This window comes from Vitis vinifera, chromosome 10 (genome assembly GCF_030704535.1).
Source record: "Vitis vinifera cultivar Pinot Noir 40024 chromosome 10, ASM3070453v1".
Lineage (NCBI taxonomy): Eukaryota > Viridiplantae > Streptophyta > Magnoliopsida > Vitales > Vitaceae > Vitis > Vitis vinifera.
Window position 1 is genome coordinate 25942579 of NC_081814.1, and position 60948 is coordinate 26003526.

General features: G+C 35.7%; 7 protein-coding genes and 1 non-coding gene across 15 annotated transcripts; 5 read left to right on the forward strand and 3 right to left on the reverse strand.

The window, feature by feature from the left end:
* Nucleotides 1-5782: 5782 nt before the first annotated feature.
* On the forward strand, nt 5783-10380 carry LOC100254929 (FAD synthetase 1, chloroplastic). 3 transcript variants are annotated; one of them, XM_059739882.1, is made up of 4 exons: nt 5783-5928; nt 7773-7911; nt 9441-9589; nt 9701-10380. In XM_059739882.1, the coding sequence occupies exons 1-4, from the start codon at nt 5916-5918 to the stop codon at nt 10201-10203; spliced, it is 804 nt and encodes a 267-aa protein (XP_059595865.1). In that variant the 5' UTR covers nt 5783-5915; the 3' UTR covers nt 10204-10380. The 3 variants fall into 3 exon arrangements, with proteins under 3 accessions (XP_059595865.1, XP_002273393.2, XP_010656025.1); XM_002273357.5 differs by having other exon boundaries at nt 5784-5928; nt 9414-9589; XM_010657723.3 differs by having other exon boundaries at nt 5784-5928; nt 7776-7911; nt 9414-9589.
* Nucleotides 10381-18900: 8520 nt separating this feature from the next.
* On the forward strand, nt 18901-22716 carry LOC100263565 (uncharacterized). 3 transcript variants are annotated; one of them, XM_059739884.1, is made up of 6 exons: nt 18901-19094; nt 19561-19671; nt 20148-21022; nt 21118-21223; nt 21821-22026; nt 22208-22716. In XM_059739884.1, the coding sequence occupies exons 3-6, from the start codon at nt 20277-20279 to the stop codon at nt 22476-22478; spliced, it is 1329 nt and encodes a 442-aa protein (XP_059595867.1). In that variant the 5' UTR covers nt 18901-19094; nt 19561-19671; nt 20148-20276; the 3' UTR covers nt 22479-22716. The 3 variants fall into 3 exon arrangements, with proteins under 3 accessions (XP_059595867.1, XP_019078327.1, XP_059595868.1); XM_059739885.1 differs by lacking the exons at nt 18901-19094; nt 19561-19671 and adding an exon at nt 19681-20006; XM_019222782.2 differs by having other exon boundaries at nt 18911-21022.
* Nucleotides 22717-23579: 863 nt separating this feature from the next.
* LOC100241300 (uncharacterized) lies at nt 23580-27119 on the forward strand. The gene is made up of 2 exons (XM_002276011.5): nt 23580-24180; nt 25972-27119. The coding sequence occupies exons 1-2, from the start codon at nt 23835-23837 to the stop codon at nt 26865-26867; spliced, it is 1242 nt and encodes a 413-aa protein (XP_002276047.1). The 5' UTR covers nt 23580-23834; the 3' UTR covers nt 26868-27119.
* A 3535-nt stretch (nt 27120-30654) lies between these two features.
* LOC100246424 (GEM-like protein 4) lies at nt 30655-32168 on the reverse strand. The gene is made up of 4 exons (XM_002275899.5): nt 31646-32168; nt 31472-31552; nt 31083-31357; nt 30655-30980 (listed from the first exon to the last, which is right to left on the reverse strand). The coding sequence occupies exons 1-4, from the start codon at nt 31770-31772 to the stop codon at nt 30807-30809; spliced, it is 657 nt and encodes a 218-aa protein (XP_002275935.1). The 5' UTR covers nt 31773-32168; the 3' UTR covers nt 30655-30806.
* A 2387-nt stretch (nt 32169-34555) lies between these two features.
* LOC100242940 (GEM-like protein 4) lies at nt 34556-35967 on the reverse strand. Its single transcript, XM_010657721.3, has 4 exons — nt 35580-35967; nt 35397-35477; nt 35015-35286; nt 34556-34917 (listed from the first exon to the last, which is right to left on the reverse strand). The coding sequence occupies exons 1-4, from the start codon at nt 35674-35676 to the stop codon at nt 34744-34746; spliced, it is 624 nt and encodes a 207-aa protein (XP_010656023.1). The 5' UTR covers nt 35677-35967; the 3' UTR covers nt 34556-34743.
* A 5860-nt stretch (nt 35968-41827) lies between these two features.
* Nucleotides 41828-49107, forward strand: LOC100246320 (uncharacterized). Of its 4 annotated transcripts, none has more exons than XR_786819.3 (6): nt 41914-42091; nt 42317-43042; nt 43172-44027; nt 46471-46877; nt 47118-47239; nt 47556-49107. It is a non-coding gene; the product is annotated as an uncharacterized LOC100246320 (transcript). The 4 variants fall into 4 exon arrangements; XR_009466686.1 differs by lacking the exon at nt 47556-49107 and having other exon boundaries at nt 43172-43357; nt 43870-44027; nt 47118-47378; XR_002031042.2 differs by lacking the exon at nt 47556-49107 and having other exon boundaries at nt 47118-47378.
* Nucleotides 49108-50162: 1055 nt separating this feature from the next.
* Nucleotides 50163-51099, reverse strand: LOC100241201 (putative GEM-like protein 8). The gene is made up of 3 exons (XM_059740466.1): nt 50997-51099; nt 50455-50711; nt 50163-50342 (listed from the first exon to the last, which is right to left on the reverse strand). The coding sequence occupies exons 1-3, from the start codon at nt 51097-51099 to the stop codon at nt 50163-50165; spliced, it is 540 nt and encodes a 179-aa protein (XP_059596449.1).
* A 4373-nt stretch (nt 51100-55472) lies between these two features.
* On the forward strand, nt 55473-56618 carry LOC132252592 (GEM-like protein 4). Its single transcript, XM_059740467.1, has 3 exons — nt 55473-55488; nt 55551-55825; nt 55915-56618. The coding sequence occupies exons 1-3, from the start codon at nt 55473-55475 to the stop codon at nt 56089-56091; spliced, it is 468 nt and encodes a 155-aa protein (XP_059596450.1). The 3' UTR covers nt 56092-56618.
* Nucleotides 56619-60948: the final 4330 nt, after the last annotated feature.

Sequence of the window (60948 nt, forward strand, 5' to 3'; positions counted from 1 at the left end):
GTTATTGTAGATGACTATGTCATCCAAGTATACCACCACGAACTTGTCTAAGTAAGAGTGGAAGATCTTGTTCATGAGGATGCAAAACGTTGTTGGGGCATTGGTGAGTCCGAAAGGCATCACTAAGAACTCGAATGAGCCATACTTAGTCACACATGTGGTCTTCGGCTTGTCCCCCTCCGCAATCCTGACTTGGTAGTAGCCTGACCTTAAGTCCAGCTTCGTGAAATATCTCGCCTTATCAAGTTGATCGAACAAGTTAGCGATGAGTAGAATAGGGTACTTGTTCTTACCGTCACCTTATTGAGTGCCCGATAGTTTATGCACATCCGTAGGGACCCATCATGTTTCTTCTTAAATAGGACTGGCGCACCATAGGGAGCCTTGGATGGTTGGATGAACCCTGCATCCAGCAACTCCTTAAGTTGTCTCCTTAGCTCCTCCAGCTCGAGCGGTGTCATCTTATATGGCCCCATAGCAAGGGGCCTAGCTCCCGGCTTTAACTCGATCTTATGGTCTTCCTCTCTCCTAGGAAAAAGTCCCTTGGGCAACTCAGGCGGCATCACGTCCTTGAATTCATCAAGGACTCCCTTGATTTCTTTAGGCATGGGTTCTCCCGACCCATCATCCATTTCTTCTTTCAGGGTGGCGAGGTAGGTCACCTCTTTCTTCTTTAACCCTTTCTTAACTTGCATAGCTGATAACATAAGAGTCTTGGGCGTACCTTTGGTGACCGTAGGGACCATGCATGGCTTCTCCTCCTCTAGGATGGCCATTGAGTATAGGAAAAGTAGTGGCACGACCTTAACCTTCTGTAGGAAGTCCATCCCTAGTACCATCTTGAAGTCGTCCATGGGTGCCACTGTGAAGTCGACTCTTCCTTCCCATGAGCCGATGTGCATAGTCACCCCGCGAACTACTCCATGTGATGGCTTGGCAACTGAATTAACTGCCTTGAGCCAACCTCCTTCTTTGGATGCTTGGAGCTCCAACCTCTTTGCCTCATCCTCTGAGACAAAGTTATGAGTGGCACCAGTGTACACTATGGCCTTAGTGGCCTTCCCATTCACAAGGGCCTTTACATACATTAACCCTTTGTTTTGAGGCATCTTAGGCATCGGCTTGGCCTTAAGGGCATTTAGGAGTTGCAACGATCCCACCTGAGCATCGCCCCCCTTCTCCTTTTCCTCAATCATAGCATTTAGGGCTTTCCTCTTAGGGCAGTCCCGCGCCCAGTGTGGACCATCACATAGAAAGCAATTGGTCCTAGGCATGAACTCCTTCCGCTTATCCTTGCCTTTTCCATCCTTGCCACTAAAGCCTTTGTTTGATCCTTCCTTAGAAGTGTAGCATCGTGATCCCTTGTCTCCCCCACCTTTAGCATGATTACTCTTGGATTATGGCTTGGGCTTGGAAGAGTCTTCCCTTCTATAATCCACCAAGGACTCTGCTACCGCCATGGCCATAGCTAGGTCTTGGACACCACGTCTCCTCAACTCTTGCTCGGCCCAACTTTGCAAGTTGTCTATGAAGTTAAATAGTAGTTCCTTCTCGGACATGTTAGGTATCTTAAGAATAAGCGTAGAGAACTCTTTGACATACTCATGGATCAAGCCCATGTGCTTGAGACGCTTTATACTCTTCCTTGCTAGGTAAGCCACATCTTCAGGGTAGAATTGCCTTTTGATTTCTCGCTTAAAGGCATCCCATGTGTCTATGGTGCACATCCCTTTTTCTATGTCGGCAAACCTTCGACGCCACCATAGAGTAGCATTATCAGTGAGGTAGAAGGTCGTGGTGCATACCTTAGTGGCTTCATCCGTCAGTGCGATAGCCTCAAAGTAGCGCTCCATGTGCCACAAGAAGTTATCCAGCTCCTTGGCATCCCTCTTGCCACTGAACGTGTGTGGCTTGGGCACTTTCACCCTTGGTGCCTCATGAGTGGCCATGATTTGTGTTGATACTGCAATCTTGTAGATGGCCAGCTCTTGTCGAATCTCCTGGTCTCGGGCCTCCATGCGCACAGCCAAGACCTCCACTCTTGACTTCACACTAGCGAACATGCTCATGACCTTGTCTTGGAAGGCCATGAACTCCTCGTGTGACACCGGCTGAACTTGCGAGCCTAGCACCCCCTCACGAAGGTCTTGGATCTGCTCCCTTAGATCCTCTAAGGCTTCATGCCTTGCTCGATCAAGTCCACCCCTTCTCGGGTGTCTGCCATGGCTAGCTCCACCTTGGCTAGTTTTGCCTCCATGTTGGCTATGGCATCACGATAATTATCCTTCCTGCTCCTGCCTCGTGTAGTAGGCTCAATCTCCCTCCTACGGGTTTGCTCACTAGTCTCCTCCACGTTAGAGCCCGACATGCTTCATTTACTATGCTCGCTTCGTAGCCGTGCTCTGATACTACTTATCACGGACTTAGTCGTTTACTAAGCTCGTGCGACACTTAGACAAGTCAAGACACTTGATCTTGCTAAGTCAACCTTAATCCCAATACTTAGCTTGCTAGGCTAAGACACTCGCGACTCGGAAATTGTAGAAGGCGTAGTAGGGAACTCTTAGAGAATAGAAGCTCTTATTTCTCAAGGAAGCATTTACAAGTGCTTTGAGGACTCACTTGCTTAGTGCCTTGGCCAAATGAGGCCCTCACCTATTTATAGGCACCAATGGAACTCTCTGGAACCTTGGAGGGTTCCTTATAATTCAAGAATATTCCAGAACATCCTACACCATTCTATGTACAAACCTATGTACAAGAATATACAAGAGACCTCTGGAATTCTCTAGAAAGCTTTGGATTCCTCTCATGTCTTCCACCATAGTGTAGAGTTGTGTGGACTTTTCTAGGCATCTCTAGAACCTTCCACACTCTTCCCACTAATGGCTAAGTGTAGGAGTCTCCAAAAGCTTCCTAGGCTCTATATAACCCATGAGGATGCTCATTTGAAGCATCCTATGACACTATACTCCTTATGATAGAGCATTGCTGTCTTCGATCGCTTTTGGTTGGGTCGGCTTTGATGAGCTCTAACAATTTAAATTTGGGCAACTCTCGGATAAGTGGGAGAATCCTTTCATAGTGGATGATTAATGGGGTGAACATAGACCCCTGACATCGTTGTTGCCCTTCTTGGAAATGTCTTATGTTATTCTACCTTAATTGGCAATTTGATGGCTTTGAGCTCCTTACCTTGTTGTTTTTTCTGGCCGCCTGACTTGTAATGACAATTTGCTGGGAAGTTGCTCAAACATCATCCTCAAGCATAGCATACTTATCCACCCTTCTAAATAAGTCGTCCATTGTAGCAAGTGGCTTCTTGGTAAGGGACTCAAAAAATAAAGTATCTAGGCTGATACTTTTCTTGAAATTTTGTAGGAGTGTGTTCATGCTATACAATTCTACTTGTAACATCGCTTGTCCGAATCACTTCATGAAATCTCTTAGCGATTATCCTTCCTACATTTTAATGTTTTGCAAAGGACTAATATTTTGCTTTTATCGGGCATAACACAAGTAAAGAGCCACAAAAGCCTTTAAGACATCCTTGAAGGAGTTGATGGAGTTTTTTGGAAGGCGATGAAACCATGAAAGAGTCAGACCATGGAGGCTGGCTAGGAACACCTTGCACAATAGTAAGTTGTTGCCTATATCCAACATCATCATTTGTCGAAAAGTGCATCAAATAGTCAAAAGGAAACGACGTGGAAAGCATGTTGTCGAGCTGTCTACTTATAAACACAAATACATTGATACAAATACATTTGTCCTCATCCAAATTAATCATCATATCACAAATAAACCAACACGAAGAATACATCAATAGAAAAATAAATAAAAGAAGAGAAACATCATTTAAATATGTAGTGAAAAACAAACTAACCGGATGATGGTGATGATGAGAGAGATAGGGGGTTGGAGCTTTAGACAAAGAAGAAGAGAGCAATTATGGTTTCCCACGTTGTCTACTCTATGTCGTCGAGTTCTAAGAAGAAGAGGTTAGGGTTGGATTCATTGAATTCTTGGGGTTTCAGGAATACTTGGGAAAATAAGAGGTTAGTCTTTCATGGGATTTGGTGGGTTTCAAATTGAGAGAAAGATAAGGAAGATATTTAGATTTCAATATTTTTGGGTTTCAAGAGGGACATGAAGCAGATGGGGTATTGGCTTCACTGTTAATGGAGAAATTAGTGTTTGGCAATGAGAGAAAAGTGAGAAGGGGTTTTAGTGTTTTTCCATTTTTTGCTTTTTGCTTTTTGTTTTTTGTTTTTCAGACGTAGAGGTTGAGCTGACAAAAAGGGAATGACACATTGGTTATAAAATAACAAGCTCAAACCGCATAAATCCCAAATTATTTTTGGGATTAATATAGTTATCTTGAAAATGCCAAACCTAGGTTCCCAATTTCATTTTTTTTTCTAATATTAGCGACTAAGAAAATACCTTAACCTTAAAAAAATTAATATATTATTTATCACTTAAAAGATAAAAAAAAATCCTTTTTGATTAATTGCATCATGTTTCATATTTAATAAAAATTTTATATTATAAAAAATAATTCATTTAAAATCATAATTTCAGCTTAAATATTTTTAATAAAAATAAATAAGAAATGATTCCAAATAAAACCTTACCATGACCAAAGGCAATGAGCTAAAATATTAAAATTTAGCCCTAGCATGTTATCTTTTAAGTGATACTTTTTCCTCTGGACATAAGCAACCACACAAAGGCAAGAAATTTGATATAAAAACACATTGATATGACATTCTCATATACTCTCTCATCCTAAGAACATGTATTGACACTCCAATAGAGCAAACAATATTAAATCCTCCATTTGGTTTAGTTAAGGCATGTTTGGGTATTCAGGATTATTAGACAAAATTTTCAAATCCATTTTTAAGTTGCTTTTCAAAAATAAAATTTTGATTAAAAATTGAAATGTGAAAATAAAATTTTCAATATATTTTCTATAAAAACTATGGATTTGTACATAATGCAATAGTTTTTGACAAATTCTATAAGGAAGAGTTTGATGGGCCATAAATAGTTAAGATGATAAGGAAATTTTAGGATGATATTTTGTGATAATAATTTGTAAAAAATATTTTACTTTATTAGCATAGTGGGTGTTTGGCAAACCAGTCTAATAATTTAATAATTTAATAATTTAATTTAAGTCATTAGATAAATTAAATATGTTTAATAAAATAATTTAATAATATGATTTAAAGTTAAAAATAATTTAAAGTAATAAGTAAAAATAATTAACTTATTATTAAATTTACATCGTTATTTTACCTTTTTATTCTTATTTATCATAATTACCTTCACAATTTCTTTTATTACTTCATAACTTTTATTATTACTCAACCTCATTTAACCCAATTATAAAACCTCATTTAACCCAGTTATAATTGATGAGGATGAATATGTAAATTGAATGATTTAAAATAAATTTTAAGATAATTTTATTAAAGTAAAAATTAAATAATAAGTATTAAGTCAATAACTTAAGTATAATTTAATTTAAAGTCAACTTAAATTATTAAGTAATGATTATTAAGTTTTACTAAGCACCACCTTAATATTTGATAATTATAACTTTAAAATAAATATTAATTTTACATTTTATTTCACTTAAAAATTTATTTTATGTAGTTTCAAAAATTTAAAAAAAAATTCTAAACATTTTCAACATGGGAATTACAAAATTTCAATTTTGGGCTAGACTAGACTTATCCAAGCCATAAAATGCTGAAAATATTGGAAAAGTAGGAATTGTGGGGTGGTTTTAGAAGTAAACAAACTCTAAATTTATAGAAGCCTCCCCACTCTTTTCACTATTCTTCAAGTAGAGCTCTGGATTAGGGCTCCAAACGAAGAAGAAGAAGTTGCAGTGCTCTTCCATGGCGGCAACGGGTACATCTGTTCTCTCTAAAAATTTCAGTTTCAAAAGCTTTGAACTTTGAATGCTTATATGGGTTTTGCGCAACTGAATCCAAATTTTGAATGAATTATGTGATTTTTTTGAGTGGGATTGATTGCTGTGGATGGGCAATGGCTGTTGTCTTTTCGTTGGATTTTTTTTTATTTGGATGGAAAATTCAAGTTTTTCGGTTTTAAAGTTCGAATATCCATATGGGGTTTTTCATATTTAAATCAAAATTTGAATGAATTGTGTGATTTTTCTTTCTTCAATTGGATGGGCTCTTGTCGATGAGCATTGCCCTTGTTTGTTTTTAGTGTGATTTTTGTGTGTTTTTAGTTGAAATATTTGAACATTTATGTTTAGAGTTTGAATGCCTATGAGGGTTTTACACTTATGAATCGAAATTTGAATGAGCTGTAAAATTTTCTGAGTTTGATTCACTGTTGTTATGAACAAAGGCCATTTTCTTTTCTTTGAGTGCTATTCTTTTTGGTTGTTTTTTATTTTTAGTTTACTCTTGACTTAAAATTTTGGACTTTGAGTATCTATACGAATTTTGCACAACTGAATCAAATTTTGAATTAATTATGTACTTCTTTTCAGTTTGAATAACTGTTGCTGACGATCACTATCTTTTGGTTTATCAGTGTGAATTTTTTTTTTTTTGGCTGATTAGGTTTGAATTTCTCAATTTGGCTCTGGAAATTCCAGCAAAAAAAAAAAAAAAAGAAAACGGAAAAAAAATCCATTGTGAAATGGAAAAGTGATGCCTGAAGAGAATTTAGCCTTACAAACTCTAAATGCTGATATTGGCATCCATATAGGGCTGCTTGTTTTGATGAAGACTACCCTTTCCTTTTTGTTTAATTTTTTAATGTTCTTGTGATGTGTTATTGGCTGAAGAATTCAACAATTTTCAGTTTGAACTTCAAATTCTTGCATCGCCGAAGTCTTTCACATTCCATAAATTTACAACCCTATATGAAAATCTGAATTGGAGTTGATGCAGTGTTTGTTTTTTGATGAACACCACCATTTGCAATTTGAATTATTTTGGTTGGACATTGAATTTGAGCACAAAAGCATTGGTGAAGTCTCTAACTTTTCATTGTTTTAAAAGTGTAAGAGTATTAATATGATCTGAATGAGGCATGGGCATGCAGAATTTTAAAAAAGGGAAAAAAAACATAAAAAGAAAAAGAAAAAAAGAAAAAGTGTATGACTATTCTAACTGTATTCAGTCTCCTTGTTTGCTTCATCGTATGAGCAAGGTTGCACAACTTTGTTTGTGATGGGACATTTTACTCCAACAAGCAATGCACGCGCATAAACACACGCTAGAGGTGGTGGCAACACATGCATGTGGTGCATTTGTATTTGCCAATGTGTGCGTGATGCATTTGTGTATCCCAGTCTGTGCATGATGTATTTATGTTTGCCAGCACAAACATGATGCATTTGTATTTGACAAAATGTATAACAATGGGAAAAAAAAAAAAGACGATCCAGGTCTTTTAGCCAGTTTGTTTATGATATTTTGTAAATATAAAGCAGCGATAATTTAGAAAAGTGTGGCCTCTTACTCTCTTTACTAGTGTGTATATGTAATATGGTTGTAAGGTGAAAAAGAGTGAGTGTGACCTCTTACCGTATTCCCTTTAGAATATTTTATGCATCTTTTTTTTTTTCTTTGTAATGCTTTGTTCAAGCAAGATTTTAAATGTCCTTTCTACTGATAATGATAATTATGGTTTTTTTTTTATTTTTCTCATCTTAAAACTTGCAATGTAGTTTATAATTTTTTTTCTTTCTTTTTTTAATCATCATTTTTCAGTAGGAGGTATTGTGGCATTAGGAAAGTTTGATGCCTTACACATCGGTCATCGCGAACTTGCAATTCAAGCATCAAGGGTTGGTGCTCCATTTCTATTGTCATTTGTTGGAATGGCTGAAGTTCTTGGTTGGGAACCTAGGTATGTATGCTTATTATCATTTCTCTCATCTTTTGTAAATGGTTGACTGCATTTGCCTCAACTGTTGCCTCAACTGTTGATTAATTCATAGCTTGTTTTGGTAACTTGATAGAGTTGAATAGAGGCCTTCCTAAAAATATAGGAACTCAATTTCTGAGTCATGTAAAAATATTTTTGAATCATTTTTGTTTTTAAAAATATGTTTGAATCTTTCCTTTGGGAGGTGGAACCTCTCAACCAACATGTAGAATTTATGGTTTTAGAGGCTTCCATAGGATTTTTTATAAGGTACAAAGCAGCAAAAGTGAGCATTGGCATCTAACTATTTGCTTTGAGGGGAAGGAAGTGTCTTTCTTAATGAATTTGTAGATAGGATGAAGTTAGAATAAGTTGTGCTTGTGAGTGCTGGTTGCTATTTGGTTTGTACTTATTTCCTCTTCTTTTATTATTGGGTGTACATAGCAGAAGGATAAATGCCTTTAACTGATTGTATAGATTGGGTGGGATTTGCCTAAGGATGGGAGTAGTTTTCTACGTTTTCACTTCTCTAGGCTATGGCTTGTGTTTCCATTATATACAACCCATGCAATTTGGTTTGAAATTATCGATATAATAATAATAATAATAATACTCCGGGAACTTTACCATGTTAGGGTCCTCAGGGTTGCCAAACCTTAGGGTGATTGACCACTCCTGCCACAGCCAGCACTGGGGATTCCCAGTGGCAGGAATTGAATCAGAGACTGTGCGCCTCTTCTACGCATCCTGATGCTTGCCCTTGCCACATATCCTTGAATTGAAATATTGAAGTTGTCAATATATTCTCTTTGCTTACTTGTCAAAAGAAAATGCCACATCAATTCATTGGTCCTTTGCATATTTCTTGTGTTATATGGATCGGTCCATTTTGGTATTTTAACATACATCTCTAATTAACCTATCAAGTAAAATTTTCTTCCCTTGTTGCACAAATGAACTGGTCTATATGGACCATGACCCTTGGAAGTTGAAGAGGAAAATAGCATTTTAACATGCATTTCTTGACATATGTTATGAACTCATGCAAATAGGTAATTTTATATAATTTAAACATTGCTTATGTGCTTTGTAAACCTACTGAAGGTTCACAGTAGTTGTTGTGAAGGGTTTCCTATGATCCACCAAGAAACCACCCACTTGTTATTCAAGAATTTGCAAAAGTTTCTATTCCTTGTTTGTTCTTATTACTCTGGTAAATCTAAAATGGTTGTCTTGGGAATTAAATCTGATTTGGCATCTTTTTAAAGAGTTTGTCCACTAACCCATTTTCATAAATTGCAATTCCCTTCCTCCTATGAGTTGTGTTGGATCTTCAAGTTTGGAATATAGATGTTTACGCTAAAATAAATTATCTTTTATTACTTAAATTTATTACTCAAATGTGAACACAACTTGTTACCAGAAATAGTTGTTTATTTTTATTTTGTTGTGAATTTTCCCCCTTTTTTTTTTCTTTTTAACAGGGCCCCAATTGTTGCCAAATGTGACAGAAAGAGGGTTCTTTCCTCTTGGGCTCCACTTTGTGGCAATGTGACCCCACTAGAGTTCCTGATTGAATTTTCAAGTGTTCGACATCTCACTCCCCGACAATTTGTTGAGAAGTTATATAAGGAACTTGGAGTACGTGGAGTTGTGGCAGGTAGATCAAATCAAGATTTCTATTGTCATTTGTCCTAAATTCTTATTTTGTCAACTACTACATGATATATTGAGAATTTGACATAAATATTGGAATGGGTATTTTTGTCAGGTGAGAACTACAGATTTGGATATAAAGCTGCTGGTGATTCATCAGAGCTAGTGAGGCTCTGTGAGGAGTTTGGTATGGGGGCTTACATTATAAAACCGGTCATGGACAATAACCAAGATTCCAGAAATACAGCCTCAAGTAATTCAAAGGAGAGAGGACAGGTCTCATCCACACGTGTTCGCCATGCTCTTTCCATTGGTGACATGAAATATGTCTCAGAGCTTTTGGGCCGCCAACATCGTCTTATATTGACAGCACAATACCAGGAAGCATTTACCAGCAGTAAACACAAAGTGTCAGCTCCAAAGTCATGCTTGTTAAATCTACCACCAAAGGAGGGTTTGTATGAAAACTGTTCTCTTTTGATTGATGACGAGAACCCAGTGTCATGCAGAGTAGTCATTGATACGACACATATTCATTTGGAATTTGATGAGGTAGGTCCTTATAAGCACCTTACATCTCAAGGCCCCTGGCAGTTGGGTGTTGAATTTGGAGTTTGATTAATATTCATGAGGCCCCATTTGTTTATCATTTTAAGTAGAGTAGTTCATGGATGAGAAGTTTCATCCATATCCTGAAATCTGCTGCACAGATCAATAGTATAGTCACTCATTGTACATTGAGATGGAATACTCGCTCTATTCTTTCAAATCAATAAGGAAATTTGATTAGCCCAATCGGTTATTCATTGCATTATCATCTTTTCTGCTCAATTTTCTATGGTTTCTTGTGGACAACCCTCCTGGAATTCTAGGGACAAGCATTGAGTTGGAAGTCTACAGATTATTTGTAATTTTACTTCCAGTTTGTCACTGCTTCTGTTTAATTCGGAAATGCTTTGGTTTCTTGTTTGTTTTTCCTTTTCTTTGATCTGCTTATTATGAAAATAGATTTGGAAACAATTGTTGCAGGGAAAAGAAAACTGTTCCTGATTTCTTCCTTTACTTTGAGCTCTGTAGGTTTTAATAGGTTTTGTGCATTACTTTAAAGTTTATAATCAAAGTAAGTTTGCATTGCATACCTAACTATAAATAATACATGGTAATTTCTATCTGAGTGTTTGAATTTTTATTGAACTACTAACAAATGATTTTTTTTTTCCTTTTTTTCATTTTTTCGGGTTTTGACATATCGTTAACTTTTAACCTCGTATTTTATAGCATGGTTAACATTTCATTGCCTTAAAAAAATTATTTTATTTATTGGGAGACTATTCCAGATATTTTTTATAACTTGTGAAAACATTAAGAATTTGAGTTCCCATGGGGTTTTGCAGGAGTTGCTGCCTTGAGTTGGGTTTTAATGGGCCTTTTCCTGCCCAAGTGCTAATGGGCTAGGCAGCCAGAGGTATGATTGGGCCAACCCAACACTTCTTTTAAGACCAAGTCCCCTTGGGCTAAGGCTAGAATTCAAGCTTACCATGCTTAGGAGTTCAAAATACTTGAAAGAATTCAAAGTACTCTCATGTCGATGCTCTTGTGCTTAGGATTAAGCCTTTGGATGCGCTTTGAGTTTTGGAGGTAGAGCACCTTCTATCTTAGGGACTTCGAATTGATAGAATTCCACCATCACTACTTAATCATCCCAAGTCTTAGAGGAATGGAGAGGACTGTGAGTGCATTATCAAAAGTATTCTTCCATCATTGCTTAATCATCTTATTCGAAGAAATAAGTGCTTTCATGTCATTGCTCCTATGCTTAGGAGGGTCTTTTTCATTCATAATTGCACCTTTAGACGTAGAATGTGTTTGACAGTGTTTTTACTCGAAGTGTTTTTAGTGGAATTATTTTCTCTGAAAGTGTTTTTAAAAGAATCACCTATTAAGATCTCGTTTAACAATGATTTTAGGAAGCGTTTATAGAATTTTTAGCACTTAAAAATTTTTATCATTCAAATGTTAGAAAGACTAAAAATGTTATCTAGAATCATTGTCAAATGCATTCTAAGTGTTTTTTGAAAAAACACTACAAGTGATTTTCCAATATTATAAGTGATTTTTCATATTCTTAAAAAGGTTTCCTAAATTTTTCCAAATGCATAATTTATTTATAAAAAAACACTTTTTAAGTTAAAAGCGCTTCCCAAATTTATTATCAAACAGACCTGTAGTAACAAGCTTGGAACCCCAAAGATTAAGAAAAAAAAATGCTTAAAAAGAGGTTGAAATGATCTAAAAAACACAAAATGTGATCAACCGGTCAACTGATTGCCTCAACCAGTTGAACCACTTGACCTTGACCAGTTTGACCCCAAAATAGTCTTAAGTTAAGTGAAAAGGTCCCAAACGGCTCCTATCATGTTGAAACTTTGAGAGAACCTAGAGTGCTACTAAAGTCAAGTGATGGATCCGAAAACCCCCTCTAAAAGCTCTTCAAAAATAGCCTAGGAGTTAATGCTAAAATTAAGTAATAGACGAACCATCAAGGAGCAGATGAATGACCAAACAGAATGAGATTCTATGTGTGTACTACATGAGACTACAAGGGAGAGAGAACAAGCATGATGAATAAGTGTTATGAGTACAAAATGGAGGGTCTACAACTAGATCCATTAGAATCCAATTTTGAAGTTAACTTAACATCTTACTACAAAAAGTCAACTACACATTAGTACCCTATGTATATTACAATTAGACATTAAGTTCTCGATTTCGTGACATGCTATCCATTATATATAGTTTTCCCATGAATTGGTGTCCATAATCTAATAGGGTGAAAGCTATCAACCTCTCAAAATTACCTCTATCATCCTTGAGTTATAAATCATCTTATTATATGATCAACTTACATATAATAGTTCACAAAAAACTTATGTCAAGTTCCACTTAAGGAACTACTATGAACATAATTTACCTGAACATGTGCCCTTAGGGTCACACAAAGGGAAACACTATTTCAATCCCATGAGATCATGGTGCTTCTATTGAGAATACTTGTTATTACCGACTTCTTTTAACAGTGACTCAATCTATAGGGAATATATTATCACATTAGGATCTTACTTGTAGATCAAAGTCATTGATAACTCTGACACAAATTCAGTATTTTCTCAAGGTTGAGAGACAATACAATATAACAGCATAACCTCAAATGCATTGTCTAAGTCTATGAACCATCTATGAACAAATCATCAACTTATAAGAAACCTATGATTTAAATATTTCATACAATTCCTAATACACCAAAGTCATGCACGATCCAAGAAATGTTGGTCAAAATGCTCATTAGGTACAATGCATGGAGCAAGGATACATAAAAGTGCAATTGGAATATAATTAAATAAATGATAAATTCTAAATTTATTATATCATTTCATGTTTTTAAGGGTTTTATCCTAACTGTCAAGTCTTTGAAAGACCAACTCTTTAAAAGATTAATGGAGTCTCAAACATAAAACAAATAAGATTGATATAGATTTTCCTATGGGCTTGAGTTACTTAATCTAGCTCATTGGATCCTAATTAATTAATTAACCCTAATGGATTCTAATTAATTAATTAACCCAATAAAAATAATTAATCATAAAATTATGTGTAACCTTACACTTTTACCAAACACTTTTATGCACATAATGATTAATTTTTCATAAAGCCTCAAAATAAATAATCATAAGTTTTTGTGCCACCTTATGTTTTTGCTAACATGACCTTATGTACATATATAATTAAATCTCTTATTTTTCTCAAGTTTTCTACCAAAAAAAAAAAATGCAAGCTCAAGCAAGGATCGCTAGGACCCATAGAAAAATATTGCTCCTTTGTAATCTAATTCTAAAGTTTACTCAACACTTAATTAGAGAGAGCTAACTACATTCCAGTATCTTATGTCATTATATCGAGATAAGAATTGATTAAGTTCAATTTAATCAATTCCTTTGGTTCGTGACCTACTATCTACTACATGTAAACTCCCTATGAATTGGTGTCGTAATTTAATGAGGTAAATGTTATCAATCTCAGGAGATTATCTTTCTAATCATTGAGTTTCAAATCATCCTATTATGTGATCAAATTCTATATTTTAATTCACAAAGAGCATATGTCAAATTCCATTAAAAAAATTATTGCAATGCCACAAATTTCATGATTATAAGTCTTAGGATCACCCAAAGGGACACACTATTTCAAATCCATGAAATATCATGGTACTTTTATTGAGAATACTTGTTGTCACATGCCTTAATTAATAATGATACAATTCATAGGGAATATATGATTACATTAGGATCTTACTTAGAGGTCAAAGCCACTTGGAGACCTTAACATTAGTTTAATATTCTCTCAAAGTTGAGAGTTCATTCAACATAGTAGCTTCACCTTATATCATGTCTAATGTGCAACCATACACATTAATGCACTCAACATGGGAAACCCATTCTGATGACTAAGACAAGTTATTCTTCCAATTATGAGGTAGTGTACTACAACCTTAGATTGATTGCCTAAGTCAATGAACTAGTTGTGAACTACTCATCAACTTGCAAGAAACTCATGACTTTGATCTCTTATGCAACTCCTATTGCACCAAAGTCATGTATAATGCAAATGATGTATACCAAAACGCTCAAATAAATTTTAATGTAATTAATGGATAGAAAAGTGGAAATTAACTTTGTTACACCGGATCTTTCTTATAAGGACTCTATCCCAATAAAAACTAATTGTACTTTAAAGGAATATTAGTTTGAAGCATCTTTGCACAATGGAGAAATCTTAGGGCTTTAGTGGAGCTTAAGGATTTTGAATGTAGACAAGATTGTGTGGAATCATGTTATATTTGGCATTTGATTTTCTCTTCCTCTATTTTGGTGCATTTGTTATTAATTAATTGCATTATCTCACTCTTGCATTAAATTTGATATTTGGAAAAAAAAAATTTAAAGACTATCATTCAATTCATCTTCACCTCGCTTAAATGATCACTTAGGTTTGCTAATTAGAAAGACCGCACAAACTTGTGTTTGGAGAAAATTCCATTATTATTGTGTTTGAGAGGAATTTCGATTAGTTTCTATGCTTAGAAGTGCACTTTTATAATTATCCTAAGTTTTAAAGAATTTGAGGAACTCAAAGTGCTATCATTTCATTACCCAATGCTTAGAAGGTCTTTACATCTAGAATTACACCTTTTTAAATCTACCCATACCCTCCTTAAGCACCTACCTAATCATCCTGAATAAAGTGTTCTCATATTGTTGCTCATATGCAAACAATGCACCTATAATTCAAGAAGGTAGAGTGTCTTTACTTCGGCTTTCTGTACTAGTAGTGTTGTACACACAAATTTCATGAAGTCTTGCAAAACAAGCAAAACATAGAAAAAATATGTGAACAAAACTTTGTATTAAAATTAACTATAGGGTACAATCTTTGTGATGATATTCTCTACAAAAGAATATTCCCACTAATTCAATCACTTTGATTAATGATCCAATAAACCATGATAAAAGTGTTTTATTTGCTTTAAAGATTAGACAGAAGTCTAGAGTGGTTTTTTTCCCAAATGAACTTATTGAATAGTGAAGAACATGTGTGTAGGCTTTCACACTTACAATGAGATTTTGTGAAACCTTTTTCTTTTTATAAAGCCTCTTTCTCATATTTAATGGTGAAATTTGAGAATTAAATTTGGAATGTCCAAAATTTAGTTGCTTAATACAAAGAATTTGATTCCTTGATTTTAGCAATTTGTCTCATTTCTTTAGGAAACTTGTCAACAAGAGAATATTTATTTTTTATTCTCCTTTCACTTCAATTTGAAGATTTGTTTCATTTGTTTTGGAAATTTGCCAATAGGAAAATATTTATTTCTAATTCTACTTAACTTTGATTTTATTTTACAAGACTTGATTTTATAAGACTTGATTTTGTTGTCTTCCAAATTTCACCATGTGTCACTTTTTTATGACATAACATGTTTGATGTGCAGGACCTATCATGTCAAACCTAAATTTTGTTGAATTGAGAAGTTACAATTTTGAGGAATAATTTAATAGTAAATTAATTCACTAAAATTTTTTATGTCTAAAAATGTGTCCACTTCAAGATATCATGCATGTATTTGGTGTTATTACATAACATTAACTTATTGGTTAAGTCGGTTCTCAACGGTTGGGTTTCTGAACCTTAATAGTCACCTATAGTGCATTAAATACATAACGACTAATGAATCACTTGAATCGGTTGCTTGACCCATATATTATTCTTCCTTTGTTCCTCATTTCTCATAAAATTTATATTTAGTTGTTCCAATTCACCCTTTCTCTTATCTTAATCTTTAATCATCTTTCATATTAAGTTATTTCATCATTTATCCTGCCATATATTCAACAAAAAAACATAGGATAAGATAAGCAATGAAATATATTATTTACCATTTGTTTACATCCATTGTGCATAAGATATATTAATCCTAAACTAAAATATAGGATATACCTATCTTATGTATCATAAATTTATTTTTTATATTACTTATTTTATAAAAATAGAGTTTTTTTTATAAAATAATATATATATATATATATATATATATATATATATATATATATATATATATATATATATATATATATATATATATATATATATATATGTATATATATATTGAATAATATATTATAAAATCTTTTACTTATAAATTTTAAATATTTTAATTATGAATATTAATAATAATTATTTATTTACTAAATTTTAAATTATTGAACAATTTCTAAATATCATTAAATAAAAGAGAAATTTCATTTTTTTTTTTAAGCAAGGAACACAATATAATTTTATTTTTCAAAAAAAATATCAATTATTGAAAAATAACACATTTTCCATTTTATTTATTTTTGTTAATTTTAGAAACTAAATTTAATCATTACATAACAAAATTTATCTAATTCCTTGCAATATAATATTCAGTGAATACTTTAGGATATCATTTATCATTAAAATAATATTTTAAGACATATATCTTATCCATATCAAACTTACTATTTAGATCATTTTCAATTGCTATTCGCAACACCATTTTTATTAATGCAGCATTTTACATTCCTAAACTACCCTCTCTTATTCCTTCACCCTCTCTCTCCTCTCCAATCTCACGTCCCAATTGCACCCCTTTTTGATTTTTTTTTTTTCCCAACCCTCATCTCACATTTTAGCATTTTTTTTATCTTCATTTTCATCTCTACCCACCCACCCCCACCCCCACCCCCACGTCCACGTAAACTTTGTTTTTCTTTTCTTTTCATTTCTTTTATTTTTTCACACTCAATTGTTTTTCATATTCTTCTTATATTTTAAAACAAAATAATTTCTTTAAATAATAAATTATAAAATGATTTTTTCACCAAAAGTATATTATGTAAAATGATTTTATTATATTCAATGTTTTAATGTGAAATTCATAACTCAATTTTTTAAAATAAAAATTATTATTAAAATTTTAAATAAATAATATTTAATTGGAATGGTGTTTTAAAAAAATATATTTTTTACTGTGTTCAATATGACTTTTTTTGTAAACCAAATAAAAATATTGCATATAATTAGAGATTGATTAAGAATGTGACCAATATAATAATTATTTGTGTATGTGAACTAAAGACTCATAAAACAAAGTATGTAATCAAGAGCCTAAAAAAAGGTCAAAACATAATGGGACTTAAATCCTACATATGTTCAAAAGTCAATAATTTTTTTTTTCTGTGATTCATAGTCTTAATTAACTAAAATTTAGGTTTAATATGTTGAGAGGAGATTAGAGAGAGTTCTTTATTAAAAAAAAGTATATGTGGAAAAAAATATGACAAAAAAGTGTTACGTTTAGCAAAAGAAATATTACGAATAGCAATCCCATTAAAAATCATATCTTTTTAAGGTAAGTCTAAAAGACTTAATTGACTTAGATATGACATAGGATAAGATAAAATAATATATCATATCTAATGTTTTATTTATGATAAGTTATTTTATCTTTATGAAGATATATCTTATGTTGTATCAAAGATGTGACTAGAATAAGTAAGGGATATATTATCCAACATATCATAAATTTATTAGTTTTATTAAATTTTTAAAATTTTTTATATTACTCATTTGGAAAATAAAAATAACTTGGTAAAAAAAAATTAAACAAGAATTTTAAAAAATATGTATAAAACATATTGTAAAATCATACTCATATATTTATTATTTAATACATAAAAATTATTTTTATATATAAAATGGCATAATATAATTTTTTATTTATAAATTATAAATATTTTAATCATGAATATTATTAATAAATAAATAAAATTATTTATTAAATTTCAAATATTAAGTTCCAAAATTTTCATATATATTCAAATAGGGTTACAATGATTAGAGAGAAAGAAAAACTTAATCAAGATATATTCAATTATTGTCATATATACCACATTCAAATTTTGAATTATTATTATTATTATTATTAATTATGAAAAGAAAAACACATCAGTTATTAATTATTGGAAATAAATTTGCCAAATAATCTAACGTTGGTTACGGTTGGTAGAAAAGGAAGCTTCCTTTTCAGGCCCAACACTTGTCCATGTGCTCCACTCTTTAATTTTTTTTTCTTTTTCTTTTATACTTGGAATATCCTATAAGAATATTCACATAGAATATTCTAGAAACCCTTTTAATTTTGTTTTTTTCAAAATATAATTCTCTATGGACCATGACACTAAGGATGAAAGATGCTGTCACTTGCTTCCATGATGTGAAAAAACCCTAGATTGTGTGGACCCATTTGCCCTTCCTTATCACAAAAACATATTTTAAAAATATAGTATATAATCTTGAAGTAAAATAATTTTCAAAATAAAGTATCTTAGTCACCAATTACGATTTAAATCATTTTAAAAAAAAATTTGTAGTTACCAATTACATAGATATTCAAGTGGATAATACGGTAATAATTTCGAAATTATTGTGAGAATTAAATTATTTTATAAAATTATTGTTTTAAAGAAATTATATTACAAATTTTCATAATATTTTTAAAATAATTAATATAAATATATATAAGATAATAATATAAAAAATTGAGAAAAATATTATTTTAGATCTATTAATTTTTTTTTAAAAAAGGTATACAACATTTATTACAAAGGAAATAAAAAGCAAAAAAGGAAAAAGAAAGAGAACACTTTATTTTCCTTTTTTTTTAAAAAAAAAAAGGAAAAGAGAAAGAGTTTGAAGAGAGAAAGAAATCGAAAAGAATGGGGAAGCGAGAGAGGTGAGAAGCCCAAGAAATCAGCATTAATCACGCCCCATCCCCTCTCTCATCAATCTGGACTTGGTTTCTTTCTCTCTCGTTTCTTTTACCCGCTCGGCTTCTCTTCAACGTCGTCGTCGAATCCTTGATTTTCTATCAGGCGAGTGTCTTGGATTAAAGGGTGAAATGATGATTCCAAGCCATTTTCGTTCCCATTTTTTATTAATTTGTGTTGCGGATTAGAAATTTTTTAAACCGCTCGTGATTTTGATTTTGATTATTTATTTATAAATTTCGTCGCCGGTGGGTGGGATTGATCGGAGTCGGGGAGTACGACTGGGTTTTGAATATTGGGCCCAATTGAAAATGGGCAAAACGGTCATTTTGCTTTTGCGTAACCGTGTTGGTCGTCCTTCAGGGTCAAATCCGACTTTTCATATTGCTGGTTTCCCAAACCGACGGAGTTGTGGCACATCGTTAGCTTTCAAATCACCAAAGATTTAGGAAACGTAGAAGGGGCGATGACCATCCATCGTTGTCCAACACGTGGCACGTTTCTATACGTTGGATTTTGTTTCTTTATTGGCTTATTTTTTTATAATTACTTCGTATTTATGTTCTTGCAGAATTGAGGATTGACATTGACGCACGCTATAAGGGAGAAGCTTCTGAGTTGGTGCGTGTGGTCGGGCTGTCAATTGGACAGCCCCATTTTATTGAACAAAGTCCAATTCCAGGTAAGGCGGATGTGGTGATTCTTTGAATTTTTGACTTGTTTTTCATGTTTTCCTCATGTTTATTGATTCAGTTTTGAAGTATTTGTCTCTTCAAATATTGGAGTTGGTGGGGGCGTTTGGTTGATTATTTTAGCCTTCTGGGTCAGGTTCAAATTCACAGTGCGTTGTGATTTTGTACAGAGATCGGTGTCATTGTAGTTTTTACCTTTTTAGGTCTTCTTCAAGTTCACAATTCTTTTTTATTTTGTGTATTTTGTGTTGGGATTGGGTTCGTTGTGGTATTTGGCCATCTGTGTCATCGTCAAAATCATATTCCTTTGTGAATTTGTGGAAGGGTTCGTATCATTGTAGTTTTTGGCTTTTTGGGTCATCTTCAAATTCACAGTTCTTTCTGATTTTGTGTTGGAGTTAGATTCATTTGGGTTTGTGGCCTTCCGGGTCATCTTCAAATCCTCAATTCTTTTGATTTTGTGCAGGGGTTGGTGTCATTGTAGTCTTTTGCATCCTGGGTGATCATCGAATTCACATGATTGATATCCGTGTTGGGTTGAATGAAGATTGTTTGATATTGGTATGAGAGATTTTTGTGGTATTGTTTGTCAATTATGGGTTCCATGTCCGGAATCCTTCAACGCCCTCTTATTGCCGCCACTGCCGTTGCTGTAGCTTCTGTCTCCTCTGATCTATCCGACAAATTGCAGCCTCTAAAGTCATCTGAAACTAGTTCTACCTTGAAACCGATTTGTGATAGTCCGGCACAAGAATCAAAGTCATCATGGGTGTCTCACATATCTCTCTCCAAGCTTTCAAATTTCTCCTTTGTTTCAAGGGTTAGGGTGCCTGTACCTCATATTAATTATTATCCAGTTCCTAATTCGCCTTCCGGTTTTGCTCCAAATTTGTTATCTTCTTCAGTTGTTTCTTCCCCAACTCTGATCAATTTATATCAGTCTGCAGAGTTGGCCAAAGCCCCAAAGCCAACTACATTTAAACATAGTATACCTGCCTTGGCCTCTGATGTTTTGTATAGATGGCATTTACCCGACCCTAATGCTTGTGATGTTTTGGAGGATTCTGATTGTTCATCGGTGAAGTCTAGGACAGTGGTAGTTTTGCTTGGATGGTTGGGAGCGAGGCAGAAACATTTGAAAAGATATGCAGAGTTGTATACATCAATGGGGTTTCATGCTATTACTTTTACTTTTCCCATGGCTGAGGTTCTTAGTTACAAGGTTGGCGGAAAAGCCGAGCAGAATGTAGACTTGCTTGTAAACCATCTGGCTGAATGGCTAGAAGAGGAGCATGGGAAGAACTTGGTTTTTCACACTTTTAGCAACACCGGATGGTTAATGTAATCTCTATTTCTTGCTCTATTTTTTGTTTCCCATACTGCTGTGAAAATTGGATTTTTGCATGATACATCTTATTGGATCTTTATCCATGTAGATATGGAGCCATTCTGGAGAAGTTTCAGAAGCAGGATCCATCTTTAATGGGAAGAATTAAGGGTTGCATTGTGGATTCTGCTCCTGTTGCAGCCCCCGACCCACAGGTAAATGATGCTTGCAGTTGTATAAGATTTACTTGCTATCCTAATCATTTCACACACACCACATAGCCAGGGCATAGACCTAATTTGCAGTGCCCTTTTGACCACTTTGTAATGTTTCATACCCTGAAAAATATGAACAATGATGTGTCATTCAAACTGCTGAAACTTGATTGACAACAGAAAATTGATTCTGTGATCATGTGTACAATTATCATTTGAACACCCATAACTATTTGATGGCAGTATGGCCACAATCAGCATGTTAGTGGTCCTTAACATCTGTACATTTGCTACCCATAACTCTTTGGCAGAAGTATGGCACGACATGAGCTAATTAAGCTGGCTTTGTCAGGAGTGCTAACCTGCTATACATGTGTCATGTTTTTGCACTGACATTGTCATATGAAGTTTGTTCTGTAATTAGTTTCCTGGTCCCTGCTCTGTCCAATCACAAAATTCCCTCCTGTAAAGTCGTTTAACACCAATTACTTAAAGAGTTTCTTTACTTTTTCAATGTTTTCGGATGCTTTCTGCATTTTGTAATGTATCTAAAACACGGAAATTTTCTTTTGCTGAACTCCTTATTTCTTTTATTAGGTCTGGGCCTCTGGATTCTCTGCTGCATTTCTGAAAACACGTAGTGTTGCTACAAAAGGAACTATTAGATATGATGAATCAGGCATGGAGGAATTTGTTGACAGGAAAGCTGTTGCAGAACCCAAACCTGCGATAACCGAAGCTGCATTGCTAGTAGTTCTAGAGAAGTTCTTTCAGGTGGTTTTGAATCTTCCTTCAGTTAACAGGTAAATGACAACTGTCTCTTAACTATATTCATCCTGAGCATTACTTGTTCCATGGACCCAATTTTCAATGGCAATATCTAAACCAGGAGAAAGGCTTTGTTGGTTATGATCTTGTATGCTTCATTGAACGGTCTCTTCATTGGTGAACATGGAATTTATATATCCTTCTGTTAAAACACAGGAGGCTCTCTGATGTGCTGGGGCAACTGTCATTGGGACAACCCAACTGTCCACAGCTATACATATACAGCTCTGCAGACAGAGTCATCCCTGCAGGGTCCGTGGAAACGTTCATAGAAGAGCAGCGGAAGGCTGGGCGTGAGGTCAGGGCATGCAACTTCATCTCAACACCCCATGTGGATCATTTCCGAAATGACCCTAAACTCTATACTTCCCAGCTCACCCAGTTTCTGGATGACTATGTGCTCAACTGTTGCAAGTGTTCTTCCTAAATCAGATGACTAAACCACCATTGATCCTGACTGTCATTCTTTTTTTTTTTTTTCCCATAAATTATACAGACACAGCTTATACTTCATTCCTTGGTGTAGAGGTTGTTGCATGCAACGAGCTGAACAATAGGCCATTAACCATTCTTTGAGCTTGGTTAGATGTGATAAAAACTTGTCAAATATCAAATATGTGAACAGTTATAATTCATCCAATACAAATCAGTCTTTGAAGGATTAATTCATAGTTTATTGATTATTTCTTAGCAAGTTTGATGCAGAAAGACGTGTTAGTTTTGGGAAGGTCTCACTTTCAATCATATTGTTCCATGTTGGGTGTGCATTGCATGTGGTGTACGGAAGGTTTAGGAAGCCATTATTGAGAAGCTTGATGAAGTTCTTTGGGAGCATTTATTTGAGCGGCAGCTTGATGCTCCCTTGTTCATCACATGGGGTTGCCACTCGGCAGGTCGGGTCGGGTCGGGTTTGTGGTCAATTTGAACTCAATTCCTAATATAATTTGAATATAACATCCAAGTTTAACTCAATCTCACTTTCTAAACTTATGATTGAATTCATCAAGTTAGACTTGGATCGATCGGGGTTGGGGTTATATTATACGAGGGTTTTATTATAAATCTCTTTTTCAATTCATTTTTATATATATTTAAGAAAAAGTAATAAATTCTTCTATCTTTCTAGCAAAATAACTAATACAAAATATATCATTAACTTGTAATTATTTTTAAAAAATGTTTTAAACCGACAAGGTCAAATGTATTTAGTCACAACCTTATGGTGCACATTTAATATTTTTAATTATTTCTCACTTATTTATGAAAGGGCCCATCCCATATGTCCAAATCTAATCATTTTGTAACCATTGTCAATAAAATGTCCTTAAATGCTTGAGCTTTTTCGTTATTGATTTATTTTATCCCTAATAAATTGTTTTTCTAATTATTTAGTAATTGCATTGGTTAATAATGCATTTGTGTACCACGTGTCGAGATATGATTGGCTCGAAACCCTTTCCCCCACAACAGACACCAAAACATGCTGAGAACAAAGAGCATGGAGTACATGCCCAAAAAATATTGTCGCCAAATGTCCACCTTGTAACCACCAGCGTGGGCCCAGCCCAACAACCTTCCGACCCAAAAAGCCCAACAACCATATACTCACCAGACGAGGGTATTCTAGTAATTTCACTCCCACTTTCCTCCGCTTTATCCTCCTTCTGGCCTTCCGTCGAAGAGCAGATTAGGGTTTCGATTAGCCCTAATCCTCCATTTCGAAATTAGGGTATTGTTTTCTCTCTTCCCCCTGGGGTTGGGTTCTGGGATTTCTTCGTCGTCAATGGCGGGGGTGGAGGAGGCATCTGGGGTTTGCATCAACGAGGCGCTGACGGACGACGAGCTCCGGGCGGTTCTGGCGAAATTGCAGAGCGACAAGGACAAGGAGGTCTTCGGGTTGGTTTGCAAGAGATGGCTACATTTGCAGAGCACCGAGAGGAAGAAGCTGTGCGCCAGGGCGGGGCCTCTCATGCTTCGCAAGATGGCTGCGAGGTTCTCGCGGTTGGTTGAGCTGGACCTGTCGCAGTCCATTTCCCGATCCTTTTACCCCGGCGTCACGGACTCCGATCTCAAGGTTATTGCAGATGGGTTCGGTTGTTTGCGCGTGCTTGGCTTGCAGCATTGCAGAGGTAATTTTTGGTTTTAGAATGGTTTTCTGTTTGTTTCAGTTCAAAATGTATGTGCTCGTCTTTTTTGTTGAGAAGGAAATGATGGAATTTGAGTGTTTGGTACTAAATTTGTGATTTTGTGCTTGTTTTTGGTTCTAAATTTGGGATTTTGTTGTAGGAAGTGTGTGATGTCTGACTGAAATGGCGGAAATGTTAAGTTTTTGCGTGGGTAGAGAGAACTTGTTAAGGAAGCCCTAGAAATATAAAAATGAATGGAGAGACGCCGAGCTATTTTTGTTTATTCCAAAATCGGTGGATTAAACTATTTCATCTTGGTGTAGCATAAAAGCGTTACCCAAGAGAAGTAGAAAAAATTAGCCAATTGTCGAGTAAAAGGGAAAAAAGAGGTGTAGATTCATATTGACCGGGTAGTCTCCAAAATATTCAGTGACTAAATTAATTATTCTTTACAAAGTGGGATGGATGTACTTTAGGATTTCTAATGGGAACTATAGTTCCTAGAATAGCTGACTAAGGTTTGCTGATTAAAAGGCTTGAGGAAGTTGCTGCCTTTTGGAAAGGAAGGTATATTAAGCAACTGCTATAGGTACTGCTCCTACATGGATGAAAACCATCTTGTTAGTGCTTTAATTAAAAAACCCCTTTGAATGCTCTTAGTTTTACTAATGCGATCAAGTTTAGCATGTGTCAAATGGTACTTTTTATTAGGCTTTGGAAGTCATGTAATTGAAAATAAATCTCCTCATTCCCTGGTTGGACGTAAAATCGTGTTACTTTTACCTTCTTGTGAAATTTTACAAAAATTATGTTTATGATTGAGGATGTCTTTATGGTAGGGAAACAGCCTCTTGGAAATGTACCTTCATTACCAAAGTAATAATGGCGGTTCTTTACATGCCGGATGCCCCAAAACCAAATCTGTTGGTTTCTCATCTGGGTAATCCGGGTTATATGGGTTTGATTACAGAGACTGTAGGTCTGAGATTGTACAGATTTTCTCTGAAGTACCTCGCATTAGTTAGGTCATACAGGCTGAGATATTATCTTTTGTGGAAGGTATTAAGGAGGCACACCTTGATGAAGACTTGAGATCTCACGATGGAGGACTTAAGAGAGTTCATCTCATGGTCCTCTCAAGGTAGGAGAAGCCCATGGAGGTATGTCATGCTGGATCATGAATTTCCCAAAAGACATGGATTGAGGGGTGCAGGGCCAATAGTTTGACTAAGAGGGAAGTGTCCTCCTATGTAGGGTTTTTTGGGGGTTTCTTCCTTATTGGCCATCTTGACTATGTTTGCTTGGGAGATTTTGTCCAGCTGCATGTTAGATCTTGAAGCCCTTGTATATCTTATCATTTTTTCTATTTGGTTTTTTCTTATCAATAATAATATATATATATTTTCTCAATGCTGTTCTGTTTGAATGAGGAAGAATCGCCTTATTAGAATTTAGTATGTTGTATATGTCTTAAATTGGAAGAACTAATCGATTCTAGGAATGTGAATGGTTGAAGGATTTTGTTGGTTCTTATTGCTGATGAAGCAGGTTACACTTTACAGTAGGTTCTGTTGAATTTCTGGTCTCTATGTGAGAAGTTGAAATTGTTGTTGACCTTTTTCTTCTTTCAGCATTAATTTTTCTGTATAGTCTTTCCTTTTTCTTGTGAATGTATTTACCTGAAGAAATTTGTTGGTGCATTTTTTCTTTTTAGGTTTATTATTTTTATTTTAATTTTGGATTTTTCAGGATGCTATATCGTTAATATTTATGTTATTTATCCTTGGTTTACAGGTATTACTGATGTTGGACTCATGGCAATTGGACGTAATCTTTCTCATCTACAGTCTCTAGATGTATCCTATTGCAGAAAGCTAACAGACAAGGGGTTGTCAGCAATTGCTGAGAGCTGTTGTGACCTAAGAAGCCTGCATCTTGCTGGCTGCAGGTCTGTTAATGACAAAGTATTAGAAGCTCTTTCCAAGAACTGTCACAATCTGGAAGAGTTGGGCCTGCAAGGATGCACCTACATAACTGACTCAGGGCTTACATTTCTTGTTAAGGGATGTCAACGGATGAAGTTCTTAGACATCAATAAATGCAGCAATATTAGCGATATTGGGGTTTGCAGTGTTTCAATATCTTGTTCGTGTTCTCTCAAGACACTAAAGTTATTAGATTGCTACAAAGTTGGGGATGAATCGGTATTGTCCTTGGCCCAATTCTGTAAAAATCTGGAGACTCTCATCATTGGTGGTTGCCGGGACATTTCTGATGAGTCAGTAAAATCATTGGCCATTGCTGCTTGTAGTCACAGCCTGAAGAACCTGCGAATGGACTGGTGTTTAAATATATCTGACCTGTCATTGAATTGTATCTTCTGTAATTGTAGGAATCTAGAGGCTCTTGATATTGGATGCTGTGAGGAGGTGACAGATGCTGCTTTTCAGGGACTAAACAAAGGTGGAAGTAAGTTGGGATTGAAAGTTTTGAAGGTCAGCAACTGTCCGAAAATAACAGTGGCAGGGATAGGCTTGCTTTTGGACTCATGCAACTCTCTAGAATACCTTGATGTGAGGTCATGCCCGCATGTTACAGAGGCAGGTTGTGATCAAGCTGGATTACAGTTTCCTGAATGTTGTAAAGTGAATTTTTTGGGTAGTTTATCAGAGCCAGATGTCCTAGTTTGAGATAAGCTCTGCCTTTGGTACTTCAATGGGTTGTGACAACAAAAGGTGAGGGCTTTTCCTGGCATCAGTCTGCTGCTTCAGTCATGCATCTCATGTAGTATTTGGATTTGAAGAATATTTGGTTTGTTAATATATTTTTCCTTCAGAAAGTGTGTACATTATGCATGTAAATTTGGATTTCTCTAGCATGACTTTTTACTCTCACAGGGAATGATGTTAGAATTTGGTTCTTAATCTGAATTCTTTTCTCTATTGGATGATGTTGTAGTTTGGTTCTTGACATGAACTTGGATTTGGGCACAATGATATGATTCGATATAGTCTAGTTCTTGATCCAGATTTGGATTTGAGCACAATTACATGATTCATTGTGGTCTGGTTTCTGATCTGGATGTGGATTAGGGCACAATGGCATGATTTTGTTCTCCGATTTGCTCAAAGTCCTCGTTTCCAAACTGCAAACAGACTGCCACTGACCTGGTGGATTTGGGTTTAAACAAACTCTTCATTGGTTAGAAGGCATTGAAGTGAACAAATGGAGTGAACAGTTTGTTATCAAAGAGTAGAGTATGAAATGATGTTGGCAGGTTGCATCGTACCTTGGCTTTCCTTTGCAGGGCTGGTAAATCTCGTACATGGAAAAATGACATTGTTTCAATGGTACTCCAATTGTAGTTGATCTAATGACTTGGAAGGGTCCATTAGATCTCAATTTTTAGAACTAATGTTGTGTTTCTTAGATTTTGCGTCTGCTGCCATAACTGATAATTTGTAGTCATGTAGATGTGTGGCTCCTGATTATTCAAATGTCTAGAGAGTTCATGCCCAATGATGTTAGGATAATCTTATATCAGGGGTGCTGTGTCTGTTATGGTGATGCTGGACATGATAAAAAAAAAAAATCATTTTCTTTGTGGGCTCATGTGAATTGGCCACATTCTGAATCTCTTTATCTTATTCCAAGTATTCTATCCAAATCACTAACCAACTTTTAGCCCCCTCCATTTTGTAGGGTAGTTATCGCGGGTGGCATGAAGTCAACGTTTTAGGAAATATTCAGGGATATAATATAGAAGATTCACAATGTTGTCACAAGGCAATCAGCATCAAAGCATAAAAAAACATGCTCAAACCCAACACCCAAAACAGACGTCTGGGTGGGGTGTAATTGTTGCACTTTTAGTTTTCTATGAGGTTCCTTTCTTGGTAGAGAAGTAAGCAGATGACCATAAAGATGAAGAGGAAATGAGCAGTATTTTGGAGGATGATAACACATAGGGGAAGAACAAAAAACTTGCATAGGGGAAGAACAAAATGAGTGATGTTGTCCTAGGAAGCCATTTTTGTGTCAGAAACAGAGGACTGAAGAAGGGATCTGTTGTGGGGTTGCCATGTTAGCTTGAGGGGTAACCACTTGGTTTGAAAGTAGTTCAATTTTGGTGCTTTGTATAGATATTTGCCAGTGTGTGAACAAGGAAAGCTAGGTTTTTTGTGCTTGGGATGATCATCTTAGGTTGGGCTTTCTGGTGTTCTGTTCAATGGAAGCCATTTTTTTGGGCAGTGTAGAAACCTAATGCTAGGGCTGTGTGGAGGTGCGGTAGGTATCATTGTCAAATGAACTTCTCTTCTTGTCTATGTTTATGAGTATCCACCTTTTCTTTTCTTTGATAGGAGCAAACAAAAGATTATATTAAAAAATGTAATAAAAAAAGGGTGGCTCACCGTATGCCTTGTGCACACGAGGTAAAATCCAATCTCAGAGAAGTGGCTAACACTAGGGCTAAAACCACCATCCACAGTTGTGGTTGTCAATAGAGAACACCACTCCCTCCCCAACGGCCATTTAGGTCACTCCAAAAGAGACTAATTTTTAAGGATTTCTTTCAGCTTTTAGTGTGGAGTTTTTCCCTTATGAAAATCCTTTTATTTCTTTCAACAAGCAAAGAGGAGGTATGCTCCAAACCTTGCTCCATCTTTTATCTGTACCCTTCACCTTCGCACGCAAATGGGGCCCTTTCACATTATGTAGAAACACCACTGCAGCCCATAAATTGCAAGCAACATGTTCCACAACTTTGTAGCTCTTCTATCACAGTAGGTAACGATGCAGTTTGCTGATTCCTCACTCACTTTGCTCCATGACCCTTTTCATCTCAAATTAAGACATTTTGAGGAAGCAAAAACTGAATCAAATTGTCAAATTCTAAAATAGTAATCACTTCAGAAGAACCAATCCTCCCATGTATGAGTTAAATAATTGCTTCAAGAAATGGACCCACAACTCATCCTAGGAATCCCCTCTCCCCACACCCAGATTCGGATCATGTCCAGATAAAGCCATCCTCACAATTCTTAAACCTGCAAGAGAGAGAGAGAAAGCACCCTCCTCCATTGCTAATAATCCCAGAACCCTGTTATCCAAAAGATTACCAAAACCCCCTTTTGATCCTCTTGCATTCAGAGTATCCCACTTCAGAAAACGTTTTTCTCCATAAACGCCTGATCGCCTCTTAGACATAAGCTTCCATCTTGGTCTCTTGTAAACAGGCCAAGTCCACCTGATGAGAGATTAGGGGAGAGTTTACAATCTTCCTCTTATTCACACAGTTAAAACCTCTCACTTTCCAGGATAAAATTCTTTGCTTCATTTGGCACCTTTAAGGCATTAAATACCGACATGCATCTCTTGTATCCAAACTGCCTTTGTAATTCAGATAGCTACATAGTTAGTGCAGTTCCCTCTATTTTTGTCCATCCCCCACAAAAAGAAAGAAAAAAAAACAGCATTTTTTCTGCAGGCTCATGTGATTTGGCCACATTACGAGTCTCTTCAATTTATTCCTAATTATTCTCTTCAAATCACTTACCAATTGTAGGCCTCCTCCACTTTGTAGGGTTATGGCCGGTGGTTTGATGCCAACCTTTAGAATATTCAGGAGTAAAATATGACATACTCCCAATGTTGTCACATGCAGGCGATTAGCATCACAACATTAAAAAAGAGACACATGTGGATGGGGTGTCACTACTGTACTTTTAGTTTTCTATGAGGTTCTTTTCTTGGTAGAAAAGCATGAAGATGACCATGAAGATCAACCCTCGGTTTAATTGAGTAGAAAGCCCAAACTGATCAATTTGTGTAGCCTGAAAGAAAAAATTGAATGGAACTTTGGAAGAGGATGACTCATCTAGGGAAAGAAAGAAATTTTTCTGCTTCTGAGTGATGTCCAAGGGCCCACACTGATGGATTTGTGTGGCTTGAGAGAAAAATTTAGTGGAACTTGGGAAGATGATGATGCATGTAGATAAAAAATTAGAGGATTTTGCTGCTTCTATGTGATGCTGCCCTAGGCAGCCATTTTCATGGGTTGGAAATGGACATCTTAGGAAGGAAACCTTTGTGGGGTTGCCATATTGCCTGGAGGGCTAACTCCTCAGCTTGGACATGCTACTGATTGCTACCCTGGTAATCAATTTTTGGTAGTCTACTCCATTTCTCAAGTTTAGCTATCAACTGTTTTCCCATGGACTGCCCCTCTAACTTTTAGTCTATTTTGGAAGCAATCTAATAATACTACTTCACAACACATTTGACTAGAGATAATAGAATGCATAAAGCTGCACAAGGCAATAGATTCTACAAAGTAGAATGGATTTGACAATAGAATAACTTAGATGGTTGGTACTGACTCCTATTTTCCTCTGCATTTTCCTTATTCTTTGTTTGGTATTGACTAGGAACAACAATCACTTTAGAGGAAGTAATCCCCTGTACTGTATGTATGAGTAGAACAAAAGACTATGGAGATCAATTTCTCATTCACAAAAAGTTTATACAAAGTATTTTACTGTGCTGGGCTTTGTTCATATCATGTAATACATCACGTGAAGCAGAGGGGGAGAAACAACTTCTGCTTGAATTACTTTTATATGTGGGTTTTAAGCTTGAGAGAGTGCCTGTTGAAGATACTTGAATGCTTTCTGATAGTTCAAGAATCCCATGAACCAGAACTCAAAATTATCTGTAGTGACTATTTCTATGTACTTCTGTGATGGTTTTTTCGTGTTCTCACTCTGGTTGGCTATCTTTATCTTTCTTAGTGGAATCAGGACCTGCACGAGATAAATTTTATGTAGATGTCAACAACCATGAAGAGGAGACAGAAATTAATCAGATTATACGTTAGATGTTATGAAAAGAGTTATGCTAATTACCTTATAGTGAATTCTAACCAATTCCCCATTTGCAGAAGAGAATTTGATTGCTCTCTCACTGCAGAAGGCAATCTTGTCCGTGGAGATGAAGAGCAGGCCTGCTATGGGACCTGCTGTTGTTGATAAGTAGCATTGGGAAGCCTTCAACAGCTTTTCTCCTTCTCTAACCCGAAAAAGTCGCTTGAAAATTTTCTCCACCCCGCCTACTTGAAGAATTCTAGCCCCTAAGCTCAACTTTCCCTTCACAGTTTCAGAGATGTTTGGTGCTAATCTCACTGCAGGTTCATGAAAAATAGAAGAACGATCAGTTATTGTGAGAAGAAAAAACTCAGAATCTTATGAAATTCAGGATCATTCTCAACCTTAATAGAAGCAAGATGAAAACTTACCATGTTCTCGAACTCCATTTACAAAACTGTCAGCCTTCTTCCCAAGCTTGTTCATCCTATCAGTCACTGAATCTCCTTGATCTGCAAATTCAAGACAACCCCATTAGTATACAGAACATCTATTTCGTAGAACATCATTGGCCAATCTATAGAGAAAGAAAAAGAGAGACGCACCGGGAGGAGAGGGAGTCTGGTGTCGTGTAGGAGGTTCAAGGAAATATCCTTTTCCTGAACCCTCAACCGGGTATGCTGATGAGCTGACCGGGATACCGATGACATGTTCTGGGTGTTGGTTCTTCATTGTTGATGAACTTCTTTGATCGACTTGTCTGCAAAAACGAGTGGTGAATGAGCTCTACTGTCAGAGCTCGGAAAATTTGCTTTCTTGCCACGGCTGGTGAGACCTTCTATTATGGGGTGGTGTATTTAAAGGTATAAAAAGAATGGTATCTTCACTTTCTGCTGCCCCAATCAGTAATGGCTCATCAACAAGAATAAAGCCATATCCATGGACACTGAAAAGAAATGTCTTTTGCAAAAGATGCATAACTGAGAAGATGTTGTGTTGGGTGGGTTGCTTTTAAAAGAGCTTGTAGAAAGGTCCAAGTCTTCTTTTATAAAATTCTCCATGATATCAAATGAAAGGTACATTCAGGTTAAGTAAGGATGTTTCTTGTCTTGCAAGATTTGATGGGTTATTAGTTAATGATTTATTTAGCATTTTATTTCTTCATTGACTTTGGAAAATTTTGGATTTTCGGCTTTATTTTCTGTAATGACTAATGGGTCTATTCTCATAGCAGAAAATGACAATTATTAGTTAACATTGCTGTTAAGTTTTCTGATTGTATTGGTTCAAGGAAGACAGGTTCTTAGAAATTCCAGTGGAGACAGAGAGGTAAACCCCAAAATTTTCTTTGCTGTATCTTGTCGGGCAAGGTTTGGAAAATCAGACAGTTGTGCAAATGGGTCCAAGAAAATAAAAAATCCCAATTAGTTGGGTCAGTTGTTCAATCATCAATCTTAATAAACACCACACATTACCTCTTATTTATTTTCTCCCTTGTGCTGACTGTGTGTGTGTGTGGCAGTGAGGCTTTCTGAACTGGCACTTTGGCTTTGTGATGCCAACCATTTTCTTAATTCCAGAAGGGAAACAGGCATTTGCAGACCAAAGGCCTTGTTGTTTATATCAAATTACATCCTAAAAGATATGGTACTGTAGAGAATTGGAAATTTGGAAGTTTTAGGAATCTGCTTGCAGTTTTTGGATGCTCTGCTGACCTGGGTTATGTGAAAGGGTGTGTGATGTGTGGGAAAATTGTGGGTGTTTGAAGTTTCAAATATGCCCTTTTCTATGAAAGATTCTAAGAGTATGTGAAAAACTTGAACTTAAGGGCCTGTTTGGTAATATTTTCAAAAACAGTTTTCAAAGTCTCAAATTTTGTCTAAAAACTTAAATATAAAAAATAGTTTTTTTAGATCAATTTTTAGGCATTTTACACTCGCATATGATACAAAATATTTTAGTCTTTTTTCATTGTTTTCTATTGTTTCTAAGAATATTTTTAAAAGACAACTCAATTTTGTTTTAAAAAATCACTTTGTTTTATAAGAAATTTGGAGTGAATGGAAACACGCGGAGTTCCTGGGAATTAAGTTGTGGGGAAAGGAAACGAGGCCATTGGAAAGGGACTGAACCCCTCCAGAAGACAAGTTGACAAGACCAAGTGCCCATATGCCTGTCTGGAATGCAATCCTTTTGGCACATTCTTTCATCTTCATCCTGAGGTGCAAGTGATGGCTTGTAGGCCATCCCAGCTGATTCAAGATGCTTTACCCCCTTTCCAAAGGGCTTTTCCCCAATCAAGTCGGCCAAAACGCGTTTCTGAGGAGAAGGCACCTGCTGCCATGTCAATACCACATCAGCCCCCTTTCCTATGTGTCAAAACTAGGATTCAACTCTAGGATTTTTGTGTTTTTTGAATAGGGTGGCAAGGCATTGCACAGTTTCAAGGACCCCAGGAACATAAAATAACTGTCATGGCTGCATTACAACAAACCACACTGGGGGTTTTGGATTAAAATATGGAGAAGAATACCATTCAAATCCTCTGAATGGAGGCTGCTATGAACAAAGTGAGTGAAGTGGACAAGGGCATCTCTTCTTTTATTGAAGGTTCTGCTAGGTGTTATGTTTCCACTGATGATTTAAATTCAACTCCTTGACCTGTATTGGCCTTTTTCTAGACTTTAGATTTGTAGCATGCCGTATAAACTTAGTACTCTCCCTTAACTTGCATGTCAATGTTAGGAATGCAATGAGGTGTAAGCACACTGAGATCAATTCCCCTCTCCAGAATATTCCCATATGTATATATATCTGCAGAGTCACCCACGTGTCACGTCCTCATTGGTGAAGTTCTCAATTATATGCAACTGAAAATATTCTCCAAGATTTGTATGAGCCGTGTTCGGAATAGGAGTGAGTTAAAAGCAGACAATATTTACAGCGGTATTTTATCAAAGCTAATTCCCAGCTAGAAATGTCCCCTTCACAGTGGTACTTTATCAAAGCTAATTCCCTGCTAGAAATATCCACTTGGGGGGCTGTATTCTCAATGGCCGGAACTCCTCATATGCAGAATGCGATATTTCACTGTGATTGATACTCCTTATGAGAAGGAAAATGGATGTGATACCCTCACAAAAATAGAAATTTCCTAATAAGTTCGAGTTTTGAAATCCCAAAACTAGTGGGTTTAAAGTAGACAATTTCTACATGATTTATATTTTGAAGTCATGAGATGGGATCCAAAGTAATATTTACATGGGTTGTGTTTGATAGTCACGAGAGCCAATGGGTTAGACATTATATACATGGGTCATGACAGTGTTTGAGAACAGTATCCTTATAACCATGCCAAGAGAAATCTTAATGGACTCATGGATGCCAGAAAGTTGTGTACTACTTCGGCTCTGACTGAACCTAGTCCTATTGGTGTCAGTTTTGTTTTCTTTGCTCAAGTCATTCTCTTGGATTGATTGAGATAAACCCCAAGTGTAAGAATGTATGCATAAAACTTATAAAACATCAATCACTTCGGTGGAGCTCATTCTATATAACAATAGTTGAAAAATCGGAGATCAATTTTTCATTGACAAATACTTTATACAGAGTTTTGGGCCGTGTAGAAGCTTTGTTTTTGCTTCATGTAAATACATCTAATGAAGCAGAGGAAAACCATTTCTGCTTGAATCTTGTAACTCATTCAAGATTGAGACAGTGCCTGTTGGAGACAGTTGAAAGATTTCTGGTAATTCAAGAACCCCATAAACCAGAAGTCAAAATTATCCACAGTGACTATTTTCATGTACTTCTGAGATGGGTTTTTCACATTCTCACTTGGGTCTACTCTCTTTACCTTTCTCAGTAGGATTGAGACCTGCACAAAGCAAGATTTTCTCTTAGATGATAGAAAACATGGAGATGGAGAAATAGGAAGAGAGAGATCTAGAGAAAGAGTTAAGTGAGTAACCCACCTTGTAATGGAATCTAACCAATTCACCATTTGAAGAGAATTTGATTGGTCTCTCACTGCAGAAGGCAACCCTTTGAGTAGAGATAAAGAGGAGGCCAGCTGTAGGGCCTGCTGTTGTTGATAAATAGCATTGAGAAGCCTTCAATAGCTTCTCTCCTTCTCCAACACCAAAAATTTGCTTGAAAACTCTCTTCACTCCCCCTAGTTGAAGAATTCTGGCCCCCAAGCTCAACTTCCCCTTCACTGTTTCAGAGATCTTAGGTCCTAATCTCACTGCAATTCCATTAAAAATAAATCAAATTTAGGTTTTATTGTATATTGTCATCATACAATTTAATCTTGGAGGATAAGGTTGAATGAAATTAGATGAAACAAGTACTTACCATGTTCTCTGATTCCATGTACAAAATTATCGGCCTTTTTCTCATATCTGATCATCATATTCTTCTTTCTGTCCACCTTACCTGCAATTTTAAAGACAACCCCATTAGCAAAAGGAGTTCCATTGAAGTTCTCTAGAACCATAGCTGACATGCAAAGTAGAAAAGAGTGGCTGAGAATCTTACTATGAGTTAATGCCAGAGATGTATTTGAAGAAGAGGGATTCTGATTTTGGCAGCTAACTGGGATACCATTGATCTGTCGTGCAAGCTGGTTCTTCATATCTCAAACTGCAGCTAGTGCTCCACAATGCTTTCTCCTTTTAGAGATTGAAGAAGCAGTACTCTCAGAGGTTGATCAAACCTTGAAGAATGCCAGTGTATTTAAAGGGAAGAACATGGTAGGTGAACCTTTAACTTTAGTTGGATAAGTCATTCATGGATCAGCAACAAAAAGAAAGGCACAGACGATAACCTTAAAGAAATTTTTTCACATTTCTAAAGGCTATAGTAAAAAGAACCAGTTCTTCTTTTGGGACAATATCCAAGAAGGTTGTATTGGGTTAAAAGAAGGTTGTTTGGTCATGTTATTTAAGATATCTACATGGAAGTTGAATATGCTGACTGTGTGAATGAGTCATTGAAGCTTTTTGAGCTGTCATTTAAGCTTTATGAAGACTCTTCTCTTCTGATATTAGGTAAAAAAAAAAGCAAAAAGGCATTTGCATTACAGATGGATTACTGCATCAGCCAAATGACAATCTTAAAGAACAGATATAGTGAAGATCTCAATATTTAAAGGATTATATGTCATCCTTTGGAGATTATATCCAACCACCAATCCCAACAATCACTTTGTCCTAAATGGTTGGAAGTTGAACGAAAGTATCACATTCCCTGGATTTATAGCAGAAGTTATCAGGAACTATCCAACCGAGCTCCGTGTTCTAACTCCTATGGTGTTTTACCACTTGAGGAAGTGGGGAGTTCATGACTTGGTGGATTTCACCATGACCATGGATATAGCCAGACCTTTTGCAGAAAAAGATAGGCCATTGTGGAGAAGGAAGTAGCCATTTGAAAAGGACTGAAATGGCCAACAAGTCAAAGTACCGACCAAGTGTCCATGTGCTGATCTGGAATGAAAAACCCTTTTGGCATCTCTCATCTTCATGGTGATGTGTAAGGGATGGGTGGTAGGCGGCGTAGGCCATCTAGATGATTCAAGTTTGCTTCACCCCTTTCCAAATGGCTTTTCTCAGCACAAAAACATCGACTAAATCAGTTAAGAAATCCAAAGGCCCTCACAGGATTTCTGAGAATGATATCTGCTACGTCACTGCCAATTCAGCCATTTTTCCCACATGCCAAACAAGGACTCAACTCTAGATTTTTCGCTTTTTGACGAGGATGGATAAAATAGCCCACAGTTTGGGGACCCAGCAACATAAAACGACTGTCATGGACACATTATAACAGCCATCACCAAGGTTTGTCAATTAAATATGCAGCAAAACCATATGCATCAGCATATACCATTCAAGTCCATTGAATGAAGGGATTGATACGAAAAAAATGATAATGTGATTTGCCAATTTTCAGGCAGTATAAGGGTATATCATATAATCCAAAAGCCAGACACGCTCATTGCCAAAGAAGAATTGGAGATCAATTTCTCATTAACAAAAGGAAAAAAGTTTACACAGGTTTTGGCTGTCCAGAAGCTTTGTTTTTGCTTAATGTTAATGCATTTGATGAAGCAGAGGGGAAAAACATGTCTCCTTGAATCATTTCTGGGTTGATATGTAACTCATTCAAGATTGAGACAGTGCCTGTTGAAGACGGTTGAAAGCTTTCTGATAATTCAAGACCCTATAAACAAGAACTAAAAATTATCCATGTAGTTCTGAGATGGCTTTTTCATGTTCTCACTTTGGTCTACTCTCTTTATCTCTCTCACTGGGATTGAGACCTGAAGAAAAAAAAAAAAAATTTACATAAATGTTGAATTGGGAGGCTCTTAACACAAAAATGTGGTTGAAAACTCTCTTCAACCCTCCTAGGTGAAGAATTCGAGCCCCCATGGTCAACTTCCCCTTCACAGTTTCAGAGATCTTACAACCTATTCTCACTGCACTTGGCAAAATGTAAACCAAGTTTAGTTATTGATCTTGTGATTTTCAAAATTTTCTTTGCATTTCCACCATGTTCCTGTTAACCAAACAGAGGAAATGAAATGCATAAACTACATGTCAGACCTATATCTGTATAGAAAGTAAGATGCCCAGGTGATATCTTTCTCAGTCAAGACATGCTTTGGGGACATGAAGAAGAAGAGGATAAAAGTACTCACCATGCTCTCTGATTCCATGCACAATATTATCAACTTTTTTCCCATGTTGGTCCTGGTATTTATAGAGATGTTATTATTTCTCTGAAGCAATGTGTAGGCCTCGAAACATGGGGGCATAATTTAAAATATATAAAAGAATACAAATAAAATAAAATAAATGAAAAACCTTGTAACATATCTAGTTAAGATGGAAAAAACTATACTATTAGTCCAAACTACCACAAAAAACCATAACAAGTCACAAACACTTATAAGTCCAACACATATAATTAAAACGTATTAACTTAAATCTTCCTCGCCAATATCATCATCATCCTCATCCTCATCCAATGTATCTAGTGTAGGAAAATTTCCACCATCAAACCCTCCCATTTCATCTAATTCCTTATCTTCATTAATCGGTGTTGAATTCATATCCTTCTTCTTGTCTTTGCCTCCATCTTTACCTAGCATAAAGTACAAATTAGGTGTAAAATATTACAAGTTTATGATTCAATTCAATCAATTTTATAACTTTAATTTTATAATCCTTACTTGCAAATTCATCATGTTTTCTTTTGTATGAATGTGAAGAAACTATGTTGACTGATGGTGCCTGAATCTCTTTGCCTTTTGATGATGCAATTCCAGTGACATCAACATTAAATAGTTCCTCATCTTCAAGCCAAGAAGCAACAAACAAGAGGAGGGGAGCTTCTTTCTCTATAATCCATTCATCATCAAAATCAATCTCTTCCACCAATATTAGATCAACATTTTGTTTTCTTTGTATACTTTGCTCTTTTAATCTAGTGTTGTATCTCACATACATTAGAGCATTCAACTTCTTATGTTCAAGTCTTTTTTTTTTTTTTTTTTTTGTATAAATCTACAAATGATAAAAAAAAACAAATTATATATGTTAAGATTGAAATATTTAAATATCCAAATAATAAATCATAGTTATCTAATATTAAAATAAAAATATATGCATTAAAAATTAGAAATATTACCAATTCAAAAGTGCTCCAATTTCGCTCACATCTTAAAGCACTACATGTGAGGTTAAGGACTCGAATAACAAACTTTTATAACTCTAGTGTTGAACACCCAAAACGCATCCACAAACTGATAGGACTTCTTAATTTTCGAGAATCAATTGCAATATGACTTCCAAATTCACCTTTTAGTTGGTCATATAAGTCTAACTGAATGTCAACAGTCAAACGTTCATTGTAATCCAACATCCTATCCATGCATTCAAATAATCCCCTTTCTACCTCATCCACATTTGAGAACTTATATTCATAGCGCAATTGAGGGTTAAGGTACCTATTGCATGTAAAGGTTGCTAAAGTTTTGGAGCCCATCTTGCATCTATTTTTCTCCAAATTGACTCATATTTTCTCTTAATGCACCTACAATTAAACACAATCTTTTCTTTTGCCGAGTTCATAAACTCATAAATATAACCCATGGTTGGCCTCTCCTTTGCATCAACCTCTCTCAAGACACTAACTAATGGGAAAATGGTTTTTATACAAAAAGCAACACGAGGCCAAAAATTTGGATCAAAAACTATACTTTGAGCTTTTACACCATTGACTTTTTCTACCCAAGTACTTGAACACCATTTTTTAGAGGAAAACATTACTCTAAGATTCTGTTTCTATTTATAAAGACTTTGGAGAGTGAGAAACGCAATAGAAAATCATGTAATTGCTGGACGAATAAGTTCATGATTTTTTGTAAATGCTCTCATCAAGCTAAAAACCCAAATATCTCCATAAATGAACCTCACCACTTGCTTAGCTTGTGAAAGTGTATGAGCATGAACCTTTAGCTTTCCAACATCCTCTAATATCAAATCAATACAATGAGCAACACAAGGAGTCTACCACAATTTTGTCCACTTTTCCATAAGCCTCATTTCGACATTCACATAATTAGAGACATTATTAGTAATAACTTGCACAACATTTTCCTCTCCAAATTTTTCAACCACTTCATCAAGATATTTGAACATCAATTCTCCATTTTTCATTATATTAGATGCATCAATTGATTTCAAAAACCATGTGTCAGCGGACTATTTACAATAAAATTTATTAGATACTTACTCTTCTCATATGTCCAACTATCTAACATAATTGAGCATCCGTACCGCTTTCAAGCTTTTTTATGTTCTTTCATCATGATATTTATGTCATTCACTTCTTCTATAAGAATCCCAATTCATGCATAAATGGAGGTTTAAACTTAGAACCAAAGTTTGCAATAACATCAATCATAGGAACCCAATAAGGATCGTTTACCGTATTGAATGAAAGACCTTTTGAACACATAAAACATCCAATTTTTCTACATACTTCCTTTCTTTCTTCTTATTTCCATTTGAAATTCAAAGTATTTTGTCTAAACTCTGAAGTGGTGAATTTGTCCATAGATTCCTTAGGTATATGTTGTCCATTCCCACTCACACTTCCACTCTCACTCTCACTCCCATTTCCATTCTCACTTTCAATTGTTTTAGAAAAGACACTCTTGCATGAAGTTGAGCTCATGTCATTTTCTTCAAACAATTCATTTCTTTTTTATTTTTGTTCTTTAAAATTGCCTAATGCTTCTTTGCATTTTAATCTCACATCTTTGCTAACCTTGCTTGAATCTATTTATGATGAGTTCCAACCAAATGGTACTTGAATCTATTTATCTCTCCCTTATATTTTTTATGACAAAACTTGTATTTTATATACTTCTCTTCGAAAACTTCAATAGTATATTTCCATACAAAATCTTTTCTTAAAACCTTTGGATTTGAGCCACTCATACTGAAAAAAAAAAACATATATAACTTTTTTAGAAGATGAAAGAATAAAAAATTATATATATATATAACAATTGGAAAAAAAAGAAGACATTATTGAATTGAAATTCTATACATACCATATACTAAAAAATAAAAAACTAATTAAAATCAAATTAATCCATTTTATTTAATTCTATAAAAAAATAGATGAGAAAATAAAACTTAATGTGTTTTATTCTACTGAAGCTTATCAATTTTAGCAGCTTTGTGGGGATGCCGGTTGAGGGGTTCAAAAAGGAAATCAATTCCCTATTGAAGAAATTTGAGGGAAGGAAAGGGTAGGGGGGTGAAGGTCTCAAGCGGAAAGAGATACTATCCTTCCGCTACTCGTATTGAGAGGGAACTCCGAAAATAGAGTGCTCAGTGAATTACTACAATTCCCCTTTGATTGTCAAAGGAAGAGGAAGGAGTAACGAGGTTTTAGAATCTGTTTGGTGAAGTTGTGGTGGATTTTTGATAAATGTATGACTATTGGGGAAAATAATTTTTAAAAGGGAGAATTGTGTTTTGGGCCCATTTGGGCCTAAAAATTGACCAAAGATTCATATATCATGCATATTTAAGCCCAAGACCCAAATAAAGGGTAAAAATTAATTTGAAGGATTTTATCCTTTGTTAATCCCTAAAATACCCTTAACCCCTACATAGACACATATAAGTGTAAATTTCAATTTTTTTTTGGTATTTTTTTCCCCTTTTCTATTCCCAATTAAGTATTACTCATTTTTAACTTTTTGTTTTTTTTTCTTTTTTAAAGACATTGAATCTTTTTACTCTTATTATAAGAAAGAATAAAAATTTTTCATATAAAATTTAATGGATAATCAATCAATGAAATTTAATTCTTTTTATTATTTTTATATAAAAAATGGTACTCAAAACGGTTTTCAAATTTTTTTTAAATAGTTTTCATTTTTAATTAAACGTTTTTCAAAAAGAAAATATAAAAAATAGAAATCATATTATCATTTTTTTAGAAAGTATTTTTTTAAATAGTTTTTGAACATAATTTTTTTTTCTTTATAATTTAAAATAGCAAATAATGCTGATTTTTAATTATTTATAAAAAAAGCTTTAAAAAACAATAAAAAATCTAATGGGTTAAAATAGAATTATTATGATTACATGAATAATTATGCAATAAAAATTAAAAAAGGCTTATGTAAAAGTTGAATGAGTATTTTAATCTTTTATATCCTCTATCATTTCTATCAATTATGTAAGGCCAAGCGAAAACACAATTGTCCTTTATAAAATTTTGGAGGAAAATAATTCTAATTCTAACGCAATTTTTAACACATGGGATGAGAGTGGCAAAAAAAACCTAGTATTTTATATTTGAAAAGAAGTGGAAACCCATCCCCGTCTTATTCTCTGCGTCAAAACTTATTCCCATTTTCCCACATGCTGATCATGGAGCGGTGATCCTTGCCTCAACACCAATAAAAAGGAAGTGAAGTGCAGATCTGACACACCATTTCCCCCCGGGTGTTTTCTGTAAGTTTTGTGGTTATATTTGGTGGTGTGGTTGTGTTTGGTCACCGAGAAAGTGTGGGAAAGTTGAAAAAAAAAAGTTTTCGTTTTTTTTTTACAATGAAACCGAGTAGACTAAAAATTATGGAGAAAGTTTTCATTTTTTTTGTGGTTCGGCTTGTTATGATTCTGTTTGGTTGCCAAGAAAGTGTGGGAAAGTTGAAAATTTTGTTTTCATTTTTGTATCAGCCTGCTCCGACACAATATTCGTCACCGATTACGGGTCGAAGGAAATTTCGGTAAATTTCGGGAAATTTCCGGATATTTCCTACCAGTCCAGCCCGCGCACAGGATACAAAATCTGTCCAATTTTTTTTTTTTATAAAAAAACATAAGATGCTATTTGGTAATCTGATCATGATTTGCAGGGAAAAGTTGTGTTTTTCAGCCTGGCTCAAAAATCGTGGATTTAGGGTTCGTGAAATTTAAATCCAATGGCACAAAAGCAAAGAGACCCCTAGAACAGATCCCGAAAGCACAGGGAGCCAAAAAAAAAAAACAAAGCAATTTTTTTTTGGTTTTCCTTGGGGGTTTTGCATGGATTTTCTCGGAAATCAAACGAGGATGAATTTTCCCGGAAATCGAATGGGGGATGGGTTTTCTTGGGAATCAAACGCTTTTGCATGTCTTATAGCTTTTGTGTACTCTTAAAAAAAGAAAGAAAAAAGAATGAAAAAAAAAAGTGAAATACGAAGGAACAGAAAAAACACAAAGAAGAAAAAAGAAGTCGTGGTGGACGCGTGGTGATGGTGGGAACCGAGAAGAAGTTAAAAAAAGAGAAGACAGAGGAAAGGAGCATCCCTGAGAGACTTAGCTTCTGGCTGCTGTGACGACGAAGTGGAGGACACCAAAGAGAAGCTGCCGCCGGAGAGAGTGCCGATCTTCAAAAGTGATGGTGGCGCCGACGTATGTGAGGTAAAGTTTCCAGTTTCTAGTTTCCACAGAGAGCTAGGGTTAGGTTTCCTCAAGTGTATTTTCAATCTATTTCTTCTCAGGATTTTTGGGTTTAAATGCTGGTTTTTTTTTTCTGTGAGTTAATTTCAGAGGAGGAGTTTAAGAAGAGGTATTGTCATTTTGGCAGCCAATTTGGATTCCCATTCCCATGACTTGTTCTGCAACTTTGTTCTTCATATCTTAAACTGCAATGCAGTACTTCAGTCTCTGGTGGCCCTTGTTAGTTGTCTGCAACAAGTGCTCTGCAATATGCTCTCCTTTCAGAGGTTGAAATAGGTACTTTCAGAGGACGACTAAAACCGAGACCATGCATTTTTTTTGTAAGGATGGAAATGGTTGGTGAATCTCAACTTTTTGTTCGATGAGTCATCCATGGGTCATCCAACAAGAAGAAAGGCACGTCCATTAGATCTTTAAAGAATTTCTTATAAAGAAAGCGGTTGTGAATAGGACCCAGTTCTTCTTTTGTGAAATTATCCAAGATGTTAGAAAAAAGGGTTGCATTGGATTAAAGGAGGCCGTTTCTTGGGATTCCCTTGAAGTGGGGCTGCTTCAAAGGAAATTGTAGGATCGATTTATATGAAAGCAAGTATAATTTGGATAACTCAAACCACCTATGTCAAAGTTTCTTACGGGGAAGATAGGTGGATTATTTGCTTAGAGAAGACTTAAAGTGGCATAAATTGGCTCAAAAGTTGATCAAAACTGTGTTTGTGCAAAGTCAGTTGTATGGATCACCATTCAGTTTCTCATTGACAAAAATTTATACAAAGGTTTTTACTGTGCAGAGCATTGTTTGCTTTAAGTAAATACATCTGATGAAGCAGAGGAGAAGAAATATTTGTGTTTGAATCACATTTGAGATTGAGAGAGAGCCTGTTGAAGACAGTTGAAGGCCTTTTGGTAATTCAAGAACCCCATAAACCAGAAATTAAAATTATCAACGGTAACTATTTCCATGTACTTCTGAGATGGCTTTGTCATATTCTCACTTTTGTCAGCTCTCTTTATCTTTCTTAGTGGGATTGAGGTCTGCACAAAACAAAAGTTTTGCTTAGAGGTTAACAAGCACAGTAAGAGAAAGAAATTGATATATATAGAGAATTTTATATGTAACTTACCTTGTATGGAATTTAACCAATTCGCTATTTGGAGAATTGAATTTGACTGATCTCTCACTGGAAAATGCAACCCTCGAAGAGGAGGCCATCTATAGGGCCAGCTGTTGATAAATAGCATTGGGAAGTCTTCAACAGCTTCTCTCCTTGTGGAAGTTTGCTTGAAAACTCTCTTCACCCCTCCTAGTTGGAGAATTCTTGCCCCTAAGCTCAACTTCCCCTTCACAGTTTCAGAGATCTTACAACCTATTGTCACTGCATTTGGGAAAATATAAACCAAATTTAGTTATTGATCTTATGGTTTTCATTTTTTTTTTTGTTTCATTTTCAACATGTCCCTATTAACCAAACTGAGGAAATGAAATGTATAAACTATGTGTTAGACCTATATCTATATAGAAAGTAAGATCCCTTTCCCCGGCCCTGGTCCTGAGGTTTGAAACCACCCCCGTGACGCGCCGGCTATGTCCCCCCGACCCTTCGATGCCTCTACTGGTCGGGATCCCCCCCACCCCGTGCCCATGTCATTTTTTCCCAAAAAACTTGGCAAAGGCATGGAAACTTGGAAGCTTAACCAAAGACACGTGACGCGAGCCACCGCCCGTGCCATGACGCGTGCCACGGGGCCTTGCATGGTGCCCGTGAGCCAAGCCAAGGTGTCACGGGGCCTTGCTTGGTGCCCGCGAGCCAAGCCAAGGTGGCACGAGGCCTTGCATGGTGCCCGCCCGCGAGCCAAGCCAAGGTGGCACGAGGCCTTGCTTGGTGCTCGTGAGCCAAGCCAAGGTGGCACGGGGCCTTGCATGGTGCCCGCCCGCGAGCCAAGCCAAGGTGCCACGGGGCCTTGCTTGGTGCCCGCGACCAGGTGATAATGCTTTCTTAGTCAAGACATGCATTGGAGACATGAAGAAGTAGAGGATAAAAGTACTTACTGAGCTCTCTGATTCCATGCACAAAATTAGGTGCCTTTTGCCAATGTTGGGTCATCATATTCTTCATTGTATCCACTTTATCTGCAATTTTAGAGACAACCCCATTAGTGAAATGACTTCTTTTCTGAAAAGTTTTCTATAATTGATAGGCAAAGTGGGAAGAAAAAAAAATGGTTGCATGTGGTTGATAGAGAGGGAGTCTTAGTATGAGTTAATTCTAGAGATGGAGTTGAAGAAAGGGGATTCTCATTTTGGTAGCCAATTGGGATTCCTGTGACCTGTTCTGCAAATTGGTTCTTCATATCTCAAACTGCAATGCAGAAATATGGTCTCTTGGTGGCCCTTGTTAGTTGTATGCAACGACTGCTCTACAATATGCTCTCCTTTGAGAGGTTGAAGAGGTACCTTCAGAGGGTGATCAAGCCTTAGACCATGCATTTATATTTAATGGTTGGCAAATCTCAACTTTTTGTTGGATGAGTCATCCAACAAGAAGAAAGGCACGGCCATTAGATCTTTAAGGAAGGCAGTTGTGCAAGGGGCCCAGTTCTTCTTTGGTGAAATTATCCTAGATGTTAGAAAAATAAAAGTTGTATTGGGTTAAAGGAGGTTGTTTCTTGTTACTTAAGATTTAGTAGGTTGCTTTCATGGCAGGGCCTTGCATGGTATGCATCTTTCTTAGAATTTTGAAGCTTTTGAATGATTGGACCCAAGGTTTTCGGTGCATTTTCATGTTTCAACATCATCTATGGTCATGCTTTGTGATGCCAATGTGGCTTTTGAGCTGGCATTTTAGCTTTGTGATGCCAACTATACTTTTTCTATTCCAGCATCATCTATGCTAAAATGTAGTGATTTCACAATGAGTGATGGATTCTGCATCTTCGATATATTCTTATCTGGAATGCATCCTTTTGGGATGCTTTTATCTTCCCCCACACAGTAACTTTGACAAAATCAGTGGAGAAATTTGAGGTCTGCACCAGACACCACCTACTTTACTTGTTTCTGAGAAAGACGTCTGCCATTTCACTGCCAAATCAGCCCCATTTCCCACATGTCAAACAAGGATTCAACTCTAGAATTTTTTTTTGTTTTTGATTAGGCTGGCAAAAACACTCCATGGTTTCCAGGACTCCAATATAAAATATGGAGAGAAATTTGTTGTCAATATGCATCAGCATGGGCCATTCAAATTCAGTGTGTGTGTTTATATATTCCTAGTTGGTTGCTCAGCATTTCAATCATTGAATCCAAACTTGCACCATATGCTATATTTTTTTTTCTTATGCTGACTCTTTGTTGATAAGTCAATGAAGCTTGTTTTTGGGTTGGCTTGTAGGCCATGCAGCTGATTAAAGATCCATCATCCTTCTCTAAATGCCTTTTGCCCACACACCAAGGCCTGCTGACCACCATCCTTTCAATTGTTTCTGAAGAAGAGATCTGCCATGCCATTGCCATATCAGCCCACTCTCCCACATGTCAAACAAGGATTCAACTCTAGAATTTTCAGTTTTTGATTCTGGTGGAAAAAGCATTCCATGGTTTCAGGAACCCCAGAAACATAAAATTCCTGTCAATGCCACATAATAACAATCAGCACCAGGGATTTTCTATACTAAAATATTGAGAGAAACACATGATGATCGATGTGTACCATTCAAAGTCATTGAATATAGGCTGCTATCAACAAAATTATGATTAGCTGGGGCAAGGGCATCTCTTCTTTCATCGAATGTTACACAAGTAGGTATTTGTGCAAAGATGATTCAAATTCATTTCCTTGATCTTTACCAGCCATTGTTAGATTTTAAGAATGTTTTAGAATGCCATATAAGCCATTTCTCTCCCTCAAGCTGGCATGTGAATGTCATAAATGATGTTAGTCAGTGTCACCTGAGGAGTAGACTTCAGAAACATTTCCCAATTTTTGGCAAGTATGCATAATGTGTGGTTTTAATGAGATCATTTTGAATCCTTTTGCAGATTTGAGTGCAATTTGCAGTATCGAGTTCCAGCAACAAAAACCAGCAGTATGATAAATTGGCTCCAAGTTGAGTTGAATCTATGCAGACTTAATCATAATGGTGTATTTCTCTTGGATTAAGGTATTGAAACAACCCTATCATGTGACATAATGTTGTGATGCTAAAGCTAGATCAAAGTTCAAGCTCTCATTGTTTGTAAGAATTCACACCTATATGATCTCCATGATTAATTTTAGCATCTCTGTTTTATTTTTTTTTACTATCAAATGTGATAACTTCACCATTAGAAACATGGCTGCCAATTCTATCTTTAATCTATTTGTTAAATTATGAAACATCAGCCCTATCAATTGAGCCAATTCTATCGATGCCAGTAGAAAATAATGGTTGTTGAAGAATTGGAGATCAATTTCTCATTAACAAATGTTTTATACAGAGTTTTAGGCCATTCAGATGCGCTGTTTTTGCTTCTAGTGAGTACATCTAATGAGGCAGAGGGAAAAAGCTATTCTGCTTGAATCACTTCTGGGTTTATTTGCAACTCGTTCAAGATAGAAAGAGTGCCTGTTGAAGACAGTTGAAAGCTTTCTGGTAATTCAAGAACCCCATAAACCAGAACTCAAAATTATCCACAGTGACTATTTCCATGTACTTCTCAGATGGGTTTTTCATATTCTCACTTTGCTCTACTCTCCTTATCTTTCTGAGTGGGATTGAGACCTGCATAAAACAAATTTTTTACAGAGATGTTGACAAGCATGGACAGATCATAGATATCGATATATTGAGAGAGTTATGTGAGTAAGCCACCTTGTAATGGACTCTAACCAAGTCAGCATTTGGAGAGGAAAATTTGATTGATCTATCACTGCAAAATGCAACCCTTTGTGTAGAGATAAAGAGGAGGCCAGCTATAGGACCAGCTGTTGTCGATAAATATGATTGAGAAGCATTCAGCAGCTTCTCTCCTTCTATAACACTGAAAATTTTCTTGAAAACTCTCTTCACCCCTCCTAGTTGAAGAATCCTAGCCCCCAAGGTCAACTTCCCCTTCACAGTGTCAGAGATCTTAGGACCTATTTTCACTGCAGTTTACAAAAAAGTAAACCAAATTTCGTTATGATATGATATTGTCTCAAAACATTTTGATGTTATGATTTCCAAATTTTCTGTTCTTTTTCACCTTGTTTCTACTAGCTAAACAAAGCAAATGAAATGCATGGACTACATGTAGACCTGCATCTCTATAGAAAGTAAGATGCCCAGGAGATATGTTTCAATTCTCAGTGAAGACATGCTTTTAGGTTTTGGGGACATGAAGAAGAAGAGGATCAAAGTAGTTACCATGCTCTCTGATTCCATGCATGAAATTATCGACCTTCTCCCCATGGTTGTTCATCACATTCTTCTTTCTATCGACTTTATCTGCAATTTGAATGACAGGCCCATTAGCAAAAGGACTTATATTGAAGTCTTCCAGAACCAGACCTGACATGCAATGTAGAAAAAATGTGGTTGAGTGTGCTTGAAAGAGAGAGAGTCTTACTATGAGTTAGTCCCAGAGATGGATTTGAAGAAGAGGGATTCTCATTTTGGCAGCTAACTGGAATTCCAATGACGTGTCCTGCAAGATGATTCTTCATATCTCAACCTGCAGTTCAGTGCTTCTCTCCCTGATGGTCTTGCTGGTGGTCCGCAACAAGTGCTCAGCAATATCCTGCCCATCAGAGGTTGATGAGGCCCTGGAGAATGCAAGTGAATTTAAAGGGATGAAAATGGTTGGTGAATCCTTAATCTTTTAGTTGGATGAGTCATTCATGGGTCAGCAACAAAAAGAAGGGCACCGACATGAGATCTTTATAGAAGTATTTTCACATTTCTAAAAGCTGTTCAAACATTCAATCCTAACTTGCAACATATGCCATGTCCTTTTTCTTGTGCTGACTGATGATTCATGAATGAAGATTTCTGAGCTGGCTTGTAGGCAATTCAGCTGATCCAAGATCCATCACTCTTCTCCAAATGCCTTTTCCCCACACGAAATATTGACGAAACCAGTGAAGAAATCTAAGGCCTATGGGCCACCATTCTTTCGTGTCTCTGACACAGATATCTACCATGCCACGATATTGCCATGTCAGCCCAGTGTCTCACATGTCAAACAAGAAATTCAAATCTGGCGCTTTTTGATTTTTGTGGGAAACCACCCCATAGTTTCAGGTATCCCAGCTACCTAAATTGTCATGGCCACATTATAACAACCAGCACTAGGAGTTTTGTATTAGAATATGGGGAGAAACATATGAATCAGTACTATATGCCCATTGAATATAGGCTGCTACCAACGAAATAATGAGGTGGACAAGAGCATCTCTTTATCGAAGCTTCAACAAATCTGCCCATAAAAAAGGTTTGTGGTTGACTACAATAGGTAAAGTAGCTTGATTGACACCAGGCAACCAGCTGGTTGGAATGTGCTTGGCTCATGGAATGGAAGATTAAGCACGTTCAAGTGACTGACAACCACCTGCTTAGAATTCTTTGTACAAGAGAGTCTGATTACTAGCCCTACTATAAGGACTTCAAGTGCAATAGTAGGCTTCAATTAGGATTATATCTAAACAACCCTGTGTTATAATGGACTACTAAAGCTAGATATGAAGTCCAATCTCTTGTTATCAGCATTTTGTACATTTGATTGCATTGCTCCATGGGCATTTCTCTTTGATTGATTATCAAATCAAATGCATTCACAACATAGGATCACTTTGTCCTGGTGGTTGAATGAAAAACTTGATTAAATTGTCAAATTGTGGAACAGTAGTGACCTTAGAGCAGCTAATTATTCTGTCTATACCAGTAATATGTAGAAGTGTAATGGCTGAAGAATTGAAGAGCAGTTTCTCATTAACCAAGGCTTCTATACAAAGTTATTGACTCTGTAGAGCTTTGCTTTTGCTTCTTGCAAATACATCTAATCAAGCAGATGAGAAAAAAAAAAAAAAAAAATCCTGCTTGAAACACTTCCAGGTTGACTTGTAAGTCATATTTGAGATTGAGAGAGTGCCTGTTGAAGACAGTGGAAAGCTTTCTGATAATTCAAGAACCCCATATACCAGAACTCGAAGTTGTCGATAGTAACTATTTCCATGTATTTCTGTGATGGCATTTTCACATTTGCACTTTGGTTGACTCTCTTTATGTTTCTTAGTGGGATGGAGACCTGCACAAAACAAGAATTTTACATACATGTTAGCAACTATAGATAGAGAGATTATACATTTTGATAAATCAAGAGAGTTGTGAGAGTAAGCCACCTTGTAATGGATTCTAACCAATTCACTATTTGGAGAGGAAATTTTGATTGATCTCTCACTGCAAAAGGCAACCCTTTGAGTAGAGATAAAGAGGAGGCCAGCTATAGGGCCTGCTGTTGTGGATAAGTAGCATTGAGAAGCCTTCAACAGCTTCTCTCCTTCTCCAATACCGAAAATTCGCTTGAAAACTCTCTTCACTCCTCCTAATTGAAGGATCCTGGCCCCCATGCTCAACTTCCCTTTCACAGTTTCAGAGAGCGTGGAACCTATTCTTACTGCAGTTCACAAAGGATAAACCAAATTTAGTTATAACTCAGATGTTGTTCCATACTGGTTGATCTTTTGATTTTAAAATTATTTTTTGCCTTTTAATCATATCCCCCCGCCCAAACAGAGCAAATGAATGCATAGACTGCAAATCAGACCTATATTTCTATAGAACTTAAGATGCCTAGGACCAGGAGATATGCTTCAATTCTCATATAGACATGCTTTTATGTTTTGGGGACAGGACGAAGAAGAGGATGAAGTCTGAATGAAAGATAAAAACAAGTACTTACGATGCTCTCTGATCCCATGCACAAAATTATCAGCCTTTTGTCCATGTTTGTTCATCATATTCTTCATTCTATCCACTTTATCTGCAATTTGAAAGAACCCCATCAGTGAAAGGCCTTGTATTTTGAAGTTTTCTAGAGCTATATAACAGATAGGCAAAGTTGAAAAAAATTATATTCATACGCTTGAAAGGGCCGGAGAGAGTCTTACCATGAGTTACCACCAGAGATTGATTTGAAGAAGAGGGGTAATCACATTGGCAGCTAATTGGGGTTCTGAAAACATGTCCCGCTAGTTGGTTCTTCATGTCTCAAACTGCAATGAAGTACTTCTCTATTGAAAGTTAGATGTCTGCACCAAGTTCCCTAGAATATTGCAGTCTCCTTCCACAGATTGAAGAGAGACTTTCAGTGTATTTAAAAGGATTAGAAATGCAAGAGAAAAAGGCACAGACATGATCACTTTAGAGATCATATTTATGAAAAGATGGTTAAGAAAGATGAAGCTTTTGTCATCTTCAAAAATATATAGTAAAAAGGACTAGTCCTTCAAATTCTCCAAGACACAACTAGAAGAAAGGTGTCTCGGGTCTCAAAAGATTGTTTCTTGCTGTTTAAAATTTAGCAGGTTGCTTATAGGGTGGAGCCTTGCATGGAAAAATAATTTCATCACTTGAATGATGACCTAGTGCCTTAAAATGGTATGAAAAACAAAGTAAAATCCTTCTGTAATAGCTGCCAGTTACTTAGAAATTCTATTGAAGATTCATGGAGAAACACCCACCTTTTGTTTTGTTTTTTCAGTGTTTTATATAATTTCCCAGTTCAAATATTTCCATGGAATATCCAGAAAATCAGATCCCTCTGCAAATGAATCCATATATATGTATTGTCAACAGTTGGTCAGCAGCTGAATCATCCAAACCTAAAATGAGAAAACCATACATTATCTCTTTTTCTTATATATATATATATATATGCTGATCACTCCATGTGTATATGTCAATGAAACCTTTTGAGCTGGCATTTTAGCTTTCTGATGACCAGTCCTCTTCTATCGTCAAAAAGTGAAGAGGCATTTGCAAAACTAGCGCCCTAATACACGCTTAATGATTAGATATTCTAATGGTTTTCTCGGTAAGTGAAGGATCATAAGTCATCTTTGTGGGATTGCATCCAACCACCAAATCCATTAGGCTAGTCTCAAGTCAACAATTCTAGGAATATTTGTCTAATGATTCACAGTGGAGTTCAGAACGGCCTTGGACATATATACTGATGTTTTTCGGCAGACAGAGAATTTGGATATGGGAAAAAGAAAAAGAAAAGGCCCAAGAAACTACTAACAAATGAAGTCAAGTTGTTTAAAATCGAAGGAAAAGAGGAAATCACAAGTCACAATGCTGATAGGACCATCTTACAGTATGCTTGTCTCGAAACTTTTGGCATTCCTTTTTGTGGTTATTTTATCATCATCCTTAGGTGTTAAGGGAAAGGGGTCGTGGGCAGGGCAAGTTAAAGATGCTTCATCCTTTTTCGAATGTGAATCTCTATGTAAAATCATGAAAATATACGGAGGGAATCTAAAACACTGTTGATGAATGAAGTAATGAATCTCTTCATGCATGTTTTCAGAAAGGAGAATCCTCACATGACTGCCAACTTTTTGGGCCCTGGAATTGAGTTTCAAGGATCCACCTGAAAGTTCTGAGTTCTTTATCCCCGAAACTCCACGTTATCAAGACTAAAAGTAGGAATAAAAAAAAATTAATTTAAAATTTTTTCCCACTAGATACCAATTCTTAGATCGGCCTTTTACCATCTCTTGTGAAAGTTAAGTGAGAGTAGGTCAAATCTTTTGATATCACACTAAGTAAGCTTGTTCTAAGAGTCATTATTTGGATAAAAACAAGATTATTGCAGCCCAAAATAACCATCTTAGCCACATTATGACAACCATTACTGGGAGTTTTCTCATTAAAATATGGAGAGAAGGGAATGCATGCATCAGCTTTTATCATTCACTGGATTTGAATCATAAGTTGGGCAAGAGAATCTCTTTTATCAAAGGTTCTACAAGTTAGTGTGTTTTCCCTGATATGATTCAGACTTATTAATTCCTTGGACCTATATGCAACCCTTTTGGCATTCTTTCATCTTCATTGTGAAGTGTAAGGAGATGGCTTGTTGTAGGCCATCCAGCTGATTCCAGGTGCTTCACCCCTTTCCAAATGGCTTTTCCCTACACAAGAACATGCCACATTTCTCACACGCCAAACAAGAATTCAATTCTAGAACTTCCAGTATTTGATTGGGGTAGGTGGCAATATCACTCCAAAGTTTGAAGGACCCCAACAACATAAAATAACTATTGTAGCTACATTATTACAACCTCTCCACCAAGGGTTTTTTCATTGAAAAATGGAAAGAAACATATGCTTCAGCCTTGCCATTCAAATACATTGAATGATTCCATGGATTTAATAGCGCGACAAAAGAATAAGGTGGAGAAAAGCATATCTCTTCTTTTATCAAGAGTTGTATCTACAGAAATGATTCAAATTCATTCTCTTGATGGGTGTTAGCCATTTTATTGGCTTAATTATTAAAATGTTTTGACATGCCATATCATCAGCTAATATTCTCCATCAAGCTGGTGTGAAATATCATGAATTAATGCTGAGAGTACTCAGCCTCTCTTCTGGACATCAGTCAAAATATTAAAGGATTTCCAGCCCTTTCATCAATCGGATGGGATCTTTTGTTGCAGATGCCAAATTTGTTTTAGAAATTGAAGATGGTTGTATGCTTTTTTAATTGGCAAGAACTAATGGGGCTTCAGTACAATCATTCACACATGTCTTCATCACAGTGAAACTGGCCTAATTTGACTAGCTCAAAGTTTGAAACCTACTTAGCAATTTCTCATACAAGAAAGTTTGATTATATTCCCTTGTAGAAAACTTTCAAATGGGATAAACTGGCTCAAAGTTTAGAGGTCTCCCTGCAAAATTAGTCATATAGGTGTCTGTTTTATTTTCTCGGCTCAATTCATTCTCTTGGGCTCTATCTATTTTTCTCTTGGACTAATAGAATATCTCAATGGTTAGGCTCAAGACTTGTTAGCCATTAAATATCTTACATATCTTAATGATTTGTCAAGTGTCTCAAAGAATATTATGTAGATTATTTTACATATTAGTATTTCCTAGTAAAATTAGATATCCTACGAGTTGGCTGGAATATCCTAATAAATATTCTAAATTATGAGATGGAGTTAAATATATATGCAAAACAACATCTTGTAGTATTAAAGCTTTCACTCATAACAAATGATACTAGGACTACTGTTGGCATAACATCTTCCAGGGTTATATTCGACTACCAAACTCATCAGGGGGCAAATTTATTTCATTTTTTCGAAAAGGGAGTCACCCCCTAATCCTTCAAGTTTCTACAATGTCTAGCTCCAGAATTTTCAATTATTGATTAGGGTGGAAAAAGCACTGGACAGCTCTAGCACAAAATAACTGTCAAGAACATTCTAGAGGCTATCCATGTACGTGCTCTTAAGCCCTATGACTTATCATTAAGGGGATTTTAAATGCATGAAATTATTGAGTCCCATGCAAAGCCCTACCATGTAAGCAACGAACAAACCTTAAATAACAAGAAACAAACCCTTTTCTAACCTTACATCTTTGTTCTGGTATCTTTGATGATTTGATACTTCCACCACAAACTGTATCTTTCTTGACAATCTTTCATAAAAGAAATCTTTAAAGATTTCTTGTCTGTGCCTTTCTTGTTGTTGATGGCCCCATGAATGACTCATTCCACTAAAAGTTGAGTCACCAACAATTTTTATCCCTTTAAGTACACTTGCATTCCCCAAGGGTTGATCAACCTTTGGGAGTACAACCTCTTCAATCTCTGAAAGGAGAGAGCATTGTGGAACACCAGTTGAAGTTTGAGAAATGAAGAACCAAGTTGCCGGACAGGTAATTGGAATCCCAATCATCTTCCCAAATGAGAATCCCTCTTCTTCAAATCCATCTCTGCCATTAAGTCATAGTAAGATGAAGATTCTCTCTTTCAACCATATGCCCATATAACTACTTTCTACTTAAAACTTCAAAATTGCAGTCCTTTTGCTAATGGGGTTGTCTTCAAAATTGCAGATGAAGAGGATAGGATGAAGAATATGATGAACCAACATGGGAAAAAGGGTGATAACATTGTGCATGGAATCAGAGAACATGGCAAGTACTTAACCTTCTCTTCTTCTTCATGTCAATTTCCAAAACATAAAAGCATGTCTTGACTGAGAATTGAGGCATGCATATCTCCTGGGACTCTTACTTCTTATAGAGATATAGGTCTGACACGTAGTTTATGTATTTGTTTGGCTTGTTTGGCTGGTGGGAGTTTGAAGTAAACAAGAGAATATATATATATTGAATCAGAAGAATTACTTCTATGAAACAACATTCTAGTAATAATTAATTGATCTCTCTTTTTTTTTTTTTTCTTATGAACTTTTTTCTGGAAGTGCAGTAAGATTGGCGCCTAGGATCTTTGAAACTGTGAAGGGAAAGCTGAGCTTGGGGGCAAGGATTCTTCAACAAGGAGGCATGAAGAGAATTTTTAAGCAACTTTTTGGGGTTACGGAAGGAGAGAATCTGTTGAAGGCTTCTCAATGCTATTTATCAACAACAGCAGGCCCCATAGCAGGCCTCCTCTTTCTCTCTACTCAGAGGGTTGCCTTTTGCAGTGAGAGATCCATCAAATTCTCTTCTCCAAATGGTGAATTGGTTAGATTCTATTACAAGGTTTGGTTACTCACATAACTATCTTTTTTTAAATATCTATATCTATTCTTTGTTAACATTTATGTAAAGTTTTTTTTTTCCTTTTTCAGGTTTCAATCCCACTGAGAAAGATAAAGAGAGTAGACCAAAGTGAGAATATGAAAAATCCATCTCAGAAGTACATGGAAGTAGTCACTGCTGATGATTTTGAATTCTGGTTTATGGGGTTCTTGAATTATCAGAAAGCTTTTAACTGTCTCCAAAAGGCATTAATGTCTCAATCTTGAACGAGTTACACATCAACCCAAAAGTGATTGAAGCAGAAATGGTTTTGCCCTCTACATAAAAAATGTATACAAAATATTTTGTTAATAAGAAATTGATCTCCAATTCTTCTCTGACAGCGAGAGCTTGGGCTTTTACGTCTGGATTTCGCAGTATATTGTTTCGAGAAAGTCCGACCAATCTTTTCAGCAACGAAAAGAAGCAGATTAGGCCCTGTCCGGGATTCATTTTAAGCGTCTTAGAAATCACTTTGCAATAGTTTTTTACAAACATTTTATGTTGGGTGAAACAAACACTACTACAAAAATTGAAATTAATGACGCTTTCTAAAAGCGTCATTATTGAGGGTATACAATGACGCTTATAAAAAGTGTCATAGTTGTATTATTTATCTTGATACTTATTATAAGTGTCATTATTTGATGTCATCTTTTTCCTTATAACTGTGTATATAATGACGCTTATAAGAAACGTCATAGTTTTATTATTTACCTTGACACTTATTATAAGCATCATTATTTGATGGGTATGTAATGACGTTCCTGAGAAGTGTCATAGTTATATTGACTTTTAAAATTTTTGTTTTTAAGTTAACTTATACAAATTTTGATATTAGAATTTTATTCTATAAATTAATTATGGTAAATTGACATTAATATTAATGACATAAAGTTGCTACATTAAGGTTTTTTTTTTTAAAAATTTGGATATAAATAAAATAAAATCCTAATAAATTATTTTTTTATTGTTTGATATTAATTTTTTTATAGTTTGTATCAATACAATCTATTTTCATAAACTATTTTTCATTTTTATTAAATTAGAAATTATCTTATATTTCATTTAAAAATAATTTGTTAATTTATTTGTGGACCACAAAAAAGTGGCCTATTTTGAGCACTTGTTCGAGCCTTGGACCACATTTATTGAGTTTAACCCTTTTATTTGAGAAAGTTTTATAGTTAATGAATATAAATTTGAAATTATTTAACTAAAATGAAATAAATTAATATTTAAATTAATTTAATAATGATTAGACTCACAATAAAACTAAATGCAATAAGAATATTTATAAAAACTTTCTAATATTTATGGGAATTAAGCTCATTCTATTAAATTAGTTTTTTTTTTAAAATATCAATATTCAAATTAAACCAACATCAACCTAAAATATCAAATAATTAAACAATATAAATTCATTATGAGTTCAATATATAAAAATTATTATTGGAAGATGAAATAAAGAATACTATTTTAATTTATTGAAAAAGGACATGTATGGTATTTTAGAATTTGTTATAAAGTCTCCCTTGAAAACCTTAACTTTTGGAAGACAAGAAAGAAGGGAGAGAGCCACCGTTTTTAGTGAGAAAGAAGAGAAGAGAGAAAAAATGAAAGTTTTTCTCATCATGCCTAGATTTCATCAAAGGTTTGATCCCACTTCGTTTGTGGTCCGATCGAGCTGAAATTTGGAGGGGAGTTTCGTGACTCATTTATCTTCAATCTGAACGGTGAAGATCGGATTTGGAGTTTCGGAAAGTCATTAGAAAGAAAGGGGAGAAGAGAGAAAAACGTAGGTTTTTATCATCATGCCCAGATTTCATCAAATGTCCGATTCCGCTTCGTCCGTGGTCCGATCGAGTTGAAATTTGAAGGCGAGGTTCGTGGCTCATGTATCTTCAATATGAACGGTGGAGATCAGATTTGGAGTTTCGGACAGTCATTAGAGAGAAAGAGGAGAAGAGAGAAAAACGTAGGTTTTTCTCATCATGCCCAGATCAATTGTCCGATCCCGTTGAAATTTGAAGGAGAGGTTCGTGGCTCATGTATCTTCAATATGAACGGTGGAGATTGGATTTGGAGTTTCGGACAGTCATTAGAGGGAAAGAGGAGAAAAGAGAAAAACAGTGGTTTTTTACATCATGCCCAGATTTCATCAAAGGTCCGATGCCGCTTTTTTCATGGTCTGATTGAGCTGAAATTTGGAGGAGAGGTTTATAAGTCATTAATCTTAAATTTGAACGGTGAAGATCGGATTTAGAGTTTTGGAAAGTCATCTTTCAGCCAAAAACAAAACCTTTATTTTATCAAAGATGGCGCTTCCTGAAAGTGTCATTGTTGCCTATGACATACAATGACAGAGGCGAAGAGAACGCTTAGAGAAGCGTCATCTGTTACCTTTCTTGACGCTTAAAAAACGTCATTGTTTCCCATTTTTCTTGTAGTGAAATAAAAAGCAATTGTCGCATGCACTTTGATACTAGTTTTTTGAAGTAGGCCAAATGTGGCTTTTCAAACGTTACTGTTCCAATTTTTATGATTTTCTTTATATATTTTACCAATAATAATTTAACTTTCTTGTTTTATAAATACTTAGATTTTATTTTTAAAAAAATTAGAATACTTTTAAGACTATAGTTTTCCAAAAGCTGAAATTACTTTTCATCACCAATTTTGGAACATAGTGTTTTAAGAATTTGCATAAGTTCAAATATGGAATTAATATTTTGGAGTTATGGGTGTTTTACCTAGATTGGCAATTCAAACAAAAAAAAAAAAAAAAGAAAGGGAAATTTCTGAAGTGTTCTAATTTTAAGTCTTTGAATCCTCCCTTAGACTACAAGTATAATGAAGATGAAAATGTTGAAAGCATTTAGAGATTAAGGTATATACTTGAGGTAGTGGATAAATGAAAACGAATCGATTGAGCTTTTCAAATCAATGGTATTTTTGTTTTTTGTTCTTTTTATAAAAGAAAAGCTTTAGGAGACCTAGCCATTGTTTTTTGACTAAACATTTTTATAGCCTATTTCACAATCGATTCAACTTTAAATAGGATAGATTCACCTTGAGCTGTATAAATTTTTAGCAATTGGATTGGGGTTTCTCATTCCTATTTAAACCCAAATTTGTTATTTTAAGGGTGGGAAACATCATTGGTCATGATGCACACATTTCATTGAGCTCATTTTCCTTTCTAAGTGTTAAGTATTTGTTTTTTATTCCAAGAAAATCCAACTTATTTTATAACTTTGAACAATTTTTGATCAATTGATTTTTAAACATCAATTGGTTTATTTAGTTCTTTCATCCATTCTCTTTGTTATTATTTGATTGGGATAAAATTCATTTTCTTCTTTTGTGAATTCAAAAAGAGACTGAGATTGAATTTAGTATGGACTCCAAATATGCTTTGGAAGAAAAAGGTAGCTAATTTAAGTTGGAAGGTGCTAGTTTAGTGTCTGGGAAGGATTAATGAACTTAAGTTAAGTAAAACCTTACATTAAATTTAGTCATTCACAATGGATATTTCTTATTACTTGCCAGCATGTGGTTTATATCTTTTTAGGGATTTTCCGTTTTAAATGGCGATGTATTGACTTATTCTCTTTATCTCCCTTCTTTAGTTAATTTCTTGTATTTATCCTAACTTAAAAAATTTATATTCTTTTAATGAGTAGATTATTTGAGAATTTGAGTTGAAATTTAAGTATTTAATCTTTTAAATAGTTCGATATAATTTTCAATATGGTTTCACCCGATCTTAGCATCGATACTGATAACACATCTGTAACGACCCGCTCCCAACCATGTAGATATTGTCCGCTTTGAACCTAAATGGGCCCTCATGGCTTTAAAACATGTCTACAGGGTTAAGAGGAGTCCATATTTATATAGCGCTAGGAACTTTCCTTCCTATCTGATGTGAGATGTCATAAACACCCCCCCTCCCCCATGCAGACACAACGTCCTCATTGTGTCCCATGGGATTGTGGGACCAAACAGACAAACACCCTTATGGGGCCAAACAAACCCCCACACACCGAGGTTAGAGATCAACTTTGATACTATTTGTAACAACCTGCTCCCAACCGTGTAGATATTGTCCTCTTAACCAAGTAGACACGTTTTAAAGCCGTGAGGGCCCATTTGGGTCCAAAGTGGACAATATCTACACGATTGGGAGCAGATTGTTACAAATGGTATCAGAGCTGATCCTCGACCTCGGTGTGGGGTTTGTTTGGCCCCACAATCCCGTGGGACATAACGAGGACATTGTGTCTTCATTGGGGGGAGGGTGTTTGTGACATCTCACATTGGATAGGGGGGAATTCTTGGCGTTATATAAATATGAACTTCTATTAACCTTGTAGATGCGTTTTAAAGCCGTGAGGGCCCCATTGGGCCCAAAACGGACAATATCTACATGGTTAGGTGCGATTCATTACAACATCTACATCTATCCTTGCTCCAATGACTCACCAAAATACTCAAACCACTTAGCAAACCCAGAACTAACTCGTTCGTACACAATCTGTTCTTCTACCATTACCAAATCTTTTCTCCTTGAATCAATCTATTACTGTGAAGCTTGATGAGAACAACTATCTCATTTGGAAAAATCAACTACTTAATGCCATTATTGTAAATGGATTGGAAGATTTCATCGATGGTTGTCATCCTTGTCCAATTAGATTTCTTGATTCTCAAATTCAAATCGTTAATCTAGACTTCACTACTTGGCATCGCTTCAATCGGCTCATTATGAGTTGGATTTATGCCTCTCTAACCGAAAGGATGCTATATCAAATTGTTGGCTATTCAACTGCTTTGGAGATTTGGTATGCTCTCAACCAGATCTACTCTACTGCGTCCATGGCTCGTTTGATTGAGATTCATGCTAAGATAAAAACTTGAGGAAATGGGGAATGATTGCTATGGAATATATTAAAAAACTGAAGCATCTCTACAACACCCTTGTTGCCATAAGTGAGCCTATTTCATACATAGATCATCTTCTTTACCTGTTTGGGGGTCTTAACCGTACCTATAATCCGTTTGTTACCTTGATAATCAAT

Coding starts and splice junctions, on each gene's coding strand:
- LOC100254929 (XM_002273357.5), top strand. Junction 7,912..9,413: donor GTTCTTGGTTGGGAACCTAG/GTATGTATGCTT, acceptor TCTTTTTAACAG/GGCCCCAATTGTTGCCAAAT. Junction 9,590..9,700: donor AGTACGTGGAGTTGTGGCAG/GTAGATCAAATC, acceptor TATTTTTGTCAG/GTGAGAACTACAGATTTGGA.
- LOC100263565 (XM_059739884.1), top strand. CDS start 20,277: ATGGGTTCCATGTCCGGAATCCTTCAACGCCCTCTTATTGCCGCCACT. Junction 21,023..21,117: donor AGCAACACCGGATGGTTAAT/GTAATCTCTATT, acceptor TTATCCATGTAG/ATATGGAGCCATTCTGGAGA. Junction 22,027..22,207: donor AATCTTCCTTCAGTTAACAG/GTAAATGACAAC, acceptor GTTAAAACACAG/GAGGCTCTCTGATGTGCTGG.
- LOC100241300 (XM_002276011.5), top strand. CDS start 23,835: ATGGCGGGGGTGGAGGAGGCATCTGGGGTTTGCATCAACGAGGCGCTG. Junction 24,181..25,971: donor TGGCTTGCAGCATTGCAGAG/GTAATTTTTGGT, acceptor CTTGGTTTACAG/GTATTACTGATGTTGGACTC.
- LOC100246424 (XM_002275899.5), bottom strand. CDS start 31,772: ATGAAGAACCAACACCCAGAACATGTCATCGGTATCCCGGTCAGCTCA. Junction 31,553..31,645: donor CCAGACTCCCTCTCCTCCCG/GTGCGTCTCTCT, acceptor TTGAATTTGCAG/ATCAAGGAGATTCAGTGACT. Junction 30,981..31,082: donor TGGTTAGAATTCACTATAAG/GTAATTAGCATA, acceptor TATCTCGTGCAG/GTCCTGATTCCACTAAGAAA.
- LOC100242940 (XM_010657721.3), bottom strand. CDS start 35,676: ATGAAGAACCAGCTTGCACGACAGATCAATGGTATCCCAGTTAGCTGC. Junction 35,478..35,579: donor ATCTCTGGCATTAACTCATA/GTAAGATTCTCA, acceptor TTAAAATTGCAG/GTAAGGTGGACAGAAAGAAG. Junction 35,287..35,396: donor ACATGGAATCAGAGAACATG/GTAAGTACTTGT, acceptor ATGGAATTGCAG/TGAGATTAGGACCTAAGATC.
- LOC100241201 (XM_059740466.1), bottom strand. CDS start 51,099: ATGGGGTTCTTTCAAATTGCAGATAAAGTGGATAGAATGAAGAATATG. Junction 50,712..50,996: donor GCATGGGATCAGAGAGCATC/GTAAGTACTTGT, acceptor TGTGAACTGCAG/TAAGAATAGGTTCCACGCTC. Junction 50,343..50,454: donor CCTCTCCAAATAGTGAATTG/GTTAGAATCCAT, acceptor TGTTTTGTGCAG/GTCTCCATCCCACTAAGAAA.
- LOC132252592 (XM_059740467.1), top strand. Junction 55,826..55,914: donor TGGTTAGATTCTATTACAAG/GTTTGGTTACTC, acceptor TTCCTTTTTCAG/GTTTCAATCCCACTGAGAAA.